Source organism: Narcine bancroftii, chromosome 4, assembly GCF_036971445.1.
Source record: "Narcine bancroftii isolate sNarBan1 chromosome 4, sNarBan1.hap1, whole genome shotgun sequence".
Taxonomy (NCBI): Eukaryota; Metazoa; Chordata; class Chondrichthyes; order Torpediniformes; family Narcinidae; genus Narcine; species Narcine bancroftii.
In genome coordinates, this window is record NC_091472.1 from 210010752 (window position 1) to 210082840 (window position 72089).

Here is a 72089-nt window from a genome sequence, read left to right on the forward strand (position 1 = left end):
ATTTGTCACTCATAACCAAGGAACAGCTGTGGGAGTTTTAACACAGGAAAAAGGCGGTCAGCGTCACCCAGTGGCTTTCCTTTCCAAAATGATGGACCCAGTGTCTCGCGGATGGCCGACGTGTATCCAGGGAGTAGCGGCTGCTGCTCTGTTGGTAGAGGAAGCACGTAAACTTACTTTTGGAGGAAAGATGACTGTGTACACCTCCCATTCTGTGAGTGTTTTATTAACACAAACTGCCCATCGATGGCTTACTGATTCTCGCATATTAAAGTATGAAACCATTTTAATGGTCGGAGAAGATCTACAGTTTGCAAAGATTAATAGCTGCAACCCAGCTCAGTTTTTATACGGCAGTGAAACAGAGAGAGAGGTGGAGCACGACTGTGTCGAGTTGACGGATCTTCAGACCAAGACCCGAAAAGACCTTTGCGATACTCCTCTGGGAGAAGGATATGAATTCTACATTGACGGCTCCGCCAGATGTGTTGACGGAATGAGAAGAAGTGGGTATGCTATAATAGAAGGAAATACTTGGAAAGTAGTAGAATCCACGAGACTACCCGGAAGCTGGTCAGCACAGTCCTGTGAACTATATGCCTTGCAGAGAGCCCTCAGAATACTGGCAGAGAAAACTGGAACGATTTACACTGATTCCAAATACGCATACAGGGTAGTGCATACCTTTGGTAAGATCTGGAAGGAGCGTGGTCTAATTACATCAAGAGGAAAGGAATTGGCACACGAACAGATGATTACTCTGACTTTAGAAGCCTTGACATTACCCCAGGAAATAGCAGTGGTCTACATACCAGGCCATCAGAGGGGAGATACCCCGACAGCAATTGGAAACAGACTGGCTGATGAAGAAGCCAAAAGGGCAGCCATGTAACAAGAAGTCCGTTTGCTGACCTTAATCCCTATAAGACAAGGCATAAAGAAGGCTCCCATTTTCACTGCTAAGGACATGGCTCAGCTGGGCGCGAGCCAGCTGCCTGATGGAACATGGAAGACACCAGATGGAAGAATGGTTCTAAATAAAGAAATAACTCTCAATATTTTAAAACACCTGCATCATCAGAGCCACTGGGGCACCCAAGCCTTATGTGACACAGTGTTTCGAGAATATGTGTGTAAGGGAATCTACACCTTGGCCCAACAGGAGGTACAGAACTGTCACCTATGCACAAAAATTAATAAGAAGGCAATGAGGACGAGTACCATGGGAGGTCAACCGTTGGCCATACGCCCCTTCCAAAGAATCCAGATTGACTTCACAGAGTTACCTCAAATCCAAAGATGGAAGTATCTGTTGGTGGTGATAGATCACTTTACCCGATGGGTGGAAGCCTTCCCAACAGTAAATGCTACAGCCTCTACAGTAGCTCGCCTCCTCCTAGAGCAGATAATCCCCAGATATGGTATAATGGATTCTATAGACTCAGACAGGGGTCCACATTTTTGTTCAAAAATCCAGCAATTGATTTGTAATGCATTACAGGTCTCTTGGAAATTGCATACCCCTTGGCATCCACAAAGCTCAGGGAGGGTTGAACGTATGAATGGAACCCTAAAAATGCAATTGACAAAATTAATGGTGGAAACTAAAATGCCTTGGATAAAGTGTCTGCCCCTGGCTTTATTAAGAATTCGTACTGCCCCACGAAAAGATGTAGGGTTGTCCCCTTATGAAATGATGTTTGGGCTTCCCTTCTGGAGTACAGTTGAGGGGTGTCCCACCTTGGGGGAAGGGGATATATTTGTTAGGAACTATTTACAGGCACTGTCACGCTCTCTTACAGATTTACGAAAGAGAGGACTATTGGCACAAACACCGCCTCTAGACTTTTCTTTACACAAAGTGGAACCAGGAGACTGGATTCTCATCAAGACCTGGAAAACTGAAAAACTCCAGCCCCAGTGGGAAGGTCCATACCAAGTTCTCTTAACTACAGAGGCTGCAGCACGAACAAGAGAGAAGGGGTGGACGCACGCATCCAGATTTAAGGGACCTGTAGAGGCGCCTCAGGACCCTGATACGAACTCAGATTGGACTTGTGTTCCTGGAGAAAAACCTCTTACCTTGCGATTTCGCAGAAAGACTTGATTCACAATGTTATTGTTATGTTCTTTGATTTTTCTTAGTTTGCCTATGTCTTTATCAGGTGTGAAATGTAAGAAATGCAGAGACACAGTGGTCCTGTTTCAGGACCACATTTGGGGAAGAAAGGAGGGTAATTTTATTTCCCATACCTCAGTTCCTAAGAAATGCTGGGCAGAAAATACCACCCAACATCCATATACCCCTTGTGTGGAAAAAGGAGGAAATAAGATGGGTCATTATATACAGATTCCTAATACCACTCCTTTCCCTCTTAACGGTTGGAAGGGTGACTCAGGCCCACCATGCCCTGATGGACTCTGGTTTTGCATACACCAGCGTACTGTTCCAATAAGAAGTTCCACTCCACACTCAAAAGTGCCTGCCCCTTTAAGACAGCCGGACTTAGTTCGAGTCCATCCAAATAACCATGAAAATTTCGGTCACGCAGTTGGGGGAGATAACCTTTTTGTTGATCTTGCAACTAGAATTGCAGGAACTTTTAATGTAACCAATTGTTGGGTCTGCGGGGGTCCACGGATGTCAGAGCAATGGCCTTGGTGGGGGGAGTCCCTCAATTCATTGACCATGATTTCCCGAATTTGGACAACTAACCGAACGAGATCAAGAGAAATTTGGTCTCTCTCTAACGTCCCCTCTGGTTTTTATTGTCTCTCACGTACCGGCAAATACCCAGTAGGAAAAAGTCCCTGCAAGGCTGTATGGATTCGCATTTCGCCTAGTATTTTCACTTGGTTTCCTAAACCCCTGACTTGGTTCTTATCCACTGTTTTTAAAACTAATTGCCTGCCCCTATCTAATAGCAGTATTCAGCTTTGGAATTGTACCAGTTCCACCATCACAGGACCATACCAATCAAACCCCACTCTTAATAGAGTTTGGGAACGGGGATATGGGGATATCCCCATTCATATATACATATAATACACACATTTTAAAGAGAGAAAGGGGTGGATTGTTATATATAGAGAATTTAGGTTAAAATGGCATAAGTTAAAATGTGATGATTAATCATAAAAAGGGAAGCCAGAACGGACAGGGAGTTTACTAGCAGCCAAGGACAAAAGGTTCAGCTGGATATTTTTTTAAACATATCTTTTCATGGTCATAGTGAGAGACATGCAGGAGACAAAAGATTGATAAGAAGGGTGAGAAACAGAATGTAGTGTATGTAGAGTTCGCAGCGTACGTAACGAATGTGATAATTAAAAATGCAGTTGTACTTTGAATGCTTTTGCAATACTAACCAATTAAAACAGTATTAATAAGTAGGGGAAGGGCAAACAACAAGGGTATAAAAATCAATGCACTGTATGTATCGGGGCTTAACTGGTGAGAAGCCAGTTGAGTCCAACTCTGCAGACTTGTAAATAAAGCTTGTCGTGTCATCAGTTTTAAAGAGACTCATGTGTGAGAAGTTTTATTTCTGACAGCGGTTGTCCCGGATGCGTTTTTTCCAAAATGCCCTATGTGCTCTATCAAATTCCAAACCCTTTGGAAAATGCTCTGGTCCCAAATTTTCATGCAGTCAATTTTGAAAAAAAACTGTACTGAATCAGTGCCCTCAAAGTCCTCAGGTAAACCAGCAGTTTTTACATTATTTCCAACTGTTACAGAGTCCAAATGCCCCCAAAAACCAACAGCAGTACATATGCACCACAACACAGGGGTACTTAAAACAAAAATAGTTTTTAATTATATTGAACAAGTAAACAGAATTAAACTTTAACTTATTACTTAGCCTACTTACTTAACCTACCTAACTACTTAATCCCCCCTCTAATACTAAGGACGGGTGTGTGTAATGTATATTTAAGATTCAAAAAGTTCTTTGGATCACAGTCCAATCTCACTGGTTGCAGGCAATTCTTTTACTATGCACAGAACACCAGTCTTTGGTGCTTATCAGGCAAATGGTTACCACTCAGGAGGGTTCTTGCTGGTTTTCAGAGAGAGATTCCTTTTCCAGGACATCCACAACTGATTCCTTCTCAATCAGTCTTGCTCTCAAAACTTGCCTCCTTCAAGGTTCTCCAGATGACCCTCTTTCCTTCAGACCGTCAATCTCCTCCTTTGACCAGGCAGCCTTCCAAAGTTCACACCCTTCCTCTCTGAGAGCAAAACTGTTCTCCTCTGCCTGCAAAGATCACATGCTCTCCCAGGCAAGCTGCTGTTGATACTTTGTTGCGTCCTGCAAAAAGCATTCTACAAAAGTCCTGCAAATATTCTGTTTTAAAATGTGTGTTTGCAAGCTGCTCTAATAATTCCTCCCAAACCATCTCTAAATACTCTGTCACACAAAATACCAACTTTTTGCAATAAATCTTTCTTCTGAATTTCCCATGCCGTAAAAGAATCTTCTATCTTGTTAATTGTGTCTTTACATTATTCTCCCTCCATATGACATTCCTGAAAGTCTTCTTCAAATTTTTGAACTTTAATTTTGATTTTATCAGCAGTTTTATTACACTTTGCCATATCTGTCTTCATTACTGTCATTTCTGCAAAGAGTAGTTCACGGACAAGTTTCTCTTGTGTCTCGCACCAACCCTCTTTTCAATCTTCTTCAGCATGATGCTGAACCAAGCCATGAAAGACCCCAACAACGAAGACGCTGTTTACATCCGGTACCGCACGGATGGCAGTCTCTTCAATCTGAGGCGAACTACTCTTTGCAGATGATGCCGCTTTAGTTGCCCATTCAGAGCCAGCTCTTCAGCGCTTGACGTCCTGCTTTGCGGAAACTGCCAAAGTGTTTGGCCTGGAAGTCAGCCTGAAGAAAACTGAGGTCCTCCATCAGCCAGCTCCCCACCATGACTACCAGCCCCCCCACATCTCCATCGGGCACACAAAACTCAAAACGGTCAACCAGTTTACCTATCTCGGCTGCACCATTTCATCAGATGCAAGGATCGACAATGAGATAGACAACAGACTCGCCAAGGCAAATAGCGCCTTTGGAAGACTGCACAAAAGAGTCTGGAAAAACAACCAACTGAAAAACCTCACAAAGATAAGCGTATACAGAGCCGTTGTCATACCCACACTCCTGATCGGCTCCGAATCATGGGTCCTCTACCGGCATCACCTACGGCTCCTAGAACGCTTCCACCAGCGTTGTCTCCGCTCCATCCTCAACATCCATTGGAGCGCTTTCATCCCTAACGTCGAAGTACTCGAGATGGCAGAGGTCGACAGCATCGAGTCCACGCTGCTGAAGATCCAGCTGCGCTGGGTGGGTCACGTCTCCAGAATGGAGGACCATCGCCTTCCCAAGATCGTGTTATACGGCGAGCTCTCCACTGGCCACCGTGACAGAGGTGCACCAAAGAAAAGGTACAAGGACTGCCTAAAGAAATCTCTTGGTGCCTGCCACATTGACCACCGCCAGTGGGCTGATATCGCCTCAAACCGTGCATCTTGGCGCCTCACAGTTTGGCGGGCAGCAACCTCCTTTGAAGAAGACCGCAGAGGCCACCTCACTGACAAAAGGCAAAGGAGGAAAAACCCAACACCCAACCCCAACCAACCATTTTTCCCCTGCAGCCGCTGCAACCGTGTCTGCCTGTCCCGCATCGGACTTGTCAGCCACAAACGAGCCTGCAGCTGACGTGGACTTTTACCCCCTCCATAAATCTTCATCCGCGAAGCCAAGCCAAAGAAAGAAGACTGTCATTTCTACTCTAATCACTCCCAGTTTAGTAAAATCTGCTTTCTTTTCTACAAAATTTGCATCCATTTTTGCACTGATTGAATCAATTTTTTCAAAACTTTTATCAAAAATCTGTGGATCAAGAGGTAACATAACACTTTACTTTGAATATATTGATCTCCTCCTTCTTCTGATTCCTCTCCCTGTGATAGTGGCTCAAGAATTTCCTCTTCCACTCCTCCCTCCCCCCTTCGTCTTCTGTAGATGGAGCCAGTGGTTGAAATTGTAGATGGGCTCTCTGCTTGGCCCTCATTTGACCTGCTATCGTAGTTAAATTCGGGTCTGCAGGCTCCGACTCGATCAGTTCCACAGTGCGCATGCACCAGGTCCTGCGCATGCCCTCTACAGCCATCTCTGTAGTTTCCTTCCGTGCTCCAGTGCCATCTTCTCCAGCTCCCTGAGAAGGTGGCGCTGGAATTTGGATCCTTACCCGAGGAGGCTTGATAGATGGAGGCTGAAGAGGAACCAGGATTGGAGGCTGAGTCTTCAAGGTCGGCCCATCACTGTAAGTTCAGTTAATGATACGGAGCTATTTTTCCTTGTTTGACGATGAGAATGATTCATATCGAAGTAGCATCATCATTTGATACAGACTCTTTTATCAATGTTCTTCAACGTTTTATTGCCAGATGTGGTCAAGTAAAGGAATTACATTCTGATAATGGATCTAACTTTACAGGGGCTCAACTTGAGTTATGAAAAGCAATTCAAAATTGGAATCAACATCAACTCATGATGCATTACCTCAAAAGGAAATTAGTTCGATATTTAACCCGCCCAAAGGTTCACATCATGTTGGTGTGTGGGAAAAAATGATTAGATCATTCAGAAAAATTCTTAATTCCATTTTGAATGGTGAAATACTGAATGATGAAAATCTTTAGACGCAAAGCTATATTAAATATAGTCGTCCAATAATGAAAATTTCTATTGATTCAAATGATATCAAGGCACTTATACCGAATCATCTCTTACTTCTTATATCTAAACCTTTAATGCCTTCGGGTGAATTTCATAAAGAAGATGCAGATGGAGACAAGTGCAGTTTATTGTGGATTTATTTTGGAAAAGATGGATTAAAAATCATTCATTATTTTTTCATGGATAAAAAAAGCAAATTGGGTAAATATGGGGAATATAGAGATTACAAAAGGTGTAGTTTTAAGGCTTTTGAAGAATATAAAGGTGGATAAGTCTCCGGGACCAGACGGGATCTTCCCCAGGACATTGAGAGAAGTGAAGGAGGAAATAGCAGAGGCTCTGGCGGTAATTTTTCAAATGTCATTAGATATGGGGATAGTGCCGGAGGATTGGCGCATTGCGCATGTGGTTCCGTTATTTAAAAAGGGTTCAAGGAGGAAGCCTGGCAACTATCAGCCTGTAAGTTTGACATCTGTGGTAGGTAAATTAATGGAGAAAATTCTTAGAGATAGTACTTATAAATATCTGGATAGACAGGGTCTGATCAGGAGCACTCAACATGGATTTGTGGGAGGAAGGTCATGTTTGACCAATCTGATTGAATTTTTTGAAGAGGTGACTAGGAATGTGGATGAGGGTAGCGCAGTGGATGTTGTCTATATGGACTTCAGTAAGGCCTTCGATAAGGTACCACATGGAAGGTTGTTTAGGAAGGTGCAGTCTTTGGGTATAAATTTTGAGATAGTCAAATGGATTGAACATTGGCTGAAGGGGAGAGGCCAGAGAGTGGTAGTAGATAATTGTCTGTCAGGTTGGAGGCCGGTGACCAGTGGTGTGCCTCAAGGATCTGTATTGGGCCCATTGTTGTTCGTTATATACATTAATGATCTAGATGATGGGGTGGTGAATTGGATTAGTAAATATGCAGACGATACTAAGATAGGTGGAATAGTGGATAATGAAGAAGGTTTTCAAGGAGTGCAGAGGGATTTGGGCTGCTTAGAAAAGTGGGCTGAAAAATGGCAGATGGAATTTAATGCTGATAAGTGTGAGGTGCTTCATTTTGGTAAGAAGAATCAGAATAGGACATATGTGGTAAATGGGAGAGCATTGAGGAATACAGAAGAGCAGAAAGATTTAGGAGTGACGGTACATCGTTCCCTGAAGGTAGAAACTCACGTGAATAGGGTGGTGAAGAAGGCTTTTAGTATGCTGGCCTTTATCAATCATTGCATGGAATATAGGAGTTGGGAGGTGATGTTGAGATTGTATAAGACGTTGGTGCGGCCTAATTTGGAGTTCTGTGTGCAGTTCTGGTCGCCTAATTATAGGAAGGATATAAACAGAGTGGAGAGAGTGCAGAGAAGGTTTACCAGAATGTTGCCTGGGTTTAAGCATCTGGAGTATGGGGAGAGATTGGACAGATTGGGTCTTTATTCTTTGGAGCGTAGAAGGTTGAGAGGGGATTTGATAGAAGTATTTAAGATTATGAAAGGGATAGACAGAATGGATGTGGATAGACTATTTCCGTTAAGAGGAGGAAAGTTTAAAACAAGAGGACATGAGTTAAGAATTAAGGGGCAGAGGTTTAGAGGTAACATGAGGGGGAACTTCTTTACTCAGAGAGTGGTAGCTGTGTGGAATGATCTTCCGGGAGAAATAGTGGCGGCGGAGTCAAGTGTATTATTTAAGAAAAGGTTGGACAGGTATATGGATGAGAGGAAGATGGAGGGTTATGGGCATTGTGCAGGGAGGTGGGATTAGAAAGGGGTGTTTGGTTCGGTGCGGACTAGAAGGGCCTAATGGCCTGTTTCCGTGCTGTAATTGTTATGTTATGTTATTACAAGAAAGATGAAAATGGTCTAAACCTAAACACAATTTTGTATGTGGAGACATTGTAATTATCATTGTAATTATCAAAAAATTCTTGGTTGTTGGGAAGAATCATGGATACGGTTCCGGACAAGAAAGGTTTCGTTTGGCAAATGTAGATTAAAACCAGGGCTGGTTACTTAAATAGACCTATTACTAAAATCTGTCTGCTACAAGAAGCAGAATGTTTTGATTTCTAATCTTATATTTACTTTAATGGTAATAGTAATTATTATACATTAGTCATTAATGTCTATAATAATAATTAGGGGCCGGAATGTAAAGGTTATAACATTATGTTTATGATTTTAGTTAATTTTATGACTATCCCTTTCAGATTGTTGTTCGTAGAGTTACCATGATGTCATATGTCGTAATATCTGGACATACAGGGAACTTGATTTCATTCTTCGGAGAACCATGAAAAGGACATGAACTCAAAATGTGGACTGGAATTTGCCATAATCATTTCTTATCATCTTATTTAGTCTTAATCATTTCTTATATCATTATGTCTTTAAAAATAACCAAATGCTTTGTTTATTCATCGTTATGAAAATCTCAATGCCAAGTTATGCAAAATGTTTATCCATTTATACCACCTAATTAAAGCTGCATAAATCTGCAACTAAGAGTTTTGTTTATTGAATTGATAAGATTGTAATTCGGAATATCATCCTTACATTTCTTTGAAGATGACATGTTTTGAAATTGGGAATTTCTTGAATTTGGAAAGTGTCACCCATATACAGCTTCAATCTTTATTAATTTAATTAAATCCAAACCTTTTAAGTTGTATCGTGATACCCGACAGGGTATCCTTGTGGTGAATATCTGCCAAGTTGCCTCTCTCCCCTCTGGCGAGCCTTGCTGTACTAACATTGGCTGTGCATTATCTCTACCATTAAAGACACTCCCCTTGGATATATGCATCTATTGTCTTTCATTATTGTATCATGAGTTTCTGCTAATAAAAGCCATGATTATTGTTTGACCACATCGTCTTTATCTATTTCATCAACTGGCACTTCAATTTTATTAGCAGAAATGGATGCAGCCTTCAAGCCAGAGTGGCTGATAATCGACCAGTCTGCCCCGAGGGCCAGAGAAATTTTCAACCACTGGATTGCTTGTTTCAATTACTACATGGCTCGAAACAACGTGGTCGATGAGGTGATACAGTGGGGCCACCTGAATTCCCTTTTGCCGTAACACAAGGAGCTACCACTCTAGCTATACCCTGGGAACGTCTGACTGCTTACTACGCGGAACCACATAACGTGGTGCTTGCTCGACACCAGTTGTTGACTAGATGCCAGAAACCCAGGAAAAGTGATGCTGCCTATGCACTAGCCCTCGACTCACTGGCAAATGAATGTGATGTCAGAGCAGTCAATGTGCAACAACACCACAATGCCTTGAAGCTGGATGCTTTTGTCAACGGAATAGACTCCAGTTATATCCGTCAGAGGCTGCTGGAGATGGAGCCCTTAACCTATGACTGGGCAGTCACTCTAGCCAAAACACTGAGAAATGCTATGCAGTCCAGTGAAATGCTAGAAACTGAAGGGGAAACATCCAGGAGTGCTGGAACCCCAAAGGAAAGAAAAGGGTGAACCCCTGGCAAATGCTACTTCTGTGAAAGAGCTGGCACCCCAGACAGAAGTGCCCGGCCCAATTTGCTACCTACTGCTATTGTGGGAAACTCGGCCACTTCGCTAAAGTGTGTAAGGCAAAAAGTACTTCCACTAATAAGAAGAAGAAGAGAAGTGCCAAGAAAATTTATCCTGGAGCTACAGGAATGGAAGACAACTGTGAAAAGGAGGAATCTTCAGACGAGCCGACTGAATCGACTTCAAGTGACGATGAGGTGAGATCAATACAAAGTTCCCTGGTGATAGCTCAATTGACTGTAAAGCTTGGGGGATGTTATGGACTGGAACGGTCGACTATGAAGGGGAGGTGAATGGTGAGACTCTTGATTGTCTAATAGACTCGGGGAGTACTGACAGCTACATCCATGAGAAAGTCGCCAAAGCCTTAAATTTGCGGAGATATCCAGCGAACCGAAAGATATCGATGGCTTGTAGTGAACTTTCAAAAACTGTATGGGACAAGGGTAAAGTTACTTTAAATTTGCAGGGACATAGCCTTACTGATGTTTGGCTTTTTGTAATGCCTGAGCTCTGCGCTCCTGTGTTACTGGGGTTGGATATTCAATCTCAGATGAAAAGTGTAGTGTTAAATTTCGATGGGCCACTATCCACACTTACCATCCCCCACACTAATTACTGCGGTCTGTCCGCATTAAAGATCAAAGCTCCCTCCCTTTTCAGTGATTTATCCCGAGTGTCGGCCCATTGCTACTAAGTGCCGTTCTTACAGCAGGGAGGATTGTGAGTTTATCATAGCTGAGACCCAGAGACTGCTTAAAGAGGGAATGATTGAACCCAGTAAGAGTCTGTGGAGAGCCCAGGTGGTAGTTGTGAAAAATCACACTAAGAAACTGGCTATTGACTGCAGCCAGACAATCAACCATTACACTAACCTGGATGCCTACCCCCTGCCATGCATCAATGAAATGATTAATCAAATAGCACAATACAAAGTGAACTCCACTATTGACCTCAAAACAGTTTACCACCAAATCCCCATTAAAAAAAGGGAATGACCCTATTCGGCCTTTGAGGCTGATGGGGTATTATTCCAGTTTAAAAGGGTATATTTTGGAGTCACTAATGGTGTGTCAGTGTTTCAGAGGGAAATGGATAAGATTGTTAGAACGTATGAGTTACAGGGTACGTTTCCCTATCTGGATAATGTTACTATCTGTGGGAAAACACAGACTGAGCACGATAATAACTTAAAGAAATGTTTAGCAACAGCTAAAGAGCTTAACCTTACATTTAACGAGGTTAAATGTGTTTTCAATGCGACAGCATTCTGGGCTACATTGTCCGCAAGGGCGAAATCTGCCCCGATCTGGAAAAAATAGCTCCTCTTAAGAAGTTGCCACCCCCAGACTCAGCAAAAGCCTTTAAAAGGTGTATGGGATTCTTTTGGTGAAGAGCTCATTCCAGTGGTATTAACCAGGAACTTGGAGAGTAAATTGAGAACTGAGGATCATAGGGGAATGCACAGCAGAAATGGTTTAGGGACCACTTGCGTGGGGTTCAAGATTTGTTGTCCCACTGAGACAGGGCAAAGATGGTAGAGTACAGGTACTGTGGTTGACAAGAGAGATGGAATATCTGGTCAAGAGGAAGAAGGAAACAAACAAACAATTAATGATGCAAAAGTCATGAAGGGCTCATGAGAATTACAAGGTAGCCAGGAAGGAGACCCAGAAGGGGGCACGAGAAGGCCTTTGCAAGCATGATAAAAGGAAAACCCAAAGGTGTTCTATGCGTACATAAAGAACAAAAGGATAAGTAGAGCAAGGGTAGGACTGCTCAGGGATGAATCGGGGAAATGAATATCTGAAGGCAGAGGAAGTTTTAATCGATACTTTGCTTCAGTGTTTACCAGGGTTAGGGACTTTGGAGAATGTGAGGTCAGCATAGAACAGTTAATGCTGAGCATGTCAAAGTTAACAAAGTGTTGGAGCTTCTTAAAAACATTTGGATAGACAAGTCTCAGGGACTAAATGGGATATACCTCGTTACTACACAAAGCAAAGGAGGAGATTGATGGCACATTGGCGATGATCTTTGCATCCTCCCTGACCATAGGAGTGGTACCGGAGGATTGAGGCCTGGCAAATGTGGTTCCCTTGTACAAGAAAGATAATTAAGAGTGTTGGGAATTATAGACCAATGAGTTTTAAGTCAGCAGTGGGCAATCTACTGGACAGAATTCTTAGGGACAGGATTTATGAGCATTCAGAGAGGCATATTCTCAGGGAGCTCTCAATAAGGAGCAAGTCATGCTTCATGAGCCTAATTAAATTTTTCAAGGAAATAATGTAAGAAATTGATGAAGGCAGGGCAGTGGATATGCTGTACATGGATTTTAGTAAAGCGTTTGACACGGTAGGCTCAACTAGAAAGTCATGAGATCCATGGAAACTTGAATGTGTGAATTCTGAAATGGGTGGCCTACAGAAGGCAGGGATGGATCTATTCTGAGACCCATGATCTTTGTAAATTTTATAAATGATCTGAATGAGAGAATGAGACAGTAAGTTTGCAGATGACATGAAGGTTGGAGGAGTTAGAGATTGCGTAGAAGATTGTTGTTGGTTTCAACAGGATGTAAACAGGATGCAGAGTTGAGCAGAGAATTGGCCTGACGAATTCAATCATGAAAAGTGTGAAGTAATGCAACTTGGAAAGTGGAACTCCAGGGCAGAGTGGGTGGATAATGGCAGAATTCTTCTGGAGGAACAGAAGGATCTTGCAGTCCAAGTTCATAGGTCCCTCAAGGTTGCCACACAGATTAATTTTTTTTAGAAGGTATATGGTATGCTGGCCTTCACTAGTCATGAATGACTGCCAAGCTGCCTGTCTCCCCTCTGGTGAGCCCTGCTGTATTAACATTGGCTGTGCATTATCTCTACTGTTAAGGACACTCCCCTTGGATATAACTGTATATGCATCTATTGTCTTTCATTATTGTACCATGAGTTTCTGCTAATAAAAGCCATGATTATTGTTTGACCACATCGTCTTTGTCTACTTCACACATGTCAAACTCTGGCCCGCGGGCCAAATTTGGCCTGCGATATAATTATATTTGGCCTGCAAGATCATTTCAAAAATTTATTAGAGGTGGCCTGCTGGCCGCCGCGCCAGTATAGCGCATGCACAGTAATACAACAAATCCCAGAATGCATTGGCGTCAGCCTGCTAATCGCCCCCACCTCCTCTGTTTACGTTGCAGGGTCTCACCGTGGACTCTGGTTTTGGGGCCTGGCCGGTGTCAGGGGAAGCCAAGGCCGCTTCCCAGCGCCCGGAACCGGAGGCCTCGGGCCTGACCTCGCCAGGACCGTTGCCCACTCCCCCTCCCTGCCGCAGGCCGACCCGCGACTCACGGTGACGGGGCCGCTGATCCGCCGAGATGCCGCCCTGCAGCGAGAGCCGATGCCCCTGCACTGTCGTTGTCCAACCCGATCGCCCGCAAACCCTGCTCTCCCGCACACAGGCCTGAGTAAGTATTATGAACTTTAATCTCAGGATAAAACGATCTTCCAATAGTTTCATGTCACAGTGATAAATATATTCCTGGTTAAAAATGGTCCTGCACCTGGATACAAGCTCATTAGGCATAAAACTTGAAAGTGTGTAAATCAAAGGATATCTGTACCAATGGGAAAAGGGCATGGCAAATAACCCTGCTAGAGTTCATGCCCACAATCAGTTCCCATTTGATTGTTTCAGGAATCATGTTATTCTCCCACATTCTCAATAGCCCTCAGATTTTACTATTCGACAGCACACTAGCAACATTTGACAAATCCTCTAAAGAGAAATATTATTTATTGAATATTTTATTTCTCATTTGTTAATGCTTCTGGAAAGAGTTTATCCAAAATTATTATTAAACATTTATTTTAATAAGAAAAAGTTTAACATTATGTTTAGTTCGGCCCTTGACTTAATCCAAGTTTTTAATTTTGGCCCTCCATGAATTTGAGTTTGACACCCCTGGTCTACTTCATCAACAGGCCCTTCAATTTTATTAGCAGAAATGGATGCAGCACTCAAGCAAGAGCGGCTGAAAATTGGCCAGTCTGTCCCGAGGGCCAGAGAAATTTTCAACCACTGGATTCTTGTTTCAATTACCACATGGCTCGAAATAAGAAGCGATGCAATGGGGTAACCTGAACTCTCTGCTGGGTGAGGTCCCTTTCGCTGTAATGCAAGGAGCTACCACTCTGGCTATAGCCCAGGAACGCCTGACTGCTTACTATGCAGGGCCACGGAATGTGGTGCTTGCTTGACACCATTTGCTGACCAGACACGAGAAACCCAGGGAAAGTGATGCTGCCAATGAACTGGCTCTTGACTCACTGGCAAATCAATGTGATGTTAGGGCAGTCAATGTGCAACAACACCGTAGTGCCTTGAAGCTGGATGCTTCAGTCAACAGGATTTACTCCAGTTACATCCAACAGAGTCTGCTGGAGACGGAGCCCTTAACCTACGACCGGGCAGTCACTCTAGTCAAAACACTGAGGAGTGCCATGCGGTCCAGTAAAATGCTAGAAACCAAAAAGGAAACATCCAGGAGTGCTGGAACCCCGAAGGAAAGAAAAAGGAGAACTCCTGAAAAATGCACTTTCTGTGATAAGAGCTGGCACTCCAGACAGAAGTGCCTGGCTCGATTTGCTACCTGCAGCTATTGTGGGAAACTCGGCCACTTTGCTAAAGCGTCTAAGGAGAAAAGTACTCCCACTGATAAGAAGAAGAGAAGCACCAAGAAAATGTGTCCTGGAGCTGCAGGAATGGAAGACAACAGTGAAAAGGGGGAATCTTCAGACGAGCAGGCTGAATCGACTTCAAGTGATGGTGAATGGTGAGACTCTTGATTGTCTAATAAACTTGGGGAGTGCTGACAGCTACATCAACGAGAGAGTTGCCAGAGCCTTAAATTTGCGGAGATATCCAGCGAACTGAAAGATATCGATGGCTTGTAGTGAACTTACAAAAATTGTACGGGACAAGTGTAAAGTTACTTTAAATTTGCAGGGACATTGCCTGGCTGATATGTGGCTCTTTATTATGCCGGAGCTCTGCGCCCGTGGTTCAATCTCAAATGAACAGTGTAGTGTTAAATTTTGGTGGGCCACTACCCACACTTACCATCCCCCGAGCTAGTTACTGCAGTCTGTCCACAATAAAGATCAAAGCTCTCTTCCTTTTCAGTGATTTATCCCCTGAGTGTCGGCCGATTGCCACTAAGAGCCGTTCTTACAGCAAAGAGGATCATGAGTTTATCAAAGCGAGAGCCAGAGATTACTTAAAGAGGGAGTAATTGAACCCAATAAAAGTCCGTGGCGAGCCCAGGTGGTAGTTGTGAAAAATCACACTAAGAAACGACTGGCTATTGACTACAGCCAGTCAACCGTTACACTACCTGGATACCTACCCCTTGCCACGCATCAATGAAATGATTAATCAGATAGCGCAATACAAAGTGTACTCCACTATCGACCTCAAAGCAGCTTATCACCAAATCCCCATTAAAAAAAAGGAACAACCCTATACAGCCTTTGAGGCAGATGGGGGGTTATACCAGTTTAAAAGGGTACCTTTTGGAGTCACTAATGGTGTGTCCGTGTTTCAGAGGGAAATGGATAAGATTGTTAGGACGTATGAGTTACAGGGTACGTTTTCCTATCTGGATTACGTCACTATCTGTGGGAAAACACAGGCTGAGCATGACAACAATTTAAAGAAATTTTTAGCAACAGCTAAAGAACTCAACCTTACATTTAACGAGGGCAAATGTGTGTTCAGCGCAACAGAGCTACTCATTCTGGGCTGCATTGTCCACAAGGGCGGAATCCGCCCCGACCCGGAAAGAATGCCCCCCCCCTTTAAGAAGTTACCACCCCCAAACTCAGCAAAAGCCCTTAAAAGGTGCATGGGATTCTTTTCCTACTACTGCAAATGGGTTTGGGACTACGATACGAAGGCACGCCCTTTGTTTGACACTAAATCTTTTCCTCTCTCTCTAATGGCCTTGAAGGCTTTCGAGAGAATTAAAGCTGATGTTGCCAAAGCTGCACTCTCGTCCATTGATGAGGATGTGGAAACTGATGCCTCAAATTGTGCTTTGGCAGGAACTCTTGATCAAAAGGGCAGACCTGTGGCATTCTTCTCTCACACGTTACGCGGACCTGAACTAAATTATCATGCCATAGAAAAAGAAGCCCAGGCTATTATTGAAGCTATTCACTACTGGAGACACTTTCTAGCTGGCAGAAAATTTAACTTGGTCACTGATAAGAAATCTGTAGCCTATATGTTCAGTACTAAACACAAAAGTAAAATCAAAAATGTTAAGATGGCACACTGGCGAGTAGAACTCTCAACTTACAGTTATGAGATCCAGTACAGACCTGGCAGGTTAAATGATCCCTCTGACGCATTGTCACGAGCTGCTGCCAGTGCTCAGCTTGATGGACTAAAGGAGATCCATAGCAGACTGTGCCACCCAGAGTCATGAGATTCTTCCACTAAATAAGGGCCAACAACCTTCTTTACTACCTAGAAGAAGTCATAAACTGACTAAAAGCTGTCCTGTTTGCACAGAATGCAAACCGCAATACTTTAAAGCTCTGGATGCCACTCTCATCAAGGCAACCTGACTTTTTGAGAGGACTAACTTAGATTTTAAAGGGCCATTACCTTCCAACAACAAAAATGTATATTTCCTTACAGCAATCGACAAATATTCAAGGTTTCCCTTTGTGATACCCTGCCCTGACGTCTTGTCAGCGTCTGTCATTAAGGCACTTGACAGAATTTTCAGCATTTTTGGTTTTCCCAATTACATTCATACCGAAAGGGGCTCAGCATTCATGAGCACTGAGCTGTGCCAAGCCCTGCTACGAAAGGGGATTGCCACCAGCCATACCACGAGCTACAACCCACAGGGCAATGGGCAGGTCGAAAGGGCTAACGCTACAGTCTGGAAGACTGTTAACCTTGCATTAAAGACACATGGTTACCCTGTTACCCGGTGGCAGGAGGTGCTGCCTGAGGTGCTACATTCTATTCGGTCTTTATTGTGTACTGCAACAAATCAAACACCTCATGAACGTACATTTGCTTTTCCTAGGAAATCAGGAACTGTGATGGACTGGCCAGACTGTTTATCTGAGCCTGGAACCGTGCTGCTGAAGAGCCACACACTGACGCATAAAACAGACCCTCTAATCCAGGGGTGTCAAACTCAAATTCACAGAGGGCCAAAATTAAAAACTTGGACTAAGTCGAGGGCCGAACTAAATATTTATTGAAAATTTTCAACAACATCTGCATGTTTTCTCTTCTTTCAACATATGTAATGTTAAACTTTTTCTTATTAAAATAAATGTTTAATAATAATTTTGGATAAACTCTTTCCAGAAGCATTAACAAATGAGAAATAAAATATTCAATAAATAATATTTCTCTATAGAGGATTTGTCAAATGTTGCTAGTGTGCTGTCGAATAGTAAAATCTGAGGGCTATTGAGAATGTGGGAGAATAACATGATTCCTGAAACAATCAAATGGGAACTGATTGTGGGCATGAACTCTAGCAGGGTTATTTGCCATGCCCTTTTCCCATTGGTACAGATATCCTTTGATTTACACACTTTCAAGTTTTATGCCTAATGAGCTTGTATCCAGGTGCAGGACCATTTTTAACCAGGAATATATTTATCACTGTGACATGAAACTATTGGAAGATCGTATTATCCTGAGATTAAAGTTCATAATACTTACTCAGGTCTGTGTGCAGTAGGGCGGGGTTTGTGGGCGATCGGGTTGGACACCGGCTCTCGCTGCAGGGCGGCATCTCGGCGGATCAGCGGCCCCGTCACCGTGAGTCGCGGGTCGGCAAGCGGCAGGGAGGGGGAGTGGACAATGGTCCTGGCAAGGTCAGGCCCCCCCTGAGTTTCTGCCGGACCCCCTTTGACCTGCTGAGTTTCTCCCGGACCCCCCTTGACCTGCTGAATTTCTCCCGGACCTCCCTTGACCTGCTGAATTTCTCCCAGACCCCCCTTGATCTACTGAGTTTCTCCCGGACCCCCTCCCCTTGACCTTCTGAGTTTCTCCCGGACCCCTCCCCCTTGACCTGCTGAGTTTCTCCCGGATCCCCCTTTGACCTGCTGAGTTTCTCCCAGATCCCCCTTTGACTGCTGAGTTTCTCCCGGATCCCCCTTTGACCTGCTGAGTTTCTCTCGGATCCCCCTTTGACTGCTGAGTTTCTCCCGGACCCCCCTTGACCTGCTGAGTTTCTCCCGGACCTCCCTTGACCTGCTGAGTTTCTCCCGGACCCCATTTTCTTTCTGTGCCGGTGTCCCAGGACCTTTCCAGGGCAGTCTCCGCGCTCAGGACCGCGCTGGGATCCCGGTCAGCGGTGGAGGAGCAGGTGAGCCCGGCTAATCCCGATCCAGCCCATGCCACTCCCGAGATTGGCGAGGGGTTCCACCCTACCTGCCCGACCAGCCTCGCTCTCCACGTGTACTCTGGGCACCCACTGCTGGTCCGGTGGGAAGGCGCATGGCGGCCGGCGGCCGGCGCCCCCATCACCCGGCGGGGAGCCCCAATCTTCCCTCCGGTGTCCCGACTCCATCTGCAGCTCCAAGAAACGCTGTACCACTGGGGTTCCGGGCGCTGGGAAGCGGCCTTGGCTTCCCCTGACACCGGCCAGGCCGCGCTGCGGTGGGGGGGTGGTGGGCGTGGGGACACGACAGCGTGTTTATAAAACCACCCACCACTACTTTTCAAGGACCAGGATTTTTCTCTATCTCTCTCACCCTGGGACACAGCGGTTACTGTGCATGCGCTATACTGGCGCAGCGGCCAGCGGGCCACCTCTAATACATTTTTGATATGATCTTGCGGGCCAAATATAATTATATCGCGGGCCAGATTTGGCCCGCGGGCCAGAGTTTGACATGTGTGCTCTAATCCAACCAGTTCAGCTACTGCATACTAACCCCAACTTTGCTCATGTTAAATTCCCAGACGGGAGCACTGACACTCTACCCCTAAGAGATTTGGCCCCATCTGGTTCGCCCCTTCCTCGCACCCCTTCCCAGAGTGAGCCTGAGAGATTGGACTCCACCCCCCACCCCAGCCTGTGACCCCCAGTAAGCATTCAGATGGCCATGCTGAGGCCCCACTGCCTCACGCTGGCAGTTCTGGAGCGAGTCCAGAAGTCAGACCTTCCCAAACTGTCACAACTTGAAATGGAACATTTGGTCAAGAGCCTGAGCTGCTCCATCTGATCCTTCAGATTTTTTTTTTTAGACATATAGCTTGGTCACAGGCCATTTTAGTGCACGAGCCCATGCTGCCCCATCACACCCGAAAGACCTACAACCCGTGGTATACTTTGAAGGGTAGAAGGAATCTGGAGCCCCAGGGAAATCCCACGCAGACACAGGGAGAAATGTACAAAGTACGGCATTTGAACCCCAGTTGCTGGCTCTTATTAGGGTTGTGCTAACCGTGCCACTCAATCGATTGGGGAATTCCCAAGAGACATCTTCCCTCAGAGAGTAGTAACAGTGTGAAGCCGCTCTCGCAGAGAGTGGTCATTCTGGCTTTGGAGACCAAGAAGGTTAAACGGGTTGATTGCAGTGAGGGGGGGTTTGATTAAGTGGCCTCAGTCTGTACTCATTGGAGCTTCAAAGGATGAAGAGGGATCATATGGGATAAATATGAATGCAACATTTTTCCAAAAATATACTATAATCACAATAAATTATTTACAATACAAGAGAACTGTTCCAGACCTTTTACATTCATAGTGTCAATCACATCCTCATCACTGTACATTACACATTCTTCTCTCCATCCCCATTACCATCACTGGGGCACCTCGTCTTTACTCCTCCCTGTGTTGCTTCCCCTCAGTCTCAGCCCCTCAGTTCAGATTACAGACGAACTCTAGATTGTGGTCCTTCCCTGTAGCATCCTTGCATTAGCTGCACCTACTCCTGTAGCCTGGATGTGCCAGTCGGCAGCGTTCCCTCACTGACATCTGCTGAAAGACCAACAGGGTTCAGGCTGACCAAATTACGCCTTTCACCAAGTTGATGGTCTGGATGTCAGACTCTGTGTCTCCCTGGGAACAGCCTGTAGATCAGAGAGTCCTCAGTCACGCTGCTGCTGGGGATGAACTGTGACAAGGATCCTTGCATCCTTCTCCACACATTCTTTGTGAATGTGCCTTCAGCAAAGAGGTGGGCGACTGTCTCCCCTCCACCACAGCCATCCCAAGGACAAAGTGCGCAGAGAGTGATGTCCCAGTTGTACAAGAAGGATTTGAATGGGTAGGCTCATCTCACCACCAGTCAGGCCAAGTCCTGGTCCTTGTTTGTGAGCACTGGCAATGAGAAATTCCACCAGATGACCTGGACGGTCGGCTCAGGGAACCATCCCTCCGGATCCATCGAGTCCCCATCTCTCAGTACCTGCAGGATGTTCCGTGCTGACCACTGCCTGATGGCCTTGTGCTGGAAGGTGTTGTTCTGGAAAAAACTTTTCCACACAAGGAATAGATAAGATAGAAGCAGGGAGGTTGTTTCCACTGGCAACTGGCTCCAGAACTGGGGACAGAGCCTCAAGACACAGGGGAGTAGATTTAAGGCAGTGACAATGAGGACAAGGTATAGAAGTACTGGAGGAACCCAGCAGGTCCCGTCGTGGCCATGGAAAGTGATCGGATGTTTACATTCTTAATTGCGCCAAAAATCAGGAAAACATGCAAATAAGGTGGGGGTGGGGGGAGGGGCACAGATCAGCAAATGGATACAGGTAGAAGAAGGAGCCGAGAGGTGATGGGGGAGGGGTCAGAGGCTGGAAAAGATGCTCCCTGATAGGGGAAAGGAATGGGGAGAAGGAGCTGAAGGAAGGAAGTCAGAAGGAGAGAGAGCAACGGGGGTAGGGGGGTGGGGGTTGGGGCTGTTACCGAAAATAGGTGGTCAATATTGATGCCATCTGCCTGGAGTTAAACAAGAACATCTCCAGATCCGGGGTTGAGCAAAAAACAAACTTCCTGGAGAAAACTCAGCAGGTCCTGCAGCATCCACAGGAAGTAAAGGATCATCCAAGGTCCAAAACCTTGGTTCCCTTTTACTTCCTCCGAGGCTCGATGACCTGCTGAGTTTCTCCAGCACGTTGGTGCCTCACCATCTGGGTGGAAGCGGAAATTGGCTTCTCACAGAGGGTGAATCCATGGAATTCTCACCCAATTCAGCAAAATCAGAATTTATTGTCACAAACAAGTCACGAAATTCATTGTTTTGCAGCAGCTTCATAGTGAAAACATTCGTATAAACCACTTGCAAACAATGAGTAAAAATACTGCATGAAATGTAAGGCAGCACCTATAATACATCAGGAATCTGATGGCGGAGGGGAAGAAGCTGTCCTTGTGCTGCTGAGTACTCATCTTTAGGCTCCTGTACCTTTTCCTCGATGGTAGCAGAGTGAAGAGGGCATGGGCTGGGTGGTGGGGGTCTTTAAGGATAGGGGCTCTTGTAGATGCCCTTGATGGAGTGAAATGTGGTATCTGTGATGTTGTAGCCTGAGTTGACAACCCTCTGGAGTTAATTCTTGTCCTGAGAGTTGGTGCCTCTGTACCAGGCAGCAATGCAGCCAGCCAGAATACTCTCCAAGGTACACCTGTAGAATTTTTCGAGTGTTTTCGGTGACATCCTGAATCTCCTCACACACCTTACAAATTATAGCTGCTGAGGAGCCTTTTTCATAATTTCATCGATATGGAGGCTACTGGGCAGATCCTCAGAGATGTTGTCAACCAGGAACTTGAAGTTCTTCACTCTCTTCACTGCTGGGGTCTAGGACATTTTGGTGGCAGACATTTTGGCCTCCACAGTTTGGCTGTGGACATTTTGGCGCTAACATTTACGCGACATGCAGTGAACTGGGATTCACTGGGAGAGTGCTGTATTGATGACTGGCCTGCCTTCTGGCTCCACCCCCATATATAACCCTGGTTTCCTGCCTAAAGCCAGAAACCCTCTGAAGTCTACTGGTGAACCCTACCCATTGTTGAAAGCTAATAAAAGCATTTGTTCTCCCTCCAGTCGTGTGAGAGCTTTTATCAACGCTACAATTTTATTAGCTTTCAAACAAGGATGGAGGCATATGCTGTTAATGACCCCCAGTTCTTCGACAAGGTTGAGTTCACATATTGGCTAGACTGCTTCCAGGCCTACCTGAAAGCGACCAGAGACATTTTCCATGCAGACGAACTCTGGAGGTCGGCACTCATCTCCAGAGTAGGAACAAAGGGGTATGCAGTCATCAGAGACAGCCAGATGTACGAAGCCGCCATTGAAGCGCTGAAGACTCGCTACCTGCTGGATCTGCGGATGCATGCTGAGAAGTGCAGGTATGAAGTGGCTTCGGGCCACGTCCAAGAAGATGAGCAGATCTGGGACACTGGTTGCAGGAGTCTGCTCGAGGTAAATGAGGCAGTGACTACTCGAGTTGGGAAAGAAGGACCTCGCTAGTTATGTCGAGCTGGCCAAATCACTCGAAAACAACGATCTTGAAACCAGCGAACTCGCACTCTCAGGTGAGCTCCCACTACGGCTGCCCCTGCTCTAACGGCTGCTGCTTCCCGTGCCAGTTAGTGCTTTATCTGCAGAAAAGGTCAGCACCCCCGAGCCCGTTGCCCTGCAGAAGGCTCGGTGTGCTCCAGTTGCAGAAAGAAGGGATATTGGGCGAGGGTCTGCCACACAAAGGGAGGTCTATGGAAGTCCATGGCCTGCACCGCTCCTGGATCCAATTCTAGCCCCAAGCCATCTGCCCTGAACTTGCCTGAGATCACCTACTGTGCAACCAACTGCCTTTGGAAATAACACGAAAAGGCTCAGTGGCCATCTTGCCATGCCCCGAATTCAAATTCAGCGCCATCATCGTCAGAGGAAGAAGGAGGGTGGCGCCACAAGGTCAGCGCCATCTTATCTGCACAAGTCAATTTAGGATGGAGGGGGTCACTTGAGCGAGGAACAAGGTGTCTCCGGTAAACTGGCATCGCTGATCTTTGACCAGAACAGACCTCACCAGCTCAGTAGCTCTATGGTAATGGTGAAGGTAAATGGACATTCTACCAAGTTGCTAATCAACACTAGCTCCACAGAAAGTTTAATAGACTCAAGGACTGTATGAAAGTATAACTTAAAAATGTATCCTTCTAATTATCGAATCTGCCTTGCGTCTCAGTCCCATTCGGCGTGTGTACAGAAATATTGTATAGTGCATTTATCGTTTGGGAGGGGGGAAATTTTGTAAATTTCATCTGTATATTTTAGATGAATTGTGTGCTCTGGTTCTGTTGGGTCTGGACTTCCTGTGTCACCTTAAAAGTGTAACCTTGGAGTTTTCTGGTTCCCTTCCCCCGGTAATGGTTCGGAACGGAGGGCCCTCAAATCAGGACCCACTTGCAGCCTCTCCATGCTGAACATCAACCCTCCCCCTCTATTTCCAAATCTGTCTGCCGACTGTCAGCCCATTGCCACCAAGAGCAGGAGGTACAGCGCGGCAGACAGGGAGTTCATAAAGATGGAGACCCAGCGCCTGCTGGAGGAGAGGATCATTGAACTAGCACCATGCTGTAGAGATGGCAAGTGGTGGTTATAAAGGGGGAAAACAAGTCCAGGTTAGTGATTGGCTATAGCCAAGTAATTAACAGATGCACACTCCTGAACACATACCCCCTCCCTCACATTTCGGATATGGTGAACAATATCTCGCTGCATTAGGTCTATTCAAACCTTGACCTGAAAGCTGACTACCACCGACTGCCAATCTATCCAAGGACCGCTCGTACATGGCATTTGAGGCTAATGGTAAACTCTATCAGTTTTGGAGGGTCCCTTTCAGCATTACCAATGGGGTGTCTATCTTCCAGCAGCAGATTGTCAGAAAGGTATATGTATGGGTTGAAGGCTACCTTTCCCTACCTCGATAATGTCACCATCTGTGGCCACACCATGGAAGACCATGATGCCAATCTCCAGAGCTTTCTCCATGCGGCGGGAGCCCTGGATCTCACATAATTCTGACAAATGTGTATTCAATCTACATGACTTGTAATCCTTGGCTACATGGTGGAGAATGGTGTCATTGGCCCCGATCCCGATAGGATGCGCCCCGTTAGAGCTTCCCCCTCTCTGTGACCACAAGGCTTTGAGGAGATGCCTGGGGTTTTTGTCATATTACGCCCAGTGGGTCCCTCAATACTCCGACAAGGTTCATCCCCTCTTAAAGGCCACTACTTTCCCCCTCTTGGCTGAAGCCCAGATGACTTTCAATTACCTCTGAAGCCACATTCCAAAAGCCGCCATATACGCAGTGCATGAGAATGTACCTTTCCAAGTGGAAAGTGACTCTTCGGACGTAGCCCTGGCCACTACCCTCAACCAGGTGAACAGGCCAGTTGCCTTTTTTTCTACGGATATTACAAAGCCACAAGCACCAGAAACCCATCTGTGGAAAAGGAGGCTCAGGCCATTGTAGAAGCTGTAAGGCACTGGAGGCACTACCTGGCTGGGAGAAGATTTACGCTCCTCACGGACTAGCGCTCGGTCGCATTCATGTTCAGCAATGTCGAGAGGGACAAAATCAAAAATGACAAATGAGGATTGAACTCTCCACCTACAACTATGACATCATCTACCGGCCAGGGGCCTTTTACAACCCCCCAGATACATTGTCCAGAAGAAGCTGTGTCTCTGCACACACCAGCCAACTGTGAACCATACATAATGAGCTCTGCCATCCAGGGGTCACCCGCATGACTCATTTTGTCAAGTCCCACAATTTTCCCTACTCAGTAGAAGATGTCAGGGAGATGACCAGGTCATCTCAGGTCTGCACGGAGTGCAAGCCACACTTTTATTGCCCTGCAAAAGCACACCTGATCAAGTCACCCAGGCCCTTGGAACAGCTCAGCATCGATTTTAAGTGACCTCTCTCTCCACGAATGGGAACATCTTTCTCTTGGTCATTGATGAGAACTCCCACTTCCTGTTTGCCATTCCATGCCCAGACTCATCCGCTTCAAAGGTTATGAAGGCCCTAGACTCACCCTGTTTGGGTATCCTGGCTATATTCATAGTGACTGGGGCTCATCCTTCATGAGTGATGAGCAGTGTCAGTACCTTCTGGTGAGAGGCATCACATCCAGCAGGACTACCGGTTACAACCCCTGGGGGAACAGGCACGTTGAAAAAGAGAATGCCACGATCTGGAAGGCTGTCAAACTTGCCCTGAAACAAAAAGGCCTTCCAGATTCATGCTGCCAGGATGTCCTCCCCATTGTGCGCCACTCTATTCGGTCACTACTCTGAACTGCGACCAATGCTGCTCCTCACAAGCTACTGTTCACATTCAACAGAAGGTTGGCATCAGGGACTAGACTCCCTGCCTGGCTCACTAGTCCTGGTCCGGTCCTTCTCAAGAAGCACTTGAGAAGCAAGACCAACCTCCTAGTGGAGAGGGTGAAACTGCTCCATACTAGCCCCACGCACACCTATATGGAGTACCCAGATGGCAGAGACCTGACACCCACCGGAGGTCCATTGCCTCAGGTGCCCCATGAGCTGCTGAGGTCTTTCTCTCCATCCCCATTCAGGGCCTCGGGGACACCTCCCCTTTCCATCAGCGAGCTGGAGCCCCAGTCCATTACTCCTCCATCACAAGGGGACCAGGAGACCCATAGAGCCCAAGCTGCCCATCTGCCCCCCACACAGTGCTAAGGCAGGATCTCCAGACAACCTAAATTTGTAAATAAGGTTAGGGTTAGGCATATTTTTTTCTGTCTTCTGCCAGCTTCTGATCCCATGTTCTCTTCATCCAGACCCTTAATTCTGCAGGAAGGGGCGAATGCAGTGAACTAGGATCCGCTGGGAGAGTGTTGTATTGATGACTGGCTCCACCTGCCAGCTCCTCCCCCATTTACCCATATATAACCCTGATTTCCCACCTAAACCCAGGCCCCTCTGAACCCTACCCGTTGTTGAAAACTAATAAAAGTATTTGTTCTCCCTCCAGTTGTGTGAGAGCTTTTATCTACTCTATACTACTTTATCTATTCTATACTACTCTATACTCTATATTCATATATTCTCTATACTCTATACATCACCTTTGTTGACCTCACCAAAGCCTTCGACACCGTGAGCAGGAAAGGGCTTTGGCAAATACTAGAGCGCATCGGATGTCCCCCAAAGTTCCTCAACATGATTATCCAACTGCACGAAAACCAACAAGGTCGGGTCAGATACAGCAATGAGCTCTCTGAACCCTTCTCCATTAACAATGGCGTGAAGCAAGGCTGTGTTCTCGCACCAACCCTCTTTTCAATCTTCTTCAGCATGATGCTGAACCAAGCCATGAAAGACCCCAACAATGAAGACGCTGTTTACATCCGGTACCGCACGGATGGCAGTCTCTTCAATCTGAGGCGCCTGCAAGCTCACACCAAGACACAAGAGAAACTTGTCCGTGAACTACTCTTTGCAGATGATGCCGCTTTAGTTGCCCATTCAGAGCCAGCTCTTCAGCGCTTGACGTCCTGCTTTGCGGAAACTGCCAAAATGTTTGGCCTGGAAGTCAGCCTGAAGAAAACTGAGGTCCTCCATCAGCCAGCTCCCCACCATGACTACCAGCCCCCCCACATCTCCATCGGGCACACAAGACTCAAAACGGTCAACCAGTTTACCTATCTCGGCTGCACCATTTCATCAGATGCAAGGATCGACAATGAGATAGACAACAGACTCGCCAAGGCAAATAGCGCCTTTAGAAGACTACACAAAAGAGTCTGGAAAAACAACCAACTGAAAAACCTCACAAAGATAAGCGTATACAGAGCCGTTGTCATACCCACACTCCTGTTCGGCTCCGAATCATGGGTCACCTACCGGCACCACCTACGGCTCCTAGAACGCTTCCACCAGCGTTGTCTCCGCTCCATCCTCAACATCCATTGGAGCGCTTACACCCCTAACGTCGAAGTACTCGAGATGGCAGAGGTCGACAGCATCGAGTCCACGCTGCTGAAGATCCAGCTGCGCTGGATGGGTCACGTCTCCAGAATGGAGGACCATCGCCTTCCCAAGATCCTGTTATATGGCGAGCTCTCCACTGGCCACCGTGACAGAGGTGCACCAAAGAAAAGGTACAAGGACTGCCTAAAGAAATCTCTTGGTGCCTGCCACATTGACCACCGCCAGTGGGCTGATAACGCCTCAAACCGTGCATCTTGGCGCCTCACAGTTTGGCGGGCAGCAACCTCCTTTGAAGAAGACCGCAGAGCCCACCTCACTGACAAAAGGCAAAGGAGGAAAAACCCAACACCCAACCCCAACCAACCAATTTTCCCTTGCAACCGCTGCAATCGTGTCTGCCTGTCCCGCATCGGACTTGTCAGCCACAAACGAGCCTGCAGCTGACGTGGACTTTTTTACCCCCTCCATAAATCTTCGTCCGCGAAGCCAAGCCAAAGAAAGATACTCTATATTCACTTACTATGAAGCGAAGAGTGGTGCTTCAGGCTGTGGTGCTGGACCCTGCATTCGGATTAGCGGCTGTATCTCTATCATGTAAAGCTGACCGACCCGGCACTACAAGTGCAGGAGGCTTACCAGCGCATGGCAGTAAGCGGTAGCGGCGGACGATGCGAGGGAACTGAGCCCTTTTGGAGTAGCGGAGGCAGGTTGTCTGTGGCTGGGTACCAGATACTGATTTCATGATCCCTGATCACCCTCCACTCCTGGTCCCCCTCCAACTAGTCCCCCAGTCCCCTCCACCTTCCCCCGCCCTCCCCTCCCCCCAATTCCCCATCGTCAATAAACAATTTCAGGCAGTGGTGCGATACCGGGGGTTGAATGCCAGGGGTTCAGGCAGTAACAGTGAGTGCGGCGGGGAGCAGGTCAGCGCCAAACTGTGGGCGCTAAAATCTCCAAAGGGTGACAGCGGTTTTTTCACCAAAATATCCAGCGCCAAATTGTCCGATTCGCCTCTACTGAGCCCTTGATGGGGACTGGATCGTCCTCTCCTGACCTCCTCCTGAAGGGGAGCAGTAGAGGTTTCCTATTTAAGATACAGATGGGTGGATTTATAACGGATTTGGGGAATTAAGGGTTGTAGGGAACGGGCAGATAAGTGGAGCTGAGTCCACGGCCAGATCAGCCACAATCTTATTGACTAGCAGAGCAGGCTCGAGGGGCCGGATGGCTGACTCCTGCTCCTGTTTCTCACCTTGAGGTGAAGAGTGCAGCTGTCCAGAAGTGGCAGCTCAATGAACACAGACAGGAGAAAGAAACTGAAGAGAATTCCAGCAGGGTGAGGTGGTTGGGGGCTGGTCTGGAGCAGAAACACGGACAAGAGGGGAGATACCAAAATGCTCCCTGTGTGACCCCGGCTGGACTGAATGGCCTTGACTTTGTATTTACATTGAGTGTATTAGAGATACAAGGGGATGAGACACCTTTTTCAAACAGTTGCTTTATTTGGTACAGATCCAGGACATAAAATCCAATTCCTGTAATTAGGTGACACAGTTATTATACCAACGACCCAGGTTCGCATCCAGTCCTGCCTATAAAGAGTCTGCATGATCCCCCCGTGATTGGGAGGGTAATTGAGCAGCATGGGTTTCATGGGCAGGAGAACCTTCAACCACGCTGTGTTGTTAATTTTTAAACAAATTTAATCAAAATCTCTAACATTGAGGGAGAGAATTCATTTCCACCTCCACCTCCCACTGCCTTGGAAAAGCAACCAATATATTAAAAGACTCCCCCCTCCCCAGACACACTCCCTTTCCACTCCTCCCCATGGAAAAGATTCACCAGTGTGAGATCACCCTCCACTAGATTCAAGGATGGTTCCTTCCCCGTTATCAGACTCCTGAATGATCCTCGTACCTGCTGCTTTTACCTTGTACCAACTGATCTGTCCCTGTAATTACCCTTCTGTACTGTGACTTATTTGCTGGACTATGTATGGGATGACTAGCTAGACTGCTCCAAAACAAACTTCCTCACTGCAAGTTTGCACATGTGACAATAAACTTGAACTTCAAACCAAATTGCAAATTGAGCACAAGACCTGTTTGGATTTGTTGCCCCAATAACCACAAGACTCCAGTCCCTCCTGGTATTTGAGTGAGTGATGTTTAGATATTCCACACCCTGCAAACTTTATGTGTGAACTCGCTGGTGTCTCACCAGGCTATTCGACTGGGTGAACTGCTTCCCGCACTCTTTGCAGGTGAATGGCCTCTCCCCAGAGTGGACCCGCTGGTGGGTCAACAGGTGGAAGGACCGGGCGAACCCCTTTCCACATTCAAGGCAGACGAAAGGCCTCTCCCCACTGTGGACTCGGTGGTGGGCTAGCAGGTTAGAGGATCGGGCGAACCCCTTTCCACACTCAGTACAGATGAACGGCTTGTCCCCGGTGTGAATCCACTGGTGTCTCAGCAAGTCAGACGACTGGGTGTAGCCCTTCCCACACTCAGGGCAGACGAATGGCTTGTCACTGTTGTGAATCTTCTCATGGGTGGTCAAGTTTGATCGCTTGCTGAAGTCCTTGCCACACTTGGGGCAGATAAAGGGTCTCTCGCCAGTGTGGACCCGCTGGTGGCTGCTCAAGGTGGAGGACTGGGCAAACTGTTTCCCGCACTCAAAGCAGGTGAAGGGCCTCTCGCCAGTGTGGACCCGCTGGTGGGTCAGCAGGTGGGACGTCTGGGTGAAGCCTTTGCCACACTCTGGGCAGGTGAAGTTTCTCTCCCCAGTGTGGACCCGCTGGTGTTTCCTTAACTGACTCGACCTTTTAAAGTTCTTCCCATAGTCAGAGCACTGAAACAAGTTCATCGCTGTGGACCAGGGAAAAATCAATCCAGTCCTGCCCTGGGGCACACAGTGCTTGCTCAGCCTGATGGAGGCCCGAGAGCTGGGCAGCAGGTGAAATAAATACCAAGGCCAGGGAGAAGCGTCCTCTAGCCGGGTGTTGCAAGTCCTGGAATCATGGGAACCCTCCGTCTGGGACACGGTGCTGCGCTCTGCTCCAGGCACCCAGTGCTGAATTGCTTCACCTTACCTGGGATGCATTGCCAATTCCCCCGGAAGACGCATATGTGATGCTCAGAGTGGCGGCTAAGGAGCCCTTTCATGAGCGCAAGACATTGTAGTCTGAGAAGTATTCATTGATTGGGTGGTTTGTGGGCAGTGAGCAAACCCGGCTTGGAAACGCAGGTGGGGAGAGTGATGGCCAGGCACTAGGAGTTAAGGTTGCCTTTGACACATGGGCCGATTTAAAATCCAGGTGAGGAAATCTCTCTTGATGGTGCTACATTCACGGACGTGATGACTGTTGCTGACTGTAATACAATAAGATCATAAGAGAGTTAGGTCATTCGCCCCATCAAACTGCCCTACCATTCCAACATTACTGTTTTTACTATTTATTTCAACCCCATTTTCCAGCCTTCTCCCCCTCAAGTCTTGATTCCATTCCTACCGCTGTCTTAAATATCCCCAATTAATTGGTGTCCAGTGTCGCTCGCGGTAATGAATTTCAAAAATTCACCTGTCTGCATAAAGAAACGCCTCCTCTCTGTTCTAAAGGGATGTTTTGTATTCCAAGGCTGTGCCCTCTAGTCACAGACTCCCCCACCAGAGGAACCATCCTCTCCATGTCCACTGTATCCAGGCATTTCAGTATTCCTTTTTTTTATTTTAATTTTTATTGAAGTTTAAACAAATATTTCCATCAGATGTATCTCAGATATTACACATATATATCATATATTCACATTTGCCATGATTTTCTACATAATATTTATCTGAGGTATACATTTCTAGAGAGAGGAAATGTGACTTTCTCCCAATTTTCAGTTCATTTTATTTGTGTGGAAATGTCCCTTTAAGAGAAACTATTGAACAAACCTTGCAAGTTTTGGAAAGTGACTGTGATCTCGCAGCAGGCTTCAAAGACATCATGTTCCTAACTTTAATAAATTTGCAGAGTGAAGGTAAAAAGCCCTAAATCCAAGACCATGTAAAAGTTTCATTATTGCCATGTAACATCTACATTTAGAATGGACCCGGCAAGGAACGAACTCATGAACCCTGGTTTACTAGACCTTTGCTCTCACCACTGAGCTATTGGAGCCTTATGTGACCAGCTTATTGAAAAGACAGTGTATCGTTTGCTCAGGAGGCCATTTTAAGAAGGCAGCACAAGAGTAAAGAGGTCTTCGACCTCCTTTGTGGGAATGAGAAACCCACGGCCTCATTGTGTGGTTATGGACAAACTGTCAGATTTCCTCCTGACCCTATAGAGGAAAGAGCTGACCAATTTGTGATCAAAAAGAACGAAGGTCACTTTTGTTTGAATGACCGATGAAAAGGGTTCTACTTACAGAAGAAGTACTGCACTTGGACCAGAGTGAGAGTCACTTGATTCGGCTGATCCAGAAAAAAGATTCTGGAAGATTTGTGAACATCACTTGCTTCGTATCCCCCAAGCCAAAGAAGAGGGGAGTTTAAGTGGGCACTTGTCTAAAATGGACATTTTGTTGAAGCAGCTTAACAAGGTTTCGATGAGTTAATCACCATTCTGTCACCACCCCCCTCACCATTTCACCCACTTTATGAACTGCTAATTTCATGCAACCCCTGGGTGTCTCACCCATCTCAAAGCTCGTGTGTCGCATCAATTTCAAACCCATGTGTCAACATCACTGACTTTCTGAAATTGGAACTAAATTTTGATAATTGGGCCTTGAGCTGCAGGGACTTGGGAGTGTTCCACACACACACACACACACACACACACACACACACATACACACACACACACACACACACACACACACACAAGTATATTCACGCATAGTTGAGGGTTGTTAGATAGGTGTTATATCATTGTTAATTAATAATTAAACATATTATTTTAAATACAGCACCGTCTGGGCTCATTTTTTTAATCACTGCTGTCTGGTACATAACAGGAAGAAATACAGAACTAAAAAAAAGAGAAAATTATATGCAAGTAGGGAGTGATTTATTTTTAAACAACAATCATTGATTTGTAAGAATAAGGTCAGACCTATGAAATATTCCAGTATAATTTCCTTCCCTGTGATAAACATTTCCTGGTAACGAGTCTCTTTGACAACCACCAACAGTATATTCATTAAATATTTATCCCGTTTCAACCATTCTTGAGGTAGGGCATTATCCCACACCAATAATCTTTGATCACCGGGCAGTTAATGGTTTGCATTTTGATTTCCACAATTTCTCCACCAAACAGGGAGGCTACTATCATAATGGGATTTCTGAGAGGGTGTCAAAAATATCTTATCAGGTTTTCCACCCAAACTCGCTCCATTTCTGTGAACCAGTCACTTGCATTGATCCCTCCATAATATTGTCCATTCTCCTCAGATAGATTTCTTCCCTCCTTCCTTTTCCCATTTTGCTTTAATGTACCACATCGAGTGTGGTTTAAGATTTGAGACCTTTATAGACACTTGAAATGATTTTACTACCATGCTTTTCTGAACAGTTCTACATTTGGCTTAGCTTCGCCTTGTTTACATTTTTAACTCTCCTATCAATATATTGCCATATCTGCAAATAGCAATAAAACTCTTGTTTTTCTCCTGTGTTTCTCTTTAAGCATTTCAAAACTGAATAGTCTTCCTTCTTTCATTATATTACAGTTATTCCTTTAGCTATCCAGTTCTTAAATCTAGTATCCAATTTATTTGGTGTGAAATCCAAGTCGTATGCACACCATTTGAGAATTGTAATATCTCCCTCGAGTTTATGTTCTTTTATAGTAGTTTTCCATATTTTAAGATTTCACCCATGGGTTATCAATTCTATTGATGTATCCTTGCAGGTTATTATCAGACAAGATTGCTTAGATGGAATGGAAAGTGTTTCCTTAATAGTTTTCCTTTGAGCACCAGCATATCACAGCTCTCAACTGTACTGCAAAATAATAATCTTTAAGAGAAGGTCGGCCCCATCCTCCCTTTTCCTTGACTAATTGTAAAGATTAGAGACAAACTCTGGGCCTTTTACCTTGCCATACATTTTACCCTATTCGCTAAATTGATTTTGGTTAATCTCTATTGATAGGGTCTCAAAAAGATCTAACAGCCTGGGAAATGTATTCATTTTAATGAATTCAATCCTTGAACTGAGATTAAAAAAAGGTATCAGGTTCCATCTTATAATATCTTTTACATATATATATATATATATATAGGCACATATTGCATTCTAATAATTTTGCCATTTCATTTGACATAACGATGCCCATATACTGAATGGACTCTGCCTTGTCTAGAGCTATCTACTTTCTATTTCTCTTGGTGGGCTAGAGTTATATGAAAGTAATTGGGTTTTATCAAAGGATTGCATCAATTTAGGTAAAGAGAATGATGGTTGCCCTAAATATATCAAACTGTCATCCACCTATCAGGCCAATTTATGCTCTGTCCCTTTAATAGTAATTCCCCAGTCCTCTCTGGTCACAAACTTGCCTACTAGAGGAAACATGTCTGTCACTCCAGAGATCATCCTTGTAAACCTCCTCTGGGAACCTCTCCAATGGAACACACTCTTCCTTTAACATAAATTCCAAAGCAGAGTTCTCACCGATAATTCAAAAATCATTACATCCCTGCTTTCATTTAGACATACTTCATGGTGACAGGCCCTTTCAGCTCACGAGTCTGTGCTACACAATTACACCCAATTAACCTACCTTACAGACAGCGTCATGTTGGGTATTGGGAAATGAACCTAGTCAGATCTCTCAGTGGGCGAGCATTTTGGAGATAGTGGTCATAATTCGATCTCCTTTACAATAGCATTGAGAGAGATAATGTTACAGGGTATATTAATACTTGTCCGTTAACTACTCTTTGCAGACGATGCCGCTTTAGTTGCCCATTCAGAGCCAGCTCTTCAGCGCTTGATGTCCTGTTTTGCGGAAACTGCCAAAATGTTTGGCCTGGAAGTCAGCCTGAAGAAAACGAGGTCCTCCATCAGCCAGCTCCCTGCCATGACTACTAGCCCCCCCCACCCCACATCTCCATCGGGCACACAAAACTCAAAACGGTCAACCAGTTTACCTATCTCGGCTGCACCATTTCATCGGATGCAAGGATCAACAACGAGATAGACAACAGACTCGCCAAGGCAAATAGCGCCTTTGGAAGACTACACAAAAGAGTCTGGAAAAACAACCAACTGAAAAACCTCACAAAGATTAGCGTATACAGAGCCGTTGTCATACCCACACTTCTGTTCGGCTCCGAATCATGGGTCCTCTACCGGCATAACCTACGGCTCCTAGAACGCTTCCACCAGCGTTGTCTCCGCTCCATCCTCAACATTCATTGGAGCGACTTCATCACCAACATCGAAGTACTCGAGATGGGAGAGGCCGACAGCATCGAATCCACGCTGCTGAAGATCCAACTGCGCTGGGTAGGTCACGTCTCCAGAATGGAGGACCGTCGCCTTCCCAAGATCGTGTTATATGGCGAGCTCTCCACTGGCCACTGAAACAGAGGTGCACCAAAGAAGAGGTACAAGGACTGCCTAAAGAAATATCTTGGTGCCTGCCACATTCACCACCGCCAGTGGGCTGATATCGCCTCAAACTGCGCATCTTGGCGCCTCACAGTTCGGCGGGCAGCAACCTCCTTTCAAGAAGACCGCAGAGCCCACCTCACTGACAAAAGACAAAGGAGGAAAAACCCAACACCCAACCCCAACCAACCAATTTTCCCTTGCAACCGCTGCAACCGTGCCTGCCTGTCCCGCATCAGACTTGTCAGCCACAAATGAGCCTGCAGCTGACGTGGACATTAGCCCTCCATTAATCTTCGTCCGCGAAGCTAAGCCAAAGAAAAAGAGATAGATTGTGGGGGTTTAGTGTAGGACACTTCACAGAGTAACACTTCACAAAATAGATCTCATGAAAAATGCAAGAACTTAGCTGAAGCCAGACATGCAGGTACCCATGGCTCATCTGGAGAACCCTGAGGGGGCAAGTTTCTTCGGCAAGACACTGGAGTGGTTGATTTTTTAAAAAAGAAATCAGTTGTGGGTGTCCAGCGTACAACAAATCTCTCCCTGAAAACCGACAAGAACCTTCCTGAGCAGTAATCATTTACCTTTCAAGCACCAGAGCCTGGTAAACTTTATAAATGTTAAATTCTGTGCACAGTATAAAAATTGCCTGATACCAGTGAACTTGGAGAAATGAGAAAGGATTGTGAATCAAAGAACTTTTCTGAACTTACACACACATTATACACACGTGCGCTTACAATTAGAAGGGGGTAAGTTAATGGTAATAAGTTAAAGTTTGATCCTGTTTTTATGTTAAAGAAAATTAAAAGCAACTTTTGTTTAAGTAACCATTTATCTTGGTGAATTTCTATTGCCACTGGGTTCTGGGATCCTCTGAATTTGTAACAGATAGGAACAGACAAGTTAGAAATGCATTTAATTGGAGCAAGGGAAATTTTGAGGCTATCAGGCAGGAAATTGGATGCTTAAATTGGGAACAGAAGCAATGTAGCATATGTTCAGGGGATATTTGTGAGAAGTTCTGCATATGTATGTTCCAATAAGATAGGGAAGTTATGGTAGGGTACAGGAACCGTGATATACAAAATCTAGTCAGGAAGAAAAGCTTCCAAAAGGCAATGTTAGAGATGTACAAGATTATAAGACTAACAGGAAGAGCTTAAAAAGGAAATTAGGATAGCCAGAGAAGGCCTTGACAAGCAGGATTAAGGAAAACTCCAAGGCATTCTACAAGTATGTGAAGAACAAGGGGATAAGACGTGAAAGAGGAGGACTTATCAAGCGTGAAAGGGACCGAGGAAATAGCAGAGGCACTTAATGAACACTTTACCAGTATTCACCATGGGAAAAGGGTCTTGGTGATGGTAGTGACGACACAGCAGAATGAAAAGCCTGAGCATGTAGATATTAAGAGAGAGGATGAGCTGGAGCTTTTGGATAAGTTGCCAGGACTGGGTGAGACTGTGGGAGGAGAGGGAGGAGACTGCTGAACCTCTAGTGATGGTCTTTGAATCATCAAATGGGGACGGGAGAGGTTCTAGAGAACTGGAGTTGTGGATGTTGTTCCTTCATTCAAGAAAGGCAGAGAGATAGCCCAGGAAATTATAGACCAGCGCAGGTTACTTCAGTAGGTAGATGGAGAAGATCCTGAGAGGCAGGTTTCATGAACATTTGGAAAGGGGTAATATGATTAGGAATAGTCAAGGGCAGGTCAAGCTTTACAACCTCATTAAATTTTTGTGGATGTGACTAAACATATTGATGGAAGAGCAGTAGATGTTGTGGATGGATTTCAGCAAGGCATTTGGTAAGGTTCCCCATGCAAGGCTTGTTGAGAAAGTAAAGGAGGCATGGGGTCCAAGGGGGACATTGCTTTGTGGATCCAGAACTGGCTTGCCCCCAGAAAGCAAACAGTGGTTGTAAACGGGTCATATTCTGCATGGAAGTCGGTGACCAGCGGTGTTCCTCAGGGATGTTCTGGGACCCTTACTCTCTGTGATTTTTATAAATGACCTGGATGAGGAAGAGGAGAGATGGGCTAGTAAGTTTGCAGGTGACACAAAGGTTGGGGGTGTTGTGGATAGTTTAGAGGGCTGTCAGAGGTAACAGCGGGGCACTGATAGGATGAAAAACTGGGCTAAGAAGTGGCAGATGGAATTCAACCCAGATAAGTGTGAAGTGGTTCAATTTGGAAGGTCAAATATGATGGCAAAATATAGAATTAATGGTAAGACTATTGGCCGTGTGGAGGATCAGAGGGATCCTGGGGTCTGAGTCCATATCACGCTCAGAGCAGCTGCGCAGGTTGATTTTGTGGTTAAGAAAGTGTACGATGTATTGACCTTCATTAATCATAGAATTGAACTGAGGAGCCAAGAGGTAATGTTACAGCTATAAAGGACCCTGGTCAGAGCCCACTTGGAAACTGTGTACAGTTCTGGTCACCTCACTACTGGAAGAAAGGGTGCAGAGGAGATTTACAAGGATGCTGCCTGGTTTAGGTAGCATGCTTTATGAAAACAGGTTGAGTGAACATGGCCTTTTCTCCTAACAGTGGCGGAGGAGGAGGATAGAGGTGTTTAAAATGTTGAGAGGCACTGATTCTGTAAATAGAGGCTTTTTCCCAGGGCTGAAATGGTTGCCACAAGAGGACATGGGTTTAAGGTGCTGGGAAGTAGGTACAGATGAGATACAAGGGTACTTTGTATTTTACACATAGTGTGGTAGGTGCATGGAATGAGTGGCTGGCAACGGTAGTGGATGTGGATATGTTAGGGTCCATTAAAAGACATTTGGATCAGTAAATAGAGCTTAGAAAAATAGAGAGCTATGGGAAAGCCTAGTAATTTCTAATGTAGGGATATGTTTGGCACAACTTTGTGGGCCAAAGGGGGTGTATTGTGCTGTAGGATTTCTATGTTATATTTTCAGAACTGGGGACAGAGTCTCAAGACACAGGGGAGTAGATTTAAGGCAGGGATATTGAGGACAATGTATAGAAGTACTGGAGGAACCCAGCAGGTCACGTAGAGACCACGGAAGACAATATGCAGTTGACGTTCTGGGCCTGAGCGCTACTTAATAATGTCAAAAATTAGGCAAACATGCAAATAAGATGGGAGTAGGGAGAGAAGCACAGATAAGCAAATGGATTCAGGTGGAAGAAGGAAGTGTGAAGTGATGGGGAGGGGTCAGAGGCTGAAAGAGATGCTCCCTGATAGGGGAAAGGAATGAGGGAGGGAGCTGGAGGAAGGAAGGCCAAGGGATGGGGAAAAGTGAGAGACTGGGGGAAAGTGGGTAACTGAAAATTGGAGGTCGATATTGACACCATTTTTTTGGAGTTAAAACAAAAACATTGGCAGAAGCTGGGGTCGAGTCCAATACACAAACTTCCTGGAGTGGGGCAGAAACAGGGACAGGAGGGGAGATACCAGGATGCTCCCAGTGTGGCCCCACCTGGACTGAATGGCCTTGTCTTTGTATTACAGAGATACAAGGGGATGAGACACGATTTTCAAACACAGCTGCTTTAGTGGTGCACATCCTCATGACGAACTGGCCCTGCTTGTATTGCCATGTGGCGGGGCAGCCATGGGGAAATGGCGTCGTCAGAGGTTTCTCTCTGACTCCAGCATCCCTTCCAGCCTGCGCACCCTGGGCAGCGATTATGATGTCACAATGCACCAGGTGACTGAGCTCATGCTGCCCTTAAAGGGGCGTGCTGAATTTGAACAAAAACTGTCATTAACGACCCTCAACGTGATGGCTGTGTTTCTTCCACTGCTCACACTGCTTTATTTGGTACAGATCCAGGACATGAAATCCAATTCCTGTAATTGGGTGGCACGGTTAGTGAAACGTTATTGAAGCATCAACGACCCAGAATCAAATCCACTGTAAGGAGTCTGCGTGATCCCCCCGTGATTGGTAGGGTAATTGGGCAGCACAGGTTTCATGGGCTGGAGAACCTTCAACCACGCTGTGTTGTTAATGTTTAAAAATATATAATCGGAGTCTCTAACATTAAGGGAGAGAATCCATTCCACTTCCACCGCCTTGGAAAAGCAGCCAACATATTAAAAGACTCCCCCCTCCCCAGACCCACTCCCTTTCCACTCCTCCCCATGGAGAAGATTCACCAGTGTGAGATCACCCTCTACCAGATTCAAGGACGGTTACTTCCCCTGTTATCAGACTCCTGAATGATCCTCGTACCTGCTGCTTTTACCTTGTACCAACTGATCTGTCCCTGTAACTACCCTCCTGCACTGTGACTTATTTGCTGGACTATGTACGGGATATCTAGCTAGACTGCTCAAAAACAAACTTCCTTACTGCACCTTTGTACATGTGACAATAAACTTGAACCTGAAAACAAATTGCAAATTGACCACAAGACCAAGACCTGTTTGGATTTGTTGCTTCAATAACCACAAGACCTCAGTCCCTCCTGGTGTTTGAGTGAGTGATATTTAAATATTCTACACTCTGCAAATTTTACATGTGAACTCGCTGGTGTTTCAGCAGGCGGTTTGACTGGAGCAGGTGACTGGCTTCTCCCCGGAGTGGACCCGCTGATGGGCTAGCAGGTTGGAGGACTGGGTGAAGCCCTTTCCACATTTGGAGCAGGTGAACGGCTTCTCCCCGGAGTGGACCCGCTGTTGCTTCACCAGGCTGTGCAACTGGGTAAGCCCTTTCCACACTCAGAGCAGGTGAACTGCCTCTCCTTGGTGTGGACCCATTGGTGGGTCAGCAGGTGGGACGACTGGGTTAACCGCTTCCTGTCTCCAGTGTGGACGCGCTGTTGGATCAGCAGGTTAGAGACTGAGTGAACCCCTTTCCGCACTCAGGGCAGACGAATGGCCTTTCTCCGGTGTGGACCCGCTGGTGGGTCAGTAGGTTGGAGGACCGTGTGTACCACTTTCTGCACATAGGGCAGATGAATGGCCTCTCTCTGGTGTGGACCTGCTGGTGATTCAGCAGGTGGGAGGATTGGGTGAAGCCGTTCCTGCACTCAGAGCAGTTGAACGGCCTCTCCCCAGTGTGACACTGCCGGTGGGTCCTCAGGCTTGAAAACTGGGCGAACTCCTTTCCACACTCTGGGCAGGAGGTGAACGGCCTTTCCCCAGTGTGGACCCTCTGGTAAGTCAGCAGGTGGGAGGTCAGGGTGAAGCCCTTCCCGCACTCAGTAAACAAACAGCCTGTCACTGCTGTGAATCTTCTGCTGGGTCAGCAAGTTTGACCGCTAGCTGAAGGCTTTGCTGCACTCGGGGCAGGTGAAGGGCCTCTCAGTGGAGCCACTGGTGTTTCATTAATTGACTCGAACTTTTAAAGTTTAAAGTTCTTCCCACAGACAGAGCATTGAAACAGGTTCATCATTGTGGGAATGAGAAAGTATGACTAGGAGATAAATCAATAGTCTTGCCCCGGGGGTGCACACAGTGTGTGCTCAGCCTAATGGAGGTTCCAGGAAATCTGGGCAGCAGGTTAAATCAACACCAAGGCTAAGAGTAGGGCCAGGACCCGGGCAGAAGCGTCCTCTAGCTGGGCATTGCATGCCCTCTGTTCTGGGACCTGGTTCTGCTCTCAGCACCCAGTGCAGAATTGCCTTCGGTCCCCAACAAACTCCTTACCCAGGATGTAACGCCAACTCGCAGTGATCAGAACGGTGGCTACAGAGCCCTTTGCCAAGAGCGAGGCATTGTGGCCAGGCGAGGAGCTGGGGTTTCCTCTGACACACAGGGGCCAATTTAAAATCCAGCTGAGGAATCCTCTCCCAATGCTCCAGAGTTCAGGGACATGATGTCTGTGGCTGACTGTAATACAATAAGATCATAAATGGGTTAAGCCATTTGGCCCATCAAATCCATCATGGCTGATTTACTATTCTTTTCAATCCCATTCTCCTGCCTTCTCCCCACACCCCCCCCCCCCAAACCCTTGATTCCCTTCCTACTGCTGCCTTAAATATCCCCAATGAATTGGCCTCCACAGCCACTCGCAACAATGAATTCCACAAATTCACCACTGTCTATGTAAAGAAATTCCTTCTCTCTGTTCTAAAGGGATGTCTTGTATCCCAAGGCTGTGCCCTCTGGTCCCTGACTCCCCACCAGAGGAAACATCCTCTCTACGACCACTTTATCCAGGCCTTTCAGTTCTCCATGGGATTCAATGAGACCCCTGCCCTCATTCTTCTAAACCCCAGCAACTACAATCCCAGAGTCTTCAAATTCTCCTTATATGAAAATCCGTCACTCCAGCGATCATCCTTGGAAACCTCCTCTGGGCCCCTCTCCAATGGAACACACCCTTCCTTTGATATAGACCCAAAACTATAGTCTCACCAATGCTTCATAAAACATCATCACATCCCTGTTTTCATATTCTATCCCTCTGGAAATGAATGCCAGCTGCTTTCCTTATCACTGACTCTACATGTAAGTTCACCTTCAGTGAGTCTTGCATGAGAACTCACCTTCAGTGAGTCTTGCATGAGAACACTCTGCATCTCTGATTTCTAAAAGTCCATCCCTTTATTGCTTCCCCCAAAGTGCATGATCATACACTTCTTTACATCTGCCATTTCCTTGCCCAATCTTCAAACCTAAGGCCTTCTGCAGACTTTCTCAACACTTCGTTCCCCTCATGATCCCACCACTAGGCACATATTCCCCTCTCCACCCCTCACCGCCTTCCACAGGGACCACTCCCTCCATAACTCCCCTTGGGAACTACCCCTGTGACCGCAGATGCTCCACTTGTGCTCACACCTCCTCTCTTGCCACCATTCGGGGCCCAAAACAGTCCTTCCAAGTGAAGCAACATTTCATTTGTGAATCTACAAGGATTACCTACTGTATCTGGTGCTCCAGTTGTGGTCTCCTCTACATCGGAGAGACTGGACACAGACTGGAAGATTGTTTTATTGAGCACCTCGGCTCTGATGCAATGGGGTGGATATCTCAGTGGCCACCAATTTCAATTCTCTATCCCATTCCCTTGCTGATATCTTTGTCCATGGTCTCATGGCCAGTCTGAGATCACCCACAAATAGAAGGGACAACACTTCATTGTTCCGCTGGTCAACTTCCAACTGGATGGCATTAATATCGACTTCTCTGGCTTTCGTTAACCCCCCCATTGCCCTTGACCTTTCCTTACCCATGTCTCCACATTCCCTTTCACACAAACATGATAAATTCTCACCTCCCCCCTTATCATATCCAATTAACACCTTTTGTTGGTCTGGATCCCTTGTTTGAATTCTGAGACTTCTGGCTTATTCTAATTATTTTCAGGAAGAAAGGCTCAGGCCTGAAATATCAGTGATATATCTTTGTCTCCAATAGATGTTGAGCTGAGTTCCTTCAGCATTTCAGTGTGTTTTTAACTACCTGCCCCTCCTTCCATCTTTGTATCGTCCACAAAGGAAACCGCTTCAGGGTGGCCATTCCTCGAAGAGACTTCGCAGTGGAGCAGCTGAATGGAGTTAAACAAGAAAGTCTGCAGATGCTGGTTGAGAGCAGAGGATCACAGAGGGGGAACAGTAAGAGGGACTCTCACAGAACTCCCTTCAAAGAGGGATTTGTATGTTAGTTCTTGCGAATGTATTCAGGATCAACAGTTTTCCCCTTATCTGCTGACGTGAATAGCAATGAGAATGAACTGGTCATGGGAGTTTGTGAAGATTGGCCAATGCTGAAGAATCTGGAGAGTATTGGATTCATTTCTGTTTGCCTCATTACGAGGGATGTAGATGCTTTGGAGTGGGTGAAGAGACTTGGGGGGTCCAGTTTGCAACAACGCTAGTAATCATACCAGGGTTCAAATCCCGCACTGTCTGTAAGGAATTTGTACGTTCTCCCTGTGTCTGCATGGGTTTTCCCCAGGGACTCTGATTTCTTCCCATCATTTGAAACATACTGGGAATTGTAAATCAATTGGTTGTAATTGGGCGGCACAGGCTCGTGGGTTGAAAGGGACAGTTACTGTGCGAAATGTAAAAAAATTAACCTACAAACCATGTACATTTTGAAAGGTAGGAAGAAACCGGAGCAACCAGAGGAAACCCAGGGAGGCACAGGGAGAGCATAGAAGCTCCTCACAGACATTGTTGGATTTGTACACATGGTTTCAGAACCATAATTACCAATGTGCTAGCTATGAAACTAACGGTGTCACCGTTGGGGGCAGTATCGTACACGGGAATCTTTCAACATGTCTTTGGGTATTTTGAAGGTGAATTGGAAAATGATCACAGAAAGATTCCATTATCTGGTTTTCCTATGGAAAAGCTGGTAGCTCACCAGCTGTTGTAACTCATTACAACTGAGGAAGTTGTAATGAGTTATCAAGAAAGGCCGAGAAAAGCTTGTTTGCATAGTTAATTTAGGTACTTGAAGGAAAGAGTCTTAAGTGTTCTTTCAGGATTAAATTCGACTTTTTATTTTTGAAAAGTAAAATACTGCAGATGCTGGAAATCTGAATCAGAACAAAAGTAGGAAATAGTTTACATTTTAGTTCTGACATTAACCAAAAAGGACCGAACCTGAAATGCTGGAGACATTAGGGTTAGGGTTCAAGAGATGGCAAATTCTAGAATCTGATGGCAAAATCCAATCTGCTGGAGGTCAACGGCTCGAGGAGCTTTAGTGGGAGGAAGAGAATTGTTAACATGGAGTCTGAGCCCTTAGACCAGTGGTTCTCAACCATTTTTTTTCCCACTCGCAAACCACTTGAAGTAATCCCTTACTAAACACAGCGCATCTATGGTGCCCCATGTCAGGGATTACTTAAAGTGGTCTGGGTGTGAAAAAAGGCCAAGAACCACTGCCTTAGATGCTGCCTGAATGGTCCAGGGTTTTCTTTTATAGTCCTTATTTGTGTCAGTTCCAACTGTAGCCGTTACCTACCATGGTTTGGATCCTGGGAAGGTCTGCAGAACCAAACGGCCACGGTTCGCCTATTCACCTGCTGAGCAAAAAAAAAGGAAAGCGATGGTCAAAGCAGGATCAATGGCCGTCTTCATTACCCATAATCCCCCACAGCTGGAACCACTCTGCCAGTGCCAGGGAAATGCACATGCCTATGCCCGCAATTCATCACAGCAAGGATGATGATATAAAGCAGGAGAAATCCCAGGGGGTCTTGGATGAGGAGCATGCAGGGTCCATGCAGCAGCCAGCGCACCACATCCGCCCTGCAGTGCCAAGTGCGTGTTGAATCAGCCTCGCTCTCTACTCTGATGGAAGCTGTTCCTCTGTGCTGCCTGTCAGGGAGGTGCGCACTGCACAGACTTGTGAGCTCCCTTCCAGCATTGGCATCTGGTCTCAGGGCATGGACCCTGGTCTCCAGGAACTCTCAGACATCCATAGGGTCCCAGTGCTGTCCAGGAGTATGCGTCATAGAGCACAGCCGAGGGTTTCTATGACCCCCATTAGCGTTCTGTGGTAGACTGCTATCAACAGTCCCTTAAGCAAGATTTCTTTCTCTACACTGCAATTCGTTTAGTTCATTATCATGATTGTACATATACACCAGTCTTAACAACTTTTGTTCAGACCATGGAGCATGCGCACATAGACACACTTAACTACTGTCCTATCCTGGACACACATATCCTCAGTAACGTCACTTCCTTAGAAGGCTGTGGAGGCAAGGCTACCGCCACCATTATGTCTTCTCCAGGAGCTCTATCAGGAGCATCCTGACCGGCTGCATCACAGTGGGGTACGGTTGCCGCAGAGAAATGATCAGAGGTCAATCCAAAGAACTTTAAGAGTGGCAGAGAGGATCACTGGAGTCTCCCTCTCCCCCCATCGACATGCTCTACTGGATTGTTGTCTGAAGAGAATGCACAAAATAATTGAGGACCCCTTCCACCCAGCATAAAGCATCTTTCAGCTGCTCCCATTGGGAAAGAGATATGGGAGCATCAGAGGAAGCACCACCAGCTCTCAAGAGTGGTCGTTCTCGCTTTGGACACGGTGAACCAGGTTGATTCCAGTGAGGAGGGGGTTAGATTGAGTAGCCCCAGTTTGTAAGAGGAGTTGGAGTTTTAAAGGATGAGGAGGGATCATATGAAGACAATATGAAAAAATCTTTTCTCCAAAAATATACTTTATTCACAATAAATTATTTACAATATAAGAAAAATGTCCCAGACTTTCTACATTCATAGTCTCATCACTACATTTCATATTCTTGTCTCCATACCCCATTACCACCACTGGGACACCTTGTCATCCAACCCTCTGTTGGTTGGATGCCCTTTCTTGGTTTGTCCTTCCAAAATGCAATTCCCCCCACTTGTCTGCATTAAATTCCATCTGCCAGTCTCTGGCGCAATTTTCCATCTGGTCCAGATCCCTCTTCAAGCTTTGAATGCCTTCCTTGCTGTCTACAACACCTCCAATCTAGTGTCATTAGCAAACTTGCTGATCCAATTTATCACATTATCATCCAGAACATTGTTAGAGACAAAAACAACAATGGTCCCACACTCGATCCCTGAGGCACAACCTGAAAAGCAATGATCCACTACAACTCTTAGTCTTCTCCCATTCAACCAATTTTGAATCCAGTTAACAACCTCTCCATGTCTGAACCTACTGAACTATCTCCCACATGGGACCTTGTCAAGGGCCTTACTAAAGTCCATGTAGGCAACTGTAACGAAAGATTTAAACCGTGTTTCTTACTTTTGCAGCCTTTGCTTCTGCAAGGCTGAGAACCTGCTTGTTGTATATGAATTAGTAGACACACCTAAATTCCACTATATGGGGCCCAGGGATGCATATGAATCAGTAGTCATTATCCAACTTCCACCATGAGGCCCAGAGATGCAGTTGTCTTTTGTTGATCGCAGACTGTCAGGAGACCTTGAATATAACTAAATTTTAACAAATTATTTTTGTTCTGAAGTAAAGATCTGAAGTAAACAACTTTTGGGTAATATAAGCCATGGTCCCACTGCTGAAGTTTGAGACTCTCCAAGAGGTGGCAACATCTCTCAGCAAGAAGAAGAACTTCAAGATTCTAACCAACGTCCCAGTCCGGGGAGGTGGAGAAGCTGCTACCGGCGTCTAGACAACCTACTAGAAGTGTGCAGTCGTCGCCTCGCTTTGGCAGTTGGGACCAGTCCAGGCATTGATAAGTATAATTGGGAAGGCTTGCATATTGTAGTGTGAATTCAGCTAGCTATTTAGTAATAAAGACTTGTATAAACTGAACTGCTCTCGGTGTGTGTGTGTCTATTTTCTTTCAGTAGCTCAAACACTGTGACCAATCTAAAACGAACAAAATGAGAGGTATAAGTTTACTCAAGACAATTGGCCCTCTGGAACCGAAGTCTGTGTCTCTCCTCTCCCTCCTCTCTGAGAGCAAGGGCTCTTTTATTCTGCACTCTGCCTGCAAAGATCACATGACCCTCCGACAGTGTTCTATTTTCCAGACAAAGCTGCCCTGCCTGTTGTTACATTTGTTGCCTTTTTGCAAATAGTCCATCATGAGTCTGTGAGCACTCTGCAAAAGCTACTGCAAAAATTCTGTTTTAAAGTGTTTGTGTGTGACCTGCTCTAACAAACCTTTCCCAATTTATCTCCCAAACACCTCTATATACTCTGTCACACCTACCATGCACAAATCTATACTGACCATCCTTAAATAGCCCTTGGCTATCCAAATACTTGTATATCCAATCTCTCAGAACACCCTCCAACAATTTACCTACTAGTGACGTTGGGCTCACTGGCCTATAAGTTCTAGGTTTACTTTTGGAGCATTTTTTAAACACTGTAGATCAGAGAGTGCTCTAACACACTGCCACTGGGGATGAACAATGACAAGGGCCCTTACATCCTTCTCCACACTCTTTGCGAATCTGGATTCAGCAAAGAGGTAGACAACAGTCTTCACTCCACTAAAGCCTCCCAAGGACAACGTACATGGAGGGTGATGGTCCGGTTGTACAAGAAGTATCTCACTTGGGGTGGGGGAAGGGGGGCTTTTCACAGCCAGCTCATTTGTGAGGCCTGGCGAGGAGATATTCCACCAGATGACTTGAATAGACTGCTCAGGGAACCACTGAACCAAATCCATTGAGTCCTCATCTCTCAGTTCCTGCAGGACATTCCATGTTGATCACTGTCTGATGGCCTTGTGGTCAAAGGTGTTGTTCTGTAAAAACTTTTCCAAGAAAGGAATAGGCAAAATAGAAGCAGGGAGGTGGTTTCCTCTGGCAGTTGGCACCAGAACTGGAGACAGAACCTCAGGATACAGGAGAGTAGATTTAAGACAGGGAAAATGAGGACAATGCATGAAAGTGCTGGAACTCAGCTGTTGTTGAGTGTGGTGGTCACATGACTTCCTGTCTGAAACTCATTCAGAAGTCACACCTCCTGTCAGTAGAAGGCACACTTTTTGTTCCACAAAGTTATAGATAATGTTACAAGCTGCAGGTGGATCGTCAGTTATGATTGGGCTTCGACCACTGGTCAGTGCACACCATAACATTGACTGGTTCAAATTACTCAGTGCCCTTATTGGCTAGAGCTCTGTATTTAACACCAGCACAGAGGACACTAATGCTCTCTGTCTTGTGGTGATAGCCCGGACAACAAGAGGTTGCTGTTGCAGATGTTGCTTGGAAGGGTGCATATAACCACTTACAGCACAGGACAGGCCAGGCCAGTTTGGCCCTACTAGTCCATGTCGGAACAAATTCCCACCCTCCTAGTCCCAATGACCAGCACCCGGTCTATACCCCTCCAGTCCTCTCCTCTCCATGTAACTATCCAGTCTATCCTTAAATGTAACCAATGATCACACCTCAACCACGTCTGCCGGAAGCTCATTCCACATCCCTACCACCCTTTGCGTAAAGAAATTTCCCCTCATGTTCCCCTTATAATTTTCCCCTTCAATCTTAAACCATGCCCTCTAGTTTGAATCTCCCCCACTCTTAATTGAAAAACCCTATCCACATTTACTCTGTCTGTCCCTTTTAAAATCTTAAACACCTCTATCAAATCCCCCCTCAATCTTCTACGCTCCAGAGAAAAAAGCCCTAGTCTGCACAACCTTTCCCTGTAACTCAAACCTTAAAATCCTGTCAACATTCTCATGAACCTTCTCTGCACTCTCTCTATTTTGTTTATATCTTTTCTATAATTTGGTGACCAAAACTGTACACAGTACTCCAAATTTGGCCTCACCAATGCCTTGTACAATTTCATCATAACCTCCCTACTCTTGAATTCAATACTCCGATTTATGAAGGCCAACATTCCAAATGCCTTCTTCACCACACCATCTACCTGAGTATCAGCCTTGAGGGTACTATTTACCATCACTCCTAAATCCCTTTGTTGCTCTGCACATCTCAATAGCCTACCATTTAATGCATATGACCTATTTAGATTTGCCTTTCCAAAATGTAACACCTCACACTTATCTGTATTAAATTCCATCAGCCATTTCTCAGCCCACACCTCCAGCCTTCCTAAATCACCTTTTAATCTACGGTAATCTTCCTCACTGTCCACAACACCACCGCAAACTTGCTTATCCAATTCTCCACCCCTTCTTCCAGATCGTTAATATATATAACAAACAATAGTGGACCCAGGACCAATCCCTGAGGAACTCCAATAGTCACTGGCCTCCAATTGGACAAACAATTTTCTACCACTAATCTCTGACACCTTCTATCCAACCACTGCTGAATCCATTTCACTACCTCCTTATTTATACCTAATGCCTCCATCTTTTTTCCTAACCTCCTGTGGGGAACTTTGTCAAAAGCTTTCCCTTCATCGACCTTTTTTGTAACCCCCTCGAAAAACTCAATCAGGTTTGTCAAGCATGATCTACCCCTGACAAAACCATGCTGATTACTCCCTATCAATCTCTGTACCTCCAAATATTTGTAAATACCATCCCTCAGAACACTTTCCATCAACTTACCCACCACAGACGTCAGACTCACGGGCCTATAATTCCCAGGTTTACATTTGGACCCTTTCTTAAACAGTGGAACCACATGCGCCACCCTCCAATCCTTTGGCACTACCCCCGTGACCAGTGACATCCTAAATATCTCTGTTAATGGCCCTACTATCTGTCCACAAGCCTCCCTGAGTGTCCTTGGGAATATTTTGTCCGGTCCCGGAGATTTATCCACCTTTATTTTTTTCAACACAGCCTCCTCGGTTATCCTTATATGCTTCATGACCTCCCCACTATTTTTCTTTACTTTAACTGGTTCAATATTTTTTTTTCCCTAGTGAATACCGAGGCCAAGAAATCATTTAAAATTTCCCCCATTTCCTCTGACTTCTCACTCAGCCTACCTTCGCTATCTCCAAGGGGTCCAATTTTATCCCTCACTAATCTTATACTTTTAATGTACCTATAGAAACCCTTTGGATTTATTTTTACTCTGTCTGCCAAAGCCTCTTCGTGCCTTTTTTTGGCCTTTCTACACTCCTCGTAGTCCTCCTTCAAACTCTCAGCTCCCTGCTCTTTATACCTCTTGTACATCTCCCTTTTTCTCCTAACCAAATTTTCAATATTACTCGAAAACCAAGCCTCCCTATGACTTCCGGCCTTTCCTTTGATCCTCACTGGGACATATCTACTCTGTACCCTCAAAATTTCTTTTTTGAATATTGTCCATTTTTCATTTACATCCTTACCTGAAAATATCCTGTCCCACTCAATACTCCCCAAATCCCTTCTTATTCCTTCGAAATTTGCTCTTCTCCAATCCAGAACCTCAACTTTACGCCCCTCCTTGCTCTTCTCTAAAACTACCTGAAAACTAACAGAGTTATGATCACTAGACCTAACAGAGTTATGATCACTAGTTATGATCGCAGATAAGATGCACACTGCACTGAAACTGATCAGGGGTCCAAGGGCATGTGTATTCTCCTGCAGGTACAGTGATACCAGATGCACCTCCCCTTATTCAGCAGTTCCGAATGGTGTGTATAACCCCTGCTTATAGGGTACGAATGGCTGCATCACCTGTGTGAATTAATGATTGTGTATTGTTTAATGCTCTCCCATTTGTTTCCCACTATGATCTCTTCCAAAGATCCCTTATAAATTGTCCACATATATTCCCACGTTCCCTTATAAATTGTCTGCGTATATTCCCACGTTCCCTTATAAATTGTCTGCGTATATTCCCACGTTCCCTTATAAATTGTCTGCGTATATTCCCATGTTCCCTTATAAATTGTCCGCATATGTTCCCACGTTCCCTTATAAATTGTGCATATGTTTCCACTTTCCCTTGTAAATTGTGCATGTTTCCACACTCCCTTTTAAGTGCTCTCTTATAAAATTCTCTTATATACTTATAAAAAGTTACATTTGATTGAAAACTCTTGTGTTCATCTTGTCTCTCTTTGAACCCACTGAACCTGACATTTTCTGAATAAAATAGCAGATCACATAGCATCCATGGAAAACAATCGGCAATTTATATTCCATGCCTGAGTGCTTCTTAATTATACCAAAAATCAGGCAAACATGCAAATAAGGTAGGGGTGGTGGCAGGAGCACACATCAGTAAATGGATACAAGGGGGAGGAGCTGAGAGGTGATGGGGGAGAGGGCAGAGGCTGAAAAAGATGCTCTCTGATGGGGGAAAGAATGGGGAAGGAGCTAGAGGAAGGAAGTCAGAGGGATGGGGGATAGGAAGAGACAGGGGAAGGGGTTATTACTGAAAATTGGAGTTCGATATTGATGCCATTTGCCTGGAGTTAAGCAAGAACATCTACAGATTCCAGGGTTGAGTGCAAAACACAAACTTCCTGGAGAAACTCAGCAGGTCACGCAGCATCCACAGGAGATAAAGGATCATCTGTGGTTACCCTTTACTTCCGACAATGCTTGATGATCTGCTGAGTTTCTCAAGCACGTTTGTGTCTTACCATCTGGATGGAATCGGAAATTGGCTTCTCACAGAGGGTGAATCTGTGGAATTCTCTGCCCAATTCAGCAGTGGAGGTTGCTTTGTTGAAAATATTTAAGACATGGATAGATTTTTAACAGATTTGGGATTTAATGATTGTAGGGAACGGGCAGGTAAGTGGAGCCGAGTCCACGGCCAGATCAGCCATGATCTTATTGAATGGCAGAGCAAGCTCAAGGGATCTGTTTCTTACTTTGAGGCTCCAATTGAGGCCCCAGATGGACTGAATGACCTTGTCTTTGTATCTGCATTGAGTGTATTATAGAGATACAAGGGGATGAAACACCATTTTCAAACACAGCTCCTTTATTTGGTACAGATCCAGGACATGAGATTCAACTTCTGTAATTGGGTGGCACGGTAAGTGAAACATTATTATATCACCTACATCCCAGGATCAAATCCAGTCCTGCCTGTAAGGAATCTACACAATCACGTCCCCCATGGGTGGCAAGGGTTTCATGGGCCAGAGAGCTTTCAACCATACTGTATTGTTAATGTTTTTAACAATGTAATCAGTCTCTAACATTGACCGAGAGCATCCATTCCACTTCCACCTCCCACTGCCTTGGATAAGCAACCAACATATTAAATGAGTCACCCTTCCCCAAACACACCCCCTCCTCATAGAGAAGGTTAAACACACCATCACATTCATTGACAGTTCCTTCCCCCTGTTATCAGACTCCTGAATGATCCGTTTACCTGCTGCATTTACCTGCCCCCTGTCCCCCTCTCCCTTGCCCTGTGTGGGACCAACTGATCTGTCCCTGTAACTACAATCCTGCCCTGTAGCTTATTTGCTGGATTATGAGCGGGAACCATCCCTGCCAGGGACCCTGTCTGCCCACCGTCCCACCTTACCCCTTGCCCTGTGAGAAACGTCTGTCCCTGTCGCCCTTGCCCTGTGAGGGACCCTGTCTGCCCCCTATCCCCCTCCCCCTGCCCTGTGTGGAACCCTGTCTACCCACTGCCCCCTATCCCTTGCCCTGTGTGGGGCCCTGTCTGCCCCCATCCCCCCTCCCCCTTGCCCTGTGAGGGACCCTGTCTGCCCCCTGTCCTCTCCCCTTGCCCTGTGTGGGACAGTGTCTGCCGCCTGTCCCCCTTCCCCTTGCCCAGTGTGGTTCCTTGTCCCTCTCGCCCTGTGTGAGACCCTGTCTGCCCCCTGTCCTCCTCTTCCTTGCCCTGTGTGAGACCCTGTCTGCCCCCGTCCCCCTCCCCGTTGCCCTGTGAGGGACCCTGTCTGCCTCATCCTCCTCCCCCTGTGTGGGTCCCTGTCCCCCTCTTCCTTGCCCTGTGTGAGATCCTGTCTGCCCCCTGTCCCCCTCTCCCTTGCCCTGTGTGGGGCCCTGTGTGGGACCCTGTCTGCCTCCTGTCCCCCCTCCCCTTGCCCTGTGAGGGACCCTGCCTGCCTCCTGTACCCCTCCCCCGTGGGTCCGACTGCTGCACCCACCCATCCGTGCGGCGAGGGAACAGGGGCTGCAGCCATTTGTGACCGGAAGCGCGGTCCCTGCCCTCACCCCCACCGGCCCGACTGTGGGGGGACGAGGCCCCAGCCGGACCTTGGTGCCGTTCACTCTCCGCCCGCCCGGGGAAAGTCTCACCTCTCACCCCGAGCAGGAGCCTCCTCCGGAGACAGACTCGTTACTAAGAAAACGACGCTCGTGACCCCTGTCTGTGACGTCAACACGTACACGCAAGGGCCGAAACCCGGCGTCATGTGACAGGGCGGCCGCAGGAGGGAAGGAGGGAACTGCCAATCAAAGGGGCGGCCGCGCCTGAGCCGTCAAATCGCATGTGCACAGCGGGGGTGGGAAAGAGTGGTGTTTCATTTCGGCCGGGAACAAGCGAGAATAAAGCAGCGAAGTGGATTAGATGGGGGATAAAGAAAGGAAACGGGGACGGGTTAAAATAGACGGGCAGTGTTCATGTTGGAGGAAACTGCAGAAAGGGATCGGGGAAGCTGCGCTCAGTGAGGGGCGGGGTCCGGGTTCGGTGATGAGCAATAAGGAGGGAGCAGATTGAGAGCGGGTTCCCCATCATCCTGGCCAACGATGGTCGGACCCAGCTGGAGGGAGGGGTGTGGAAGACCCGGGCCCCGTTGTAGGAAGTATATGGCTGTCGGGGACAGGCTGCTGCGGGGGGGGGGGGGGGGGGGGGTTGCCTGGAATGGAGCCTTTCAGTGATGGCTGGAGACAGGAAAGGAGGGCTTTGTCTTTGGAGCACACTTCAGTCGGCACCTGGCAATTGGAGTCAGATGACTCAAGCAGTTGTATTTGTAAAGCTCAGATCAGCAGAAAGCTGATTGGGCAATAAAGATCAAGTGATCGAGGGGACTTATTTTTTTCCATGAACTTTTCACTGCAACTCAGCAGTCTGGAGAAGTAAATATTGACTGGAGTTCCACACTGTACATGAAGCAACTATATAGTTTTTTTTTCTACCTCTTCCTTGGAATAGAGAAAGCTGAGGTTGACGTGATTGTGAGGAAGATTCCCCCATGACAGCCACGTCGGTGCTGGGTGACGAGGAGTTTTGAGGGGAACCAATGATTTCGGATCCACTCAGAGGGTGGTTGCGATCTGGAATGAACTGCTTGAGAATGTTGTGGAGGCAGGTGCTCTCACATTTACTATCATGTCTGGATGAACCATCCAGACCACTGAGAACACAGACAGGAGGCCGTCAGAAGTGTTGTTGGTGAAGGCAGAAGCGCGGCAGTTGGGCCAGATTTGGGGTTAGACTGAGAATTAAGCCCCTTGGACTCGCTCTCACCAGCAATCTTACTTGCAATTGTAGGATCGCTGTAAAAGAACGTGGATGACCTAAGGCTGCAGCTGTTCCAGAAGGAAATGCAGGGCTGCTGTGCTCTGGTAATAACAGAAACGTCTCTCCAGGAGTCCATTTCTGATTCAGCGATCCAGCTTGGCACCTTATTGCCTGCAGGGCAGACAGACGAGCTGCTGTTTCTTGAAAGACTTGAGGAGGGGGACCACTTTTACATCAGTGAGGACTGGTGCATAAAAGTCTGTGTTGGTGTTGTACCTCAGCACAAATGGAAATGCAGACTCCTAAATGCCCAGGGAATTCACAGCCACGCTGATTACAGCAGTGGACTTTCTACCTTTGGTTAATGAGGGTGAAGCCATGCAGGAGCTTTATGGTGCCGTCTGCGAAGCCCAGGCGTCCCACCCAATGTTTCATGAATGCAGCTTGCCACTTCAACCACGCTAACCCGAAAACAGTCTTACCACGGTTTCAACCGCATGCAACATTCGCCACCAGAGGATAGAACACTAAGCCAGTTTGTAGGGAGATCAGGATGTGGGGCGTGGGATGGGAGTAGGACAACAGGACTGCATTGAGACCATGAGCTGGAGCTCTTTCAGGGAGGCAGCCACTGACAATGGTCATATTAACGTCAAGGAGTACATGAACTCAGTGACAGGCTACATCAGCAACCATGTCACCAAGATCAAATCCTTCACAACCAGGGCTAACAAAACTATGGTTAGATGTCGACATCCGGATACTTGTGATGCCAATTTCAGGTCAGGAGACTAGAGCTGGATTCTCCTATGCAATCTGGGAGGCTAAGCAGGGGCTTGCACAGAAGATCCATAGATGTGGCAGAAGGAGGCACATGTGGCAAATGATGAAGACCATAACAAATCACGAGGTCCTGTCAAGTTAAAGACATCATCTTGCTTTCAAACCAACTGAACAGCTTCTAAACATGGTTTGCTGAGAACTGGCTGCCGAAGAAGACTCTGTTACAGACACTTTCCTTGTTCTAATGTATCCTAATATCAAAGTATCATCTTCCAAAGCATGAGCTGCAATATCCCAAATTTCGATCTCTTTAATCTAAAAAATCAAATTCTGTGGCTGTTATTTTATGTAGTTTTAATTCACTGATAGAACGGATAAACATTTTGCATAGCTTTGCATTAAAACTTTCATAACAATAAATAATAAAGCATTTACTGTATAATAGAGATATAAGTATTTAAAGAGATACAAAAGCTTTTAAAGAGATACACAAACTCTAAGGAAAGTTTCTCGTGCTCACTATTCCTTCACATCTTGTAGAATAATGAGCAAGCCATTAGCTTGGGTGGATATTACGACATATTACATCATAGTCACTATAGATTACATCATAGTCACTATGGTAACATTACATAGTTCTCTTAAAAAGACAGGCACATAATTAACTAAGAATCAAAACACAAAGATTTAACCTTTACATCTGTCTCCCCCTGATCAATGGGCCCCCGACATAGCCACTCCGAGGTGAGTAGAATCCTCTTCAAGGACACTGGCCTCCATCATAATGATGTGCTTCCAGTGTCTGGCGATGGAACACATGGAAGCACAACCCCAGAGTCACTGAATACATGGGTGGCATGGCGGTTAGCGCAATGTCTTTACAGCGCCAGTGATTGGTTCTGGTCCAGGGTTCAAGTCCCACACTGACTGTAAGGAATTTGTATGTTCTTCCTGTGTCTGTGTGGGTTTTCTCCAGAGGCTACAATTTCCTCCCTCCATTCCAAATGTACCAGGGGTTGTGGGTTAATAGGGTATAATTGGGTGGCATGGACTTATGAGCCAAAATGGCTTGTTACAGTGCTGTATGTCTAAATTTTTTTAAAATGCAGTTTGCCTGCAGACAGATTGTTCTACTGATGATGCTGCAGCCTCATCACTCCACTGCATCCTGACTCACCTGGAGAATACACCATGTTCATCGACCTCAGCTCAGCACTTCATGTGATCATTCCCCAGAGTCTGGTGGAGAAGCTGTCCTTGCTGGGTGTAGAGCTCGTCGAAAGAACCAAAGACTTGTTGATCCAAACCAAGGCTTTTATTAGCAAAAGACAGGAGCTCTTCACAGGTGGCCGACCAGACCGGAATGATCCGACCTGGCTAGGGACACAACCCTTTAAGGCCCAGACAGTAGGCATGGCTAAGCTCTCAGCCATTCGCTGTAAGTACAGTCATTACATACTCTAGATACTGAAACTAAATACATTGGTGATAGGTCTGTACTATCACATTCACCCCTTCTTGGAGAACTGACCCTGAGGTGGAAGGGCTGAAGAGGAGAAGGGAAGGAAGAGGTAGGTTAAGGGGGACTGACCATCCGGCGTGACCGCCGTGGTGCTGGGATTGGGGTCGCTGGAGTGGTGTCACCAGCAGGCTCATCGGGTGCGACCGCTCCTTCGCTTGATTCCCCAGCCGTGTTGTCGGCAGGGTGGCCTGGGTCATTGGGGTTCTGTTGGTCTTTCTGTTCCGGCACGGGACCTGATGAATAAAGAGTTGGGGAAGGTTGGGTTGGGGGGGGGGGGTTGCTGGGCCTACTGCGTCCTGAGCTAGGTGCCGCACCGAAACAGTGTCCTCCCCGCCCGTCTGGGAACTCAACGTAGGCGTAATGTGGGTTTGCGTGGAATAGAGTCACTCGATTGACCAAGGGGTCGTTCTTTGAGTGCTGGACGTGGCGTCGCAGAAGGACGGGGCCAGGGATGGTGAGCCATGCCAGTATAGTGGTTCTTGATTCAGATTTCCTCGGGAAAAGGAACATCCTTTCATGGGAGGTGGCATTTGTTGCGGTACATAGGAGGGAGCGGATGGAGTGTAAGGCACTAGTGAGAACCTCCTGCCAGTGAGAGGTGGGGAGACCTTTAGACCGGAGAGCCAGTGTAACCGCTCTCCAGATGGTGGCATTCTCCCTCTCGACCTGGCCATTACCACGTGGGTTATAGCTGGTGGTCCTGCTTGAAGCGATACCACACTCCAGAAGGTACTGTTGCAGCTCTGCGCTCATGACCCCCTATCACTGTGGATGGAATTGGGGTACCCAAAAATGGCGAAGATACTGTGAAGGGCCTGTATCACTGAGGTGGCGGTGGTGTCTGGGCAGGGCACAGCAAACAGGAAGCGGGAGTACTCGTCGATGGGCGTAAGGATGTAGTTTTTACGGTTGGTCGACGGTAGGGGCCCCTTAAAGTCTACGCTAAGACGCTCGAAGGGGCGGGTGGCTTTGATAACGTGGGAGTTCCCCGGACAGAAGAAGTGGAGCTTGCATTCAGTGCACATCGAACAGGCTCAGGTCATGGAGCGAATCTCCTCGACTGTGTAGGGTAGATTGCGCACCTTCACAAAGTGGGCAAACCTAGTGACCCCTGGATGACAGAGCACCTCATGGAGTTTCTGTAGTCTGTCCATCTGTACGCTGGTGCACGTCCCCCTGGAGAGCGCATCAGGTGGGTCGTTGAGCTTACCAGGCCAGTACAGGATGTCATAGTTAAAGGTGGAGAGATCGATTCTCCATCTGGCGATTTTGTTGTTTTTTATCTTACCTCGCTGGGTGTTGCTGAACATGAAGGAGACCGCACGTTGATCAGTCAACGGTGTAAAGCGCCTCCCAGCGAGGTAATGTCTCCAACGACACACTGCTTCAACAATGGCCTGGGCCTCCTTCTCGACCAAGGAATGTCTACTCTCTGGACCCTGGAGGGTTCTGGTTCTTGAACCGGCCTGGTTCAAGGTGGCTGCCAGGGCGAAGTCGGATGCATCGCTCTCGACTTGAAACGGGACAGACTCATTGATCGCGTGCAGCATTGCAGCGGCGATGTCGGATTTGATTCGATCGAAAGCCGCTCTGGTTTCGGTCGAGAGGGGAAAGGAGATGGTCTTGATAAGAGGAAGCGCCTTGTCGGCGTAGTGTGGAACCCATTGGGCGTAATATGAGAAAAAGCCCAGGCAGCGTTTGAGCGCTTTCTGGGTATGGGGGGGGTGGGGTAAGTACATTAGGGGACGCATGCGGTCAGGATCTGGCATCACTACCCCGTTCTCCACCACGCAACCTAGAATCGCGAGTCGTGTGGTCCAGAAGACACACTTGTCAAAATTGGCATCGTGGTCTTGCATATCGTGGCCGCAGATGGTGACATTGTCCAGATACGGGAAGGTAGTGGTTAGCTCGTTCTGGTCCACCATCCAGTCCATTTCCCGCTAGAAGACCGCGACACCATTCATGACCCCGAATGGTACCCTGAGAAATTGATACAGCCGCCCATTCGCTTCGAAGGCCGTGAATGGTCGGTCCTCACAGCAGATCGGGAGCTGGTGGTAGGCCGAACGTAGGTCAATGGTGGAGAATAAGCGGTATTGGACGATCTGGTTCACCACATCCATGATGCGTGGCAGGGGGTACGCATCCAGGAGCGTGAAGCAGTCTGGCTATAGTCGACCACCATCTGTAGCATTTCCCCGATCTTGAAAACCGCCACCTGAGCTCTCCAGGGACTTGAACTGGGTTTGATGATGCCCTCATCCAGCAATCTACGCACCTCACTCCTAATGAATTGCCTGTTTTCGTAACTATATTGCTGACTTTTAGTGGCCACAGGCTTCCAGCCAGGGGTGAGGTTTGCAAAGCGTGCTGGCAGAGCAATCGGAGTGTGGAAAGTCCGCAGGAGTGGCCCCGGGGCACGGGGGCAGGTTGCTCGGGTGCTTCAGGGGTGGGGCAATGGCAGACTGAGAGTGGGATGTGGGGTCCCCCAAAGTGTAGGGACACCGTTGGAAACTGACACTGAAAGTCTAATCCCAGCAACACTGGGGCGCACAATTGGGGAAGGATGAATAATTTGAAGTGGGTGACCGTTACATCCTGTACTTCCAGCGTAGTGATGCAATACCCCTTTATCCCGGTCGAGTGTGACCTAGTCGTCCGCAACGGAGGGCCAGATCTGGCTGGATAAAACTGTCAGTTGACCCAGAGTCAAATAAGCAATTGGTGTAGTGTCCATGCACTTTAATCAGATCCATTGCTTTAGAGAGGGGATGAGAGCATTGTTGATTTAGTGTTATAGAAGCAGCCACTGATCCTGTTGACAGGGGAGTTCCGCGAGTTGACATCACGCAACGGGATGATGTCATAGACACAGTCAGTGCTGGAGGAGCAGGTTGGAGGTACTCCCGGAGGTGCTATTGTGGTGGCATCGGCGGATGAACAGTAAGTAGTGGGGGTTGTTGCTCGCGGTTGGCGGTGGGTAGGTCATCGGTTGTGGCGGTCGGGCCCCAGCGGTTGTCAGCGATGGACACTAGGGCGAGTACCTGGTTGGCCGCAGTGGGTCCCTAGTCGGTCGTGGTGGCCGCACCGGCGGCGGTGTGGGCAGCGGCAGCAGGGGAGCAGGCAGCGGTAGCGGTAGCGTCGTCTCTGGGGTTGGCTGTGGAGGTGGCAGCGGCAGCAGCAGCGGTAGCGTCGGCCCCAGGAGTGGTCGTAGCCGTGGCAATAGCGGGCTCTACAGTCGGGACCGAGGCCGGGTCGAGTGTTCCACACAGGGGCAAGAGGCGGGCCAACATCATGGTTGTGAGGGTGGGCTGCCCCTTCCGGGTTTGGTGTCTCCGTGACGTCAGGCGTTGCCGTGCAGGGGAGCCCTCGCTCTCATTGGATGAGAACTTTGGGGAAGAAGAGTTTGAATGGAATAGTGGCGATTGGGCTTCATATGAAGCACTGTGTTTGCCGGCGGCCATTTTAGACCTACAGACTGCAGCAAAGTTACCGTTGTTAAGGCACTTCTGGCACCTGGCTTTTCTTGCTGGGCACTGGGACCTGCTGTGCTTGTCCCTCCTGCAGAAATAACATTTTGGGTTCGAAGGGAGCAGTGTAGCAGCAGCCGACAGGTCGTCAGTATATCGGGGGGTGGTAGAGTAGAAGGGCACTCTACTCACATCAGAACGTGGGGTCCAGTCCCAAGAGAACTCGTTTGACTTTAAGGCTGCATCCTCCATTGTGATTGCAATCCGGGCCACGTCCTCTAGTTTTTCTACCCCTTGTTCGAGCAAGCGCAGCCTCACTTCGTTCGATCGGAGCCCGGCCACATAGGCATCCCGGATGAGATCGTTTGTGATCTTGGTAGCAGTTTTGTTCACACAGTTACAGTCCTTGCCCAACGCCTTTACTACTTGTAAATATGCCCTGCTGGACTTGCCAGGCTGTTGTTTCCTCGACGCAAGCACAAGCCGGGCATGAACTCTGTTCATTGGTTGATCATACAGTTCTTTCAGTACCTTTATGGCTGCGGTGTAAGTGGCCTCATCCTGTATGTTCTCGTAGACTCTCAAGGACACCATAGACAGCAATGCAGTTAGACGCTGGTTATCCTCCTCCACCTCAATGAGCCTAAGGAAGTTTTCAAAGTTCAACAGCTAAAACTTAAAGGCTTTGAAGGCTGCAGCTGACTGTGGGTCGATGTCAAGTTTTTCTGGCCGAGTCAGATGCTCCATCCCTTTTTAAAAAAATTCTTTTTGATAATAAAATTGTAGAGCTCGTCGAAAGAACCAAAGACTTGTTGATCCAAACCAAGGCTTTTATTAGCAAAAGACACGAGCTCTTCACAGGTGGCCGACCAGTCCAGAATGATCCGACCTGGCTAGGGACACAACCCTTTAAGGCCCAGACAGTAGGCGTGGCTAAGCTCTCAGCCAATCGCTGTAAGCACAGTCATTACACACTCTAGATACTGTAACTATATACATTGGTAATAGGTCTGTACTATCACACTGGGACTCACACCCCTCTCTGTATCTGGACATCCTGATGGAAAGACCCAGTCTGTCTGATACAGCAGCAGAACCGAGCTCCAGTGCTCAGCGTGATCGTGCACCTCAGGGTGGCATGCTCAGCCTGCTCCTGTACACGCTGCAGACCCAGGACTGCATCACCAGATCCAGCTTCATCAGAGTCATTCTCTTTGGCTTGGCTTCGTGGATGAAGATTTATGGAGCGGGTAAAAGTCCACGTCAGCTGCAGGCTCGTTTGTGGCTGACAAGTCCGATGTGGGACAGGCAGACACGGTTGCAGCGGTTGCAGGGGAAAATTGGTTGGTTGGGGTTGGGTGTTGGGTTTTTCCTCCTTTGCCTTTTGTCAGTGAGGTGGGCTCTGCGGTCTTCTTCAAAGGAGGTTGCTGCCCGCCAAACTGTGAGGCGCCAAGATGCACGGTTTGAGGCGATATCAGCCCACTGGCGGTGGTCAATGTGGCAGGCACCAAGAGATTTCTTTAGGCAGTCCTTGTACCTTTTCTTTGGTGCACCTCTGTCACGGTGGCCAGTGGAGAGCTCGCCATATAACACGATCTTGGGAAGGCGATGGTCCTCCATTCTGGAGACGTGACCCACCCAGCGCAGCTGAATCTTCAGCAGCGTGGACTCGATGCTGTCGACCTCTGTCATCTCGAGTACTTCGACATTAGGGATGAAAGCGCTCCAATGAATGTTGAGGATGGAGCGGACACAACGCTGGTGGAAGCGTTCTAGGAGCCGTAGGTGATGCCGGTAGAGGACCCATGATTCGGAGCCGAACAGGAGTGTGGGTATGACAACGGCTCTGTATACGCTTATCTTTGTGAGGTTTTTCAGTTGGTTGTTTTTCCAGACTCTTTTGTGTAGTCTTCCAAAGGCGCTATTTGCCTTGGCGAGTCTGTTGTCTATCTCATTGTCGATCCTTGCATCTGATGAAATGGTGCAGCCGAGATAGGTAAACTGGTTGACTGTTTTGAGTTTTGTGTGCCCGATGGAGATGTGGTGGTAGTCATGGTGGGGAGCTGGCTGATGGAGGACCTCAGTTTTCTTCAGGCTGACTTCCAGGCCAAACATTTTGGCAGTTTCCGCAAAGCAGGACGTCAAGCGCTGAAGAGCTGGCTCTGAATGGGCAACTAAAGCGGCATCATCTGCAAAGAGTAGTTCACGGACAAGTTTCTCTTGTGTCTTGGTGTGAGCTTGCAGGCGCCTCAGATTGAAGAGACTGCCATCCATGCGGTACCGGATGTAAACAGCGTCTTCATTGTTGAGGTCTTTCATGGCTTGGTTCAGCGTCATGCTGAAGAAGATTGAAAAGAGGGTTGGTGCGAGAACACAGCCTTGCTTCACGCAAGGCCCAGGACTGCATCACCAGATCCAGCTTCATCAGAGTCATTACATTTACAGAATACATCGAAGTACTCGAGATGGCAGAGGCCGACAGCATCGAATCCACGCTGCTGAAGATCCAACTGCGCTGGTTAGGTCACGTCTCCAGAATGGAGGACCATCACCTTCCCAAGATCATGTTATATGGTGAGCTCTCCACTGGCCTCCAAGACAGAGGTGCACCAAAGAAGAGGTACAAGGACTGCCTAAAGAAATCTCTTGGTGCCTGCCACATTGACCACCACCAGTGGGTTGATATCGCCTCAAACCATGCATCTTGGCGCCTCACAGTTCGGCGGGCACCAACCTCCTTTGAAGAAGACCGCAGAGCCCACCTCACTGACGAAAGACAAAGGAGGAAAAACCCAACACCCAACCCCAACCAACTAATTTTCCCTTGCAACCGCTGCAACCGTGTCTGCCTGTCCCGCATCGGACTTGTCAGCCACAAATGAGCCTGCAGCTGACGTGGACATTACCCCTCCATAAATCGTTGTCTGTGAAGCCAAGCCAAAGAAGAAAGAAGATAGGTGGACCAGAAACGACTGCCTCTCCGACACATTAATAGTTTGGTAATGGGGAGAGTAGGGAGCAACAAGTTTCTCAGAGTCCACTTAACAAGTGACCTATCCTGGACATAAAACATCTCTTCACTTGTGAGGCAGGCACAGCAGTGACTGCACTTCCTGAGAAGACTGAGGGGGACAAGGCTACCAGCCACCATCATGTCAACTGTCTACAGGAGCTCTATCGAAGAGTGCCTGATTGGCTGCATCACAGTTGCTGCAGAAAAATGTAATGGTGGTCCATCAGCGCGGCAGAGAGGGACCTCCCTCCTCCCCACCCCATCAACGTGCTCTCCCAGGAACACTGTGTGATGATGGTGCACAAAATGGTTGCCACCCCACACACAGCATCTATCGCTACTCCTGATGGGAAAGAGGTACAAGAGTATCTGAGCCAGAAACACCAGGCTGAGGAGCAGCTTCTTTCCATGAGTCATGAGAATCCTTAACAACCGAATTAAGTACACATTAGTCAAAGACTCTCTCATTTATTAAAGAACATTTATTTATTTATACATGTGCATTTGCTCTGCATACGTATCTTTTGTCTGTTGGTCGGTTATATCTGCTTGTGTGTTTGCAGCAAGGACCACAGAGTTGTTCTTGTACAGTGCAATAATATTGAACTTGAATAATGTTGCTCAATAAGTATTATAAATGGAGACCTAATATCTGGCATGGACATGGTGGGCCAAATGGCCTGTTTCTGTAGTGTGACAGAACATTTAGAAATATTTTTGGGAGATAAATTGGGAAAAGTAGAGTAGGTTACATACACACACTTTAAAACAGATTTAATTTGAAATATTGGAGAATTCACATCCAGAGTGGCTTTGCAGAAATTATGAAGTGCCTATGGAGACTTCAGAAATAGATGTTAATAGAATTGACTTGTTGAATGAATAGGCTATCGTCTTTAAAAGCAACAGCAAGAGACATACTGTCTCCTGATACCTCTTTGCAGAGTTTTGAAGAGTGCTCACAGAGAGGTCACTGATGCATTCGAATCAGAGAGAGAGACAGAAAGCAGTGTTTGACTGAGTGCCAAGCAGGAAGCTTGTTGAAACTGAGGCAGAAGCCCCAGAGTGGAAGATGGTATACAGCTGGCTGTCTAGAATATGTGAATATGTGAAACAGAAAGGAACTCTGTGGTAACCTGAAAGAAAGAGGTTATCATCTGGAGAACCCTGATGGGGCAAGTTTCATCAGCAAGATACTGAGATGACTAATGGTGGTACCTCAGTTGTGGATGTCCTGGAACACATCTCTCTCTGCAAAACCTATGTGAGAGATAATAAAATATAGGAAGTAAAGCTAGTATGAATGAAATAAGGAATACTGGACTGGACTAGAGGAAGTTAAGTAAGTGCTGAGTAGGGATGAATTCTGATAAGAGTGTGAGGAAGGGTTACGCAAGTATAATAGAATGAGGGTCTTATAGTGATAGAAATAATTAGCAAATTCTGCATATAGAATTAGTAACTCCTGGGGGTTGAGATGTGTGAATAAGAATAAAAGCCGATTCATGAATAAGGACAATGACATGATGGGACCCAGACAGGATACCCCATGGTCTTTCAAGTTTTCAGAAACTGCACGTAGGCAGACAGAATTACCAAATGCCAAACAATCCAGGAGGCAGAAGAATGTTAGGGGGGGGGGGGGGTATCTCTACACTGAAATGAACTGTATAAAAGTTGGGTAAGCCCCAGTATGTGTGTGTATTCCCATGGTAAGGGGAAGCACCCAACTTTGCACTGTTGTACAATAAATGTTCTTTGTTCTCAATTTTTGTCTCGAGCAAAATCTGTGAAGGTACTTCTGTTTCTCACAAATGGGGTCTCGTCCAGGATCGCACTCCCTCCACTGACAAAGTGCCCGACGACGGGGGTAGGTGCACCCCGGCTGATTCAGCTGGACTCCCGGACGACGGGTAACTGGTCAGTGGACGAAGCGAGTGATATCCGAGAAGAGGCATTGAGAACAAATGACGGGAGAACTGGATCCCGGTAAGAGGAATTTTATTTACCTGCTAGTATGGGAGGAGTAAGTAGCAAGGGAAACAGTCCTAAAGAAGGACGGGAAGATCAGATACCCAAACATAGTCCGTTAGGATTAATGTTATCTGATTGGGGTGCGGGGAAAACCCGTGGGAAAGATAAACAGACCATGGTCAGGTATTGCTGTCAGGAATGGGTTAAGAATCTGATAAAAGGGAGTTCGGTATATTGGCCAAAGTTCAGATCCGACGAGGACTGGAGGTGTCAGTCATTGAATATCTGGCTCTACCAAAATCAAGGAGGTAATACCGAGAGCAGAGAATATGCAGCCTGTTGGCTTTGATTATGAGGGTCATTCAGAACAGTGTGAGACCCTTCGGGAGGGAAGGGCAGAACCCTTGGCAGTCAAGGAAGTTGTGGAGGGACAGCAGGGAAATGTTAGGAGCTGTGTGCCAGCTCCTGGACATTGGGAGGAGCACCAGGAGTGGGGAAGTAGAGACCAGAGCAGAGGCAGGGGTAGAGGAGAATTCCGGGGATGACGACCATTCCCGGGACCGCATGGAGACCCTGGTAGAAATTGGGAAACAGGAGCATTAGTTTGCTATTTTTGTAAAAAGGAGGGACACTTTAAGAGGGAATGCCCAATGCAAGCCAGGGAGACGCGATCTTATGCATTGATGTAGGCAGATTATGAATGGGGGGTCACGGTTCTCAGTCAAAACACACCGTGTGGCTGCACGGAGAACCATTGGAAAATTTGATGAGTTGACTTTTCTAGTAGATTCTGGGGCAGCCCGGTCTAGTATTTTACAACGGCCCGAGGGTGTTAAAACAGAAGGGGCAGTGATAATTTCGGGAGTGGGAGGACGAGATTTTACGGTCCCTATACTAAAGAATGTAAGGATACAAATGGGAGAAAAAATAATAACGGAGGATATTTTACTAGTTCCCCAAGCTGGAGTTTGCTTGTTGGCACGGGATTTACAGGACCAATTGGCTAATCCTAGAGTATGGGCAAAAAGAGGCAATAGAGAAGGTTTAGATGATTCTCCCCTGCAAGTTACTTTAAAAGACCCTGACCAAGTAATTAGACGAAAACAGTATCCAATTCCTATGGCTGGCCGAAAGGGGCTGCAGCCAGTAATTGACCAATTGGTGAAAGATGGTATACTCGAACCTTGTATGTCACCTTTTAATACCCCAAATTTAATGTGCCGGAAGGTGGCTTACTGATTCTAGAATTTTAAAGTATGAAGTGATTCTCATGGATAGGGATGATTTGACACTGATTATAAACAAAGAACAGAATCCAGTCGCCTTCTTGGTTTCTCCAGATTCTGATACTGTCCTCAATGATTTAGAGCATGTATGTTTAGAAGGGATAGATTTACAGACAAAAATTAGAGATGATTTAAGTGATGAACCTTTACGGGAGGGTGAAAGATGGTTTATTGATGGAACTTCCCGCTGCATTGACGGCATTCGGTATAGCGGGTATAGTGTAGTGGATGGGAATGAAGGAGTTGTGATTGAAGTCGGTCGTCTTCCCGGTCATTGGTCGGCACAATCCTGTGAATTATGTGCCCTCTGTAGAGCTCTCCAGGGTTTAGAGGGAAAGGTGGGCACAATCTATACCGACTCAAAGTATGCTTTTGGTGTAGTGCACACCTTTGGAAAGATTTGGAAAGAGCAGGGAATGATAACTGGGAAAGGACAAAAGTTGATCCATGAAAACTTAATTGTTCAATCCTTAGATGCTCTTATGTTACCTGAGGAGATAGCTGTAGTTCATGTACAGGTCCATCAAATTATTGACAGTCCTGAAGCACAGGGGAACAGATGGGCAGATGAAGCTGCCAAGCAGGCTGCACTCACAGAAAAAATAGACATGCAGCTGTTACTCCCCACCCCACATGAGGTTCAAAAGACTCCCATCTTTTCACGGGAAGAGGAGGTTTATATGAAAGACCAGGGAATGCGTCAAACTGCCGATGGGTTGTGGTGGACGGCAGAGGGATGCCAAGTACTGAACAAAGACTTGGGTCGTCAGATTATTGATCAGCTCCAGCAGCAGACACATTAGGGAACACAGGCACTTGTTGATGCTTTTGTACGGTCGTTTAATTGCTCGGGAATATACACCATAGCCAAGCAAAGTATTCGAGGGTGCCCAATCTGTCAGCGAGTGAATAAGAAAGTCATGCGCCAGGTAATGCCTGGCGGTCGCGATATAGTCGTTCGCCCGTTTCAATTAATACAGATTAACTTCACGGAATTACCTAAGACAGAGGCTTATAAATACCTCCTGGTGATGGTGGATCATTTTACTCGATAGGTTGAGGCTTTCCCGATCCCTAATGATCATGCTAGCACCGTTATCCGGATATTACTAGAGTCTGTTATTCCGCGTTATGGCATTTTTCAAACCATTGACTCAGATCGAGTACACATTTTACTTCTCAGGTACTCCAGGGTGTGTGTAAAATCCTGGGAATAGATTGGCAGTTACATACCCCATGGCACCCCCAGAGTTCAGGCCGTGTTGAACGGATGAATCAGACCCTGAAAAACCAACTCACTCAACTTCATGAGGAAACTGACCTCTCCTGGATTAAATGGTTACTCTTAGCTTTAATTAGGACTTGCACAGCTCCTCGTAAGGACCTTGCTGTCTCACCATATGAAATGATGTTTGGTCTTCCTTACATGGGATTCCACACTGATACCCCTACCCCTGAGGCTAATGACCAGTACATATCTAAATATTTACAGGGACTTTCTACTTCTCTGTATGACTTAAGACAGAAGGGTTTATTAGCTCAAAACCCACCCCTGGACTATCCTATTCATTCTGTTAAACCTGGTGATTTCTCAGTATTCTAGATATTGCAATCCTGGCAACATTTTAGTAAATCTTCTCTGCACCCTCTCTACCCTATGGATATCCTTGCTATAATTTGGGGACAAGAACTGCACACAATATTCCATATTTGGCCTCACCAATGACTTGAACAGTCTCAACATCGCCTCCCAGCTCCTATACTCTATGCCTTGATTTATAAAGGCCAGCATACCAAAAGCCTTCTTTACCACTCTATCCACATGAGATTCCACTTTCAAAGAATGATGAACCATTATTCCAAGATCTCTCTGTTCTTCAATGCCCTCCCTTTTACTGCATGTTCTATTTTGATTATTTTTTTCCCAAAATGAAGAACTTCACACTTATCTACATTAAACTCGATCTGCCACCTTTCAGCCCACTCTTCTAAGCAGTCCAAATCTTTCTGCAGTCTCCAAAAACCATCCTCACTATCCACAGCCCCCCTATTTTTCTATTGTCTGCATATTTACTCACCCAATTTACCACTCCATCATCCAAATAATTAATGTAAATGATGAACAACAAGGGACCCAACACCGATCCCTGAGGCACATCACCCATCACCGGCCTCCATCCTGACAGATAGTTGTCCACCATGACTCTCTGGTGCCTATCTTCTAGCCACCATTGCACCCATCTGACTATCTCAACATTAAACCCCAGCACCTGAACCTTCCTCACCAACCTTCCATGTGGAACCTTATCGAAGGCCTTACTGAAATCCATATAGACTACATTTACTGCTCTACCCTCATCAACCTTCCTAGTCACCTCCTCAAAATATTCAACGATTTGGCAAACATGACCTTCCCTTCACAAACCCAAGTTGGGTGTCCCTGATCAATCCCTGCCCCTCTAGATACTTATACATATTATCCCTAAGAATATGTTCCATTAATTTACCTACCACTAACATCAAACTTACTACCCGACAGTTGCTGGGCCTACACCTGGAGCCCTTTTTAAACAGAAGAACCACGTTTGCAACACGCCAATCCCACGGCACCACGCCATCCTCAAGTGACTATTGGAAAATCACTGTCAGAGCCTCCGCTATTTCCTCCCTGACTCCCCTCAAGGTTCTGGGGAAAATCCCGTCAGGACCTGGAGACTTATCTACCTTTATATACCTCAGAAGTTCCAAAACCCCCTCTTTCCTAATCCCTATCTTTTCCATAACTACCCCTTTTGCCTGAATGAGCCAAAAAACGATTCAACATTCTTGTGAATTGTAAGGAGAGGCTGAGGGAGGCAGGACTTTATGGAGATTTATAAAATTCATCTGCAAATTACCAAGGGCACAGAGAAGATCATCAGACATGGTCTGACCCTGGGATGACAGGAATGTAGGGTCACATTAGCAACAAAATCCTGTTCACTTGTGGAGCCCCTCATGCTTCAACAGGTCAGCTGACTGGGTGAAGCTCCTCCCACAGGTGAAGGGCCTCTTTGCCAGTGTGGATACTCTGGTGGGTCCTCAGGCAGAGGACTGAATGAAGCCCTTGCTGCACTTGGGGCAGGTGAATGGCTTTTCCCCGATGTTGACCTGCTGGTGGGTCAGCAGGTGGCAGGACTGGGTGAAACCTTTGCCGCATTTGGGGCAGATGAATGGTTGTCGCTCCTGTGAACCTTCTGGTGACTCTGCAAGTTTGATCGGCTGGTGAGCCCCTTGTCACACACAGGGCAGGTGAAGGGCCTCTCCTTGGTGTGGTTCCGCTGGTGGATCAGCAGGTGGGAGGTGAGGATAAACCCCTCACCACACTCAGGGCAGGTAAAGGGTTTCTTCCAAATCTGAAGCCACTGGTGCTTCTGCAGGCTGGAGGAGTGGGTGAAGCTCTTCCCACACATGGGGCAGGTGAAGGGCCTCTCCTAGTGTGAAGTCACTGGTGGTTCAGCATGTCAGATGATTTGCTAAAATCCTTCCCGCACAGGGCAGGTGAAAGGCCTCTTCCAAGTGTGAAGCCACTAATGCTTGCGCAGGCTGGAGGACTGGGTTGTGAGAGATGATAAAAACTGATATACAAATATGAACATGAAGAAACAAAAATTGATACATGGGTAAATGAATGAAGCCAGTACAAACAGGATGAGACATGGATATTAGAAAGCAGGAAGCAGAATCAGTCTGAGTAAGATAAGAATCTCCTAGCCTTTAGACAGAATCAGTAAGTTCACTGTATGAATGAGATAAGGATAGGCAATAGATAATAGAATGTAGGAAGTAGTGTTAGTCTGAATGAGATAAGGGTCTTTTAGCCCCAGATAGAATTAGCAAGTTTGCATATGTAATTAGTAAGCCTTAGACAGTATTAGCCAGTTCTACATATGAAGAGGACACAGCCCTGAGGGTCGGGAAGGTGTAAATTAGAACAAAGACAGGGTTGTGAATAAGGACAATGAGGATAATGACATGATAAGACACCGACAGGATACCCCCTGGTCCTCCAAATGCACAGAAACAGCACATAGGCAGGCAGGATTACCTAATGCCAAACCTCTCCAGGAGGCAGAAGAATGTAAGGGGGAGGGTATTCCTATACTGAAATGAACTGTATAAAAGTTGGGTGAGCCCAAGTGTATGTATGTGTGTATTCCCAGGGTAAGGGGAAGCACCCAAATTTACATTGTTGTATAATAAATGTTCTTTGTTCTCAATTTTTGTCTCGAGCAATTTCTGTGAAGGTACTTCTGTTTCTAACAAATGGGGGCTCATCCGGGATCCCACTCCCTCCACTGACAGAGTGCCCGACGATGGGGGTAGGTGCACCCCAGCTGATTCAGCTGGACTCACGGACGAAGGGTGACTGGTCAGTGGATGAAGCGAGTGATATCCGAGAAGAGGCATTGAGAACAAACAACGAGAGGAAATTAAGGAAGCGCGCTAGAGCTTGCTACTGGAACTCGGTAAGAGGAATTCTACTTGCCTGTTAGTATGGGAAGTGTGGGTAGCAAGGAAAAGAATCCTGGTGAAGGATGTGAGAATCAGATAACCAAGCAAAGCCTGTTGGGATTAATGTTATCTGATTGGGGCACGGGAAGAACCCATGGAAAGAACAAACTGACCAAGGTCAGGTATTGTTGTGTAGAATGGCTTAAAAGCCCGATTAAATGGAGCTCCGTATACTGGCCAAAGCTTGGATCCGAGGATGACTGGATGTGTCAAGCATTGAACATCTGGCTCTATCAAAACCAGAGAGTTAATCTTGAGAGCAGGGAATATGCAGCCTGCTGACTCAGGGGATCATTTGATCAATTGGTTTTGAATGAAAAAGAATGCAAGGACAAGAGAGATGAGGAACCTTTTGTCCCCAAACCACAAGGATGGGATGTGTTACATTCCCTTCCTCCACCTTATGTTCCTCCTATGCCAGCTCCTATCTTTCCTCCCCCTCCTATGCTCTACCCTTCTGCACCTTTCCCTCCTCCCCCACAGCTAGAGAAAATAGAAGAGAGTAGGAGTGGCATGATGACCCGTTCACAAAGCACTCAATTGCCACCTCTATTGACAAGAGAGAGAGGCGACTTTAATTCAGAACAGTGTGAGACTCTTCAGGAAGAAAGGGCAGAACCCTTTGATTCATTTCCCAGGGAGCAGGAACCTAGACCTAATAAGCCAGAAACTAACTGGATGAGACCTCTGCGGGAAGTTCCAATGGGAGAGGGTCTTGGTTTTGTAAATGTGCCCCTGACCAGTACAGAAGTTCGTAACTTTAAGAAAGAGCTGATCTCCCTGATAGAAGATCCTCTAGGGTGTGCTGAACAATTAGATCAATTTTTGGGACCAAATACATATACCTGGGATGAGTTAACATCTATCTTTAAGACTCTGTTTACTTTGGATGAGCGTGGAATGATTCGCCAGGCAGGGATTAGAGTCTGGGATAAGGAACACCAAGGGGGACCAGAGGCGATACCCGGAGAAGCTAAATTTCCCTTGACAAAACCAAATTGGGACAAGAATACTAGTGATGGTTGCACATTAATGGAAGAATATAGGGTTAATTTGATAAGAGGAATCAAGGAATCTGTTCCAAAGGGACAAAATTTTAAGAAAGCCTTTGAGATTCCCCAAGGTCCCGAGGAGACCCCTTCTGCATTTCTGAATAGATTGCACACGGCAATACAACAATATGGGGATCTGGACATAGAATCCCCAGCAGGGGAACAACTGGTACTAACAGGTTTCGTTATGAACTCAGCCCCAGACATTAGAAGGAAATTACAGAAGACTGAGAATTGGCATGAGCAAGGAATAACCCAGCTTTTACAGATCGCACAAAAAGCATTTGTCCAGAGGTCTGAGGATAAGCAGAAAGGAAAGGCGAAAATTTTAAAGGAGTAGTGGAGGAACAACATGGAAAGGGTAGGGACTGTGTGCCAGCTCCTGGACGTTGTGAGGGGAGGCAGGGGTGGGGAAGTTGGGACCCCAGTAGATGGAGGAGTAGAGGAGGATTCTGGAGATGACAACCATTCCCGGGGCCCTTTAGAAACTCAGGTAAAGATTGGGAAACAGGAGCACTTGTCTGTTATCATTGTAAAAAGGAAGGACACTTTAGGAAAGATTGCCCACTGCGAGCCAGAGAGACGCGATCTTACGCCCTGATGGAAGCAGATTATGAATAGGGGGGTCACGGTTCTCAGTCAATACACACTGTGGGGCTGCACGGAGAACCATTAGTAAATTTAAGCATAGGACCCCACAGTGACAAGATGGT

The 72089-nt window shown here is 46.7% G+C and overlaps 2 protein-coding genes across 2 annotated transcripts; one reads left to right on the forward strand and one right to left on the reverse strand.

Moving 5' to 3' along the window:
- Positions 1-13109: 13109 nt before the first annotated feature.
- On the forward strand, positions 13110-17683 carry LOC138762430 (uncharacterized). Its single transcript, XM_069936186.1, has 4 exons — positions 13110-13143; positions 14293-14443; positions 14586-15143; positions 17415-17683. The coding sequence occupies exons 1-4, from the start codon at positions 13110-13112 to the stop codon at positions 17593-17595; spliced, it is 924 nt and encodes a 307-aa protein (XP_069792287.1). The 3' UTR covers positions 17596-17683.
- Positions 17684-28824: 11141 nt separating this feature from the next.
- LOC138762431 (zinc finger protein 271-like) lies at positions 28825-42106 on the reverse strand. Its single transcript, XM_069936188.1, has 10 exons — positions 41899-42106; positions 40571-40778; positions 39788-40183; positions 39500-39636; positions 38353-38437; positions 36303-36528; positions 36113-36189; positions 32560-32681; positions 31761-31850; positions 28825-30431 (listed from the first exon to the last, which is right to left on the reverse strand). The coding sequence occupies exons 1-10, from the start codon at positions 42104-42106 to the stop codon at positions 29539-29541; spliced, it is 2442 nt and encodes an 813-aa protein (XP_069792289.1). The 3' UTR covers positions 28825-29538.
- Between the last annotated feature and the right edge of the window lie 29983 nt (positions 42107-72089).

Bases quoted from the DNA above. Each gene is read 5' to 3' on its own strand.
- LOC138762430 (XM_069936186.1), top strand. From the start codon at position 13,110: ATGAATGACTGCCAAGCTGCCTGTCTCCCCTCTG. The intron at 14,444-14,585 runs GTAACCTGAACT...TTTGCTGACCAG, and splicing joins ATAAGAAGCGATGCAATGGG to ACACGAGAAACCCAGGGAAA. The intron at 15,144-17,414 runs GTGAGACTCTTG...TGCTTTTCCTAG, and splicing joins ACTTCAAGTGATGGTGAATG to GAAATCAGGAACTGTGATGG.
- LOC138762431 (XM_069936188.1), bottom strand. From the start codon at position 42,106: ATGGGGGGGTTAACGAAAGCCAGAGAAGTCGATATTAATGCCATCCAG. The intron at 39,637-39,787 runs GTCTCTAACCTG...CCAGTTGCACAG, and splicing joins TGCGGAAAGGGGTTCACTCA to CCTGGTGAAGCAACAGCGGG. The intron at 36,529-38,352 runs GTTTGTGTATTG...TCTTGAATGAAG, and splicing joins TTTCTGCCCCACTCCAGGAA to GAACAACATCCACAACTCCA.